General features: G+C 46.6%; 7 protein-coding genes across 14 annotated transcripts in view; 3 read left to right on the forward strand and 4 right to left on the reverse strand.

Moving 5' to 3' along the window:
- Nucleotides 1-431: 431 nt before the first annotated feature.
- On the forward strand, nt 432-4,296 carry HOPX (HOP homeobox). Of its 3 annotated transcripts, none has more exons than XM_035571055.2 (3): nt 432-551; nt 787-956; nt 3,636-4,296. In XM_035571055.2, the coding sequence occupies exons 2-3, from the start codon at nt 813-815 to the stop codon at nt 3,711-3,713; spliced, it is 222 nt and encodes a 73-aa protein (XP_035426948.1). In that variant the 5' UTR covers nt 432-551; nt 787-812; the 3' UTR covers nt 3,714-4,296. The 3 variants fall into 3 exon arrangements, with proteins under 3 accessions (XP_035426948.1, XP_035426866.1, XP_035426798.1); XM_035570973.2 differs by having other exon boundaries at nt 451-599; XM_035570905.2 differs by having other exon boundaries at nt 457-603.
- Nucleotides 4,297-5,453: 1,157 nt separating this feature from the next.
- On the reverse strand, nt 5,454-11,376 carry THEGL (theg spermatid protein like). The gene is made up of 4 exons (XM_050710332.1): nt 8,473-11,376; nt 7,888-7,938; nt 6,786-6,908; nt 5,454-5,988 (listed from the first exon to the last, which is right to left on the reverse strand). The coding sequence occupies exons 1-4, from the start codon at nt 8,518-8,520 to the stop codon at nt 5,809-5,811; spliced, it is 402 nt and encodes a 133-aa protein (XP_050566289.1). The 5' UTR covers nt 8,521-11,376; the 3' UTR covers nt 5,454-5,808.
- A 146-nt stretch (nt 11,377-11,522) lies between these two features.
- ARL9 (ADP ribosylation factor like GTPase 9) lies at nt 11,523-17,672 on the reverse strand. Of its 4 annotated transcripts, XM_050710330.1 has the most exons (5): nt 17,547-17,609; nt 16,852-17,020; nt 16,557-16,713; nt 13,814-13,989; nt 11,523-12,728 (listed from the first exon to the last, which is right to left on the reverse strand). In XM_050710330.1, exons 2-5 carry the CDS (start codon nt 16,897-16,899, stop codon nt 12,549-12,551), a joined length of 561 nt encoding a protein of 186 aa, XP_050566287.1. In that variant the 5' UTR covers nt 16,900-17,020; nt 17,547-17,609; the 3' UTR covers nt 11,523-12,548. The 4 variants fall into 4 exon arrangements, with proteins under 4 accessions (XP_050566287.1, XP_035426681.2, XP_035426588.1 ...); XM_035570788.2 differs by lacking the exon at nt 16,557-16,713 and having other exon boundaries at nt 17,547-17,672; XM_035570695.1 differs by lacking the exon at nt 17,547-17,609 and having other exon boundaries at nt 16,852-17,486.
- A 1,855-nt stretch (nt 17,673-19,527) lies between these two features.
- SRP72 (signal recognition particle 72) lies at nt 19,528-33,676 on the reverse strand. Of its 2 annotated transcripts, none has more exons than XM_035545748.2 (19): nt 33,469-33,676; nt 32,710-32,830; nt 30,758-30,881; nt 29,822-29,965; nt 28,925-29,036; nt 27,122-27,153; nt 26,371-26,495; nt 26,222-26,279; nt 25,888-26,019; nt 25,360-25,488; nt 24,780-24,852; nt 24,138-24,202; nt 23,615-23,710; nt 23,046-23,149; nt 22,372-22,449; nt 21,594-21,731; nt 21,307-21,344; nt 20,816-20,975; nt 19,528-19,781 (listed from the first exon to the last, which is right to left on the reverse strand). In XM_035545748.2, the coding sequence occupies exons 1-19, from the start codon at nt 33,587-33,589 to the stop codon at nt 19,607-19,609; spliced, it is 2,025 nt and encodes a 674-aa protein (XP_035401641.1). In that variant the 5' UTR covers nt 33,590-33,676; the 3' UTR covers nt 19,528-19,606. The 2 variants fall into 2 exon arrangements, with proteins under 2 accessions (XP_035401641.1, XP_050566286.1); XM_050710329.1 differs by having other exon boundaries at nt 23,046-23,145; nt 23,611-23,710; nt 33,469-33,642.
- A 1,497-nt stretch (nt 33,677-35,173) lies between these two features.
- LEPROTL1 (leptin receptor overlapping transcript like 1) lies at nt 35,174-38,830 on the reverse strand. The gene is made up of 4 exons (XM_035545734.2): nt 38,719-38,830; nt 38,411-38,486; nt 37,568-37,754; nt 35,174-36,503 (listed from the first exon to the last, which is right to left on the reverse strand). Exons 1-4 carry the CDS (start codon nt 38,732-38,734, stop codon nt 36,387-36,389), a joined length of 396 nt encoding a protein of 131 aa, XP_035401627.1. The 5' UTR covers nt 38,735-38,830; the 3' UTR covers nt 35,174-36,386.
- Nucleotides 38,831-38,908: 78 nt separating this feature from the next.
- SARAF (store-operated calcium entry associated regulatory factor) lies at nt 38,909-45,913 on the forward strand. 2 transcript variants are annotated; one of them, XM_035545193.2, is made up of 6 exons: nt 38,909-39,054; nt 39,179-39,354; nt 40,526-40,916; nt 43,438-43,546; nt 44,444-44,562; nt 45,065-45,913. In XM_035545193.2, the coding sequence occupies exons 1-6, from the start codon at nt 38,970-38,972 to the stop codon at nt 45,088-45,090; spliced, it is 906 nt and encodes a 301-aa protein (XP_035401086.1). In that variant the 5' UTR covers nt 38,909-38,969; the 3' UTR covers nt 45,091-45,913. The 2 variants fall into 2 exon arrangements, with proteins under 2 accessions (XP_035401086.1, XP_035401096.1); XM_035545203.2 differs by having other exon boundaries at nt 44,447-44,562.
- Nucleotides 45,914-59,059: 13,146 nt separating this feature from the next.
- Nucleotides 59,060-64,017, forward strand: part of REST (RE1 silencing transcription factor) — a 15,339-nt gene continuing 10,381 nt past the window's right edge. The window contains exons 1-2 of the mRNA XM_035545178.1: nt 59,060-59,195; nt 60,214-61,124. Of these exons, the coding sequence (XP_035401071.1) occupies nt 60,224-61,124 (901 nt within the window). The 5' untranslated portion in view covers nt 59,060-59,195; nt 60,214-60,223. The remainder of the gene's footprint in view (nt 59,196-60,213; nt 61,125-64,017) is intronic.

A 64,017-nucleotide genomic window follows, 5' to 3' on the forward strand; every position in this document is an offset into this window, starting at 1 on the left:
ACCCCTTACTTGACACTGAAAAACAAACAGTCCAGGGATACTCAGGAACAACGTGACTAACTGTGTATCCCCATGCACGATAGCATTAAATATTCGTAAAAACAAAGCAGCTGACTTGCTCGTCTCCAGTTTTGTCCGGCCATGCCGCTGGGAAGAGGACCAGGAGGGAAAACAGAGTGATTGCTGCGCCCAAGCCTGTGCTCCTAACAGATCCTGCATCCTTTGACTCGTGAGTCCCCTGCACAATTTTGCCTGGTGGCTGGGGAGAAAAGAAAAAACAAAAAATCACTAGGCTGGATGCCAGACGCCGTCCCCTGTCCCAAAAGATAAAAAGATAAATAATGTGGTTTTTTTTTTAACTGTTAACTTGAAAGTAACACCCCCCCCCCCCAACATGCTCGTTGCTGTGACATCACTCCCGAGTGACGCCCAAGCCTAAATACGGCCGTAAACAGGAATCATCTCTGCGGGAGTCACGCTGGCTATAAATACAGCAACCAACAGAGGTTGCTCGGCAGAGGAGAGGCTGCAGTTCCTGCCAGCTCGGGATGGTGAGGCAGCTCGGCTGGGAGTGTTGCTTCCACAGCCAGGAAACTGAGGCAGGTGCTGCTGGCAGGGGACAGGGCTCCCAGCTGAGACCTTTGGGAAGGGAGTTGTGCCCTGCCACAGCCAGAGGCCGCTGGGGAAGAGGGAGCTGGTGGTGATTGGGATGCCTGAGGTGGAGCTCAGCAAGTACGGACCTCTTGTCCACTTGGTCTTGGCAATAACCCTGGCCTCTCTCTGCAGTGCCTGGCCCCATAGCCCAGAAGGAAATGGACGCAGAAAAGCCAGTGACTCCCACCGAGGAGCAGCTGGAGATCCTGGAGTACAACTTCTGCAAGGTGAACAAGCATCCCGACCCCACCACGCTGTGCCTCATTGCAGCTGAAACTGGGCTTTCCGAGGAGCAGACCCTGGTGAGTGTGCACCCCTTGCCCCCACCTTAACACCAGCTCTGCTTCCCTTGCATGCCTCTGTGCCCCACAAGCTCTCCACAAGCCTCCTGCCTACCCTGCCCCTGCATCTCCAAAGCCCCTTCCCCTGTAATTACAGCCCCTTTGGCCCACAGCCACGGCTTTCCACATAGCAGCCTGGTGCCCCCCTGGGTTCCTTGTGGTCCCTTTGCCCCCGAGCCCCAGCCCCAGCCCGGACCAGGAGGCCAAGCTAGTGCTCCCTGTAGCCAGAGCAAGGGCATCTGCTGTGTGTCACTGGCTCTAGGGCCATTAATTTACACCTGTGCATGCTGTCCTTTCCATCCAGCCCGTTTCTGACAGTCCCAAGTGCCCACATGACTGCTGGCTTTGTAGCTGGAAGAAACTACAATCATTTTAAAACAGGATAGATGCAACGCCTGCAGGATGTGCTGTGGGACACACTCGGGCTGTGCACGCTTCCCATCACTGCAATTCATTTGTTCAGCATCCCTGAGCGCACATATTGGGCGGGTCTGTCAGCCTCTCCAGGAGACACAGAGGCCTCCAAATGTTCATCCGCACAGACAGGCTGTCCCTGTCGGGGACTCGCATCTGGCTACCTGCAGGCTGAGCTGGGAGTCAAAGGAAAAGAGCTCCTTCCAGCCTGCAGATTGCAGTGCAGCTCTGGTTTTGATGCAGATGTTTTATAAACTCCTAGCCCCATGGTGCATTTCAGGGTTATAGAAAAGAAATCAAACAGAAAAAATGTTAGCAGCATTTTGGAGCAAGCTGCCAAGTCTGGCTCTCCCTTAGCAAAGCCCAGGAATATGAGAGTCAAGCAGACAATGCCAGCATTTAATCTGTCGCAGGGAAGGACGCTGGGTGTAACTGATCATCCCAGGCTGGACTGAAAAAGGAGATACCCTCCTCTACTGACCTTTGGTGACAGGCAGATATTTTTGTCTAGCACCAGGTGTACAGATGTTTCGAGGCAGCAGCCCTGAAACACCTTAGAAATGTCATTGCATTTTATTCCCCCTTGAGCAAGTTGTATACTCAAGCCACGTATGCCCAGAACCCCTCTGAAGATGTCTTAAAATCAGCCTTTATTTTTCCACAAATCCAGAGTGCCCCTGGATATCTGGAGATAAAGGTCATGTTAGAGACGGGATGAAGATGGGGGTGGTGAGCTGCAAAGTGCCTGCATTGTGTATGACGCAGAATCACCCCTCCTGGCAGCTGGAGTGCTTTACCAGCCAGATATAGCAACCGCTTTAATACCAGTAAAAACGAAATGCAAAGAGGTACTGAGTCAACGGGACACGGTGGTTTAGGACAGGAAGTGAAATTCATGGGAGGAGATCAGATGGGCAATCATCTGGCTGGATGTGGTCCAAGGCAGCATTAGTGCAAGAGAGACACTTCTACTGCACACCACAGTTGTGTCATTGGTGACTGTAACAGCTTCAGAAATAGCCATGAACAAATATAGCAACAAAACGAGCAGCAACAAAGCAAGTTGTAGAAGTCATAGGCACATTCCCAACGACAAGCCCGAGCTGTGCTTCCAGCACACACGAGTTATGCCTCTCTTCTTATGGAGCTAGTGTGGCTTCCTTTATCTACCCCCATTTTATCCAGCATTTCAAATTGCAGCTGTGTTGAAGTGGCATCAGCCGATCTTGGAGCTGGCTTAGGGATGCCAAGTCACTATAGAATAACATAGCCATTCATACTACTTGAAGACTAAGATAATTTTCAACCCATTTAAAAAATCTATTTGTCCTTAAGTCTGCAGAGAGCCACTATGTTTCCCTCTCATCCTTTCTGAAGCAGGTTAACTTTTGGTTCTGTCATTTTTGGACCTGTGGTGATTGCTTCAATGCTCCAGCCACTTAAACAGATGCCATTCAGCAGCTGCTTAGCCAATCTCTTACTCTGTTTGCAAGAAAAACCTGGACTCACAGCAATAAAATGAGAATTCATCCAGGTTGTCAAGGTCTGGAACGAGCAAGGCTTGAAAAAAGTGCACACATAGCTGATAAGACCGTTTGGTCAGGAGAGAATCTTAGAATCATAAAGGCTGGAAAAGACCTCCAAGATCATCTGGTCCAACTGTCCCCTTACCACCACTGTCACCCACTAAACCATGTCCCTAAGTACCACGTCCAACCTCTCCTTGAACACCCCCAGGACGGTGACTCCACCACCTCCCTGGGCAACCCGTCCCAATGCCTGACTGCTCTTTCAGAGAAGAAATGTCTCCTCATTTCCAACCTGAACCTCCCCTGGTGCAACGTGAGGCCATTCCCTCTAGTCCTATCACTGGTTCCCTGTGAGAAGAGGCCGACCCCCAGCTCCCCACACCTTCCTTTCAGGTAGCTGTAGAGAGCAATGAGGTCTCCCCTGAGCCTCCTCTTCTCCAGACTAAACAACCCCAGTTCCCTCAGCCGCTCCTCACAGGACTTGTGTTCCAGGCCCTTCACCAGCTTCGTAGCCCTTCTCTGGACACACTCCAGGGCCTCGATGTCCTTCTTGTAGTGAGGGGCCCAAAGCTGAACACAGCGCTCGAGGTGCGGCCTCTCCAGAGCTGAACACGGGGCTGTCCTGCTGCCTCTGACCCACCCAGGAGCACTCAACCCAGTGCACTCAGTTGTGTTTTGTTTTGTTCTTCCCCTCCAGAAATGGTTCAAGCAGCGCCTGGCACAGTGGAGGAAGTCTGAAGGGTTGCCCTCAGAAAGCGGCTCTGTCAGGGACTAGAGGATGCTGCTCCGGTCTCCGTGCCTGCTGTAAATGATGGTGAAGATGTTCAGAGTGGGTTTCCTGCTGCAAAAAGTTTTCAGATACAAAATAATACCCTGGTATTTAACATAATTTTTATTTATAGAAAAAATGCTATATATATATAATATGTATGTATATGTGTATACAGCTTCTGGTGGTTGCATAACCAGTTTAATGATTCTTATCCATTAATAGAGCTGCACAGGCCAGGCCATCTCATGCCCTTGTCCTGGGCTGATGGAAAAGCTGCTATGAAAGGTTCATGCACAGGAGGCAGGAAGAAAGATTTATTTTCTTTAGGATTTTAGGAAGTAAAAAAGTTTTCTTTAGGAAGTATGCAGAAGATCCTGAGAGAAGGGCAGTTGGAAAATGTGATGTGTTGTTAGTGAGGTCTTGGTTAGCTTAAGATGCCCAAGGAGTTTGGATATTGACAAACCAAATATCCACATCATAATCAGATCAAGACAAGATGAATGTATTTTTGTTACATGTCACCAAAGGGAGAGAACTGGTCTTTTCTTTGTCCAATGTGTAAATAAAAACCAAAGATTTTTGGTGAGAGGAGCTGTGTTATGTCCCTGCCCCAGTGGTAGAAGACAAACCCGTCTGGGATGACAACACTTCTCTAGGGCAGCCTCAAGCAGCCACCGTGGGTTTTCCCTGTTGCCACAGGGACAGCCTGAAGAGGTGGGCAACCTCCTCTTCTAGGGCACCCACAGCCCATCCACAGCAGCCCACACAGCCCCCCCCACACCCCAGGCCTTGGGGTGGCAGAGGCTGGTGGTAGTAAGTAGTGCAGGATAGTACGTGGGCTAAAAAAACAACTACATGGGCTAAAAAATAACTCACACCATTACCCAGCGACCCTATTTCTGTCACAAGCACATAACTTTGAGTGCCACTAAGATCTCTGAACTTCAGCAAACATTTTGAAACCCAAGGTCAGGAGCTGCGTTGCATCACCCTGCACGGCATCAGCTTTGGTTTGCTACACTTATGTGAAGGAACAGTTCCTATGCTGGCCTCCCCCAACAGTTATTTCATTACTTCTTTGACTTTTAGGGCAAAACAAGAGTGATAAACCCCAGACACAATCCTCCCTAGGGAAAGAGGCTTCCCACATTAGGTCAAATTCTGCTCTTTGCCCCAGTAAACATTTTGTTCTTAAGGAATGACTATTTTATTTAACTCCCCAGATAATCCCAGTAACAGGGAGCTGCTTGTAAGAAAGCACTCTTGCTGGGTGCTGCCTCTGCACTGCGTGTCCGTGAGGTTTTCCAGCTGCAGCAAAACCCGAAGTAGGTGATCTTCCAAGGGGTGATGGTGGCAGCCAGCAAGAGCAGCAGTGTGTTTCTGAGGAAGCTTAGCGCTTAATCGGACGAGCCAGATCGTGGATCCGAGCGGAACAAGTTGCCTTCTTAGCACTCTCCTTCACCGTGAAGGCATCTGGGTTGAACTGAGCCAAGTCCATGGGAGGCCTGAGGGAGTGAGGACAGAGAGCAGGTCACACCAGGCTCTCAAAGCTTCCTGCTGACACATCTCCACCCAAGTCTTGCCCGTCCCTATCAAAGGAGGAAAAAAGCAGTGTTGCCTCCACTGCCGTCATCAGGACACTAGCGAGAGGAGGAACCCCATTTCCCACTGAAGCTATCTATCACAGCTGCCGAGTGTGCCCTCACCCTCTGTGAAACATCCCACCCAGGACTTCCTACAGCCTGGGCTGAGGCCAGCTACACCATGCTGGGCAAAAGGAATGTGCTACACTTTACCCTGTGTCAGCTGGTTGATTTTTTTTTTTAATTGCAATTAATAATTGAGATGTTACAATCAGTAATTCCTACTAGTATTAAAAAGTTCTTATTCCTTCTTTTTTAGTTCTCCTTCAACCTCAAAGATGCTTTTGAAACTAGAATTCCTGTAGCACTGACACATCCAACCATGTAAAATCCATGTCTTTTGGAAGCTGACAAACAGGGCTTAATTACATGTGTCCAACCCAACTCAACAAGCTGCCACAGCCTGCACTAAAGGGGCTGACAACTGAGCATTCCCCATGGCAGGGGAGCAGTGCCTACCTTTTACGAGGCTGGGCCAGTTCCACAAGCCTCGGTGTGGCCACCGCCTGTTTTGCGGCCTTTGTCACTGGCCACTGAGCATCCCGCGGGGGCACATAGTTAGGGTTCAGTCTTTTTGCCCGAGCCAGCTCTATGGTCCGAGGGCTTGCAATGGCCTGCAGAGCAAACTTGGAAACCTGTGGGAGAATGGGGAGGAAGGTCCTCACAGGTGCTTCTAGCATCCAAGAACGACCAACCTGCAGCTCAGTGTACCTAGGTTCACGGCCACTGATCACGCATAGATGGGACGTGGTCCCATCCACAGCTGTATCTGGCACCAGACAAGCTGTAGAAGAAGAACCTACTGCCTAAGCAGTCCCCCAACCTGTTCTCCCGTCCCCTGGATAGAGGACAAGTCCCACTCTGCAGCCCAAGAAGTGACGACATCAGCCTCACAGACAGCAAAACACCCAGGGCTGCCATAAAGAGAGCTGGTGGCTCATGCCCCACAGAGGTTTTTTTTTTTTTTTTTTTTGGGGGTGGGGTGGGGTGGGGTGGGGTGGGAGGCGGGTTACAGCAGAGCAAAATGTCCCCGCATGCTTGGAAACTGAGCTCAAGGCTCACTACAGGTACAGCCCATCCAAACCCCCAACTCTAGTCAAACCAGCAACCACCCCATGCTGCAAAAGCCCTTTCCTCAACCAGGAAGAGGAAATAAAAGGGCACCAAAACTTAGCACTCTTCAGTTCCTCTTCATTTTGGAAGTCAAGCACTCAGGGTGGCTATGTTCCCATAGCACTTTCTTCCCTGCTGCAGACAGCCCCTGCTCCAATCACCAGCACAGCGTGGTGGGTCTCAGTAGCATGGAACTGCCCATGGTGCAGCCCAGGCAGGCAAGGAGATGGCACCATCCCTTTCCCTAGGAACATCCCCTTGTTGAGAGAGCAGCATCTGAGCTGCAGCCTTCCCCAGAATGTGCTCCTGCATCACTGACCTGCCATGGTGCTTGCCAAAGTCTTGCTTGGGTTTGGCTAGTGCCACTGTTCTTGGGGATGGCTGAGCTGTTGCAGCTTCCCTTGAGAGGGTCCAGATTGTTTCTTGGTTTCCCCACACAAGCCTAGCAAGAACACCAAGGGTGTGAAATGTGCCTTTAGAAATATGTACAAATGTGAAATGTCCTTAGTGGGATCATTCTTCCCTGCCTAGGATGGGACACACCCACAGCCCCTACAGCTCCCCACAGCTGTAAAGTGCTGCTGCCTTTCCCTGAGCACTCACCTTCTTCAGCACTGAATTTCCTAATGCTGTGCAGGTGGGTTGCTGTCAATTCAAAAAAGAAAAGAGGCTTCAAGTAACACATCTGTTTTCACAGCTCCCAGTGGATGTGCAAAAAGGGTCATTTCGTTCCATCTCTGAAACCCCTGCAGGAGTTTCATGATTGCATTTTTCTTGCCTCACCATTACCACCTAGCCACACCACAGGTATGACAGTAGAAACAATAATAACGTTACGGTCAGGGTGTGCCATGGAAAGTGGGTGAGGTTTTCCAGTACGTTACTGGTTAGTCTCCCATGCCCAGGGCAAATTTGGAGTTGCTCATCCCCCATGGAGAACGGACAGTATGAACTCTCCCATGGTGGGAGAGGGTACCAGAGCAGTCACAACAGGGGACAGCAGTATAACAGGTTTGTGGAGCCTTTCTGGAGCACAGTGACACCCATGGCGGTTCAGCGTGGTTCAGCTTGTTGAGCCATAGCTTGGCCCCATAATACAGACAACATCTCCGTTCCTAAAGCTGTGCTGCGTCCCCCAGGATACACCAGCCTGTGGCTCTAAGGGGGTCGAGCCCCCTTGCACCACACAACCATCCCCTGCCTTACAACGTCTGAGCACCGCACCTCGGATGGGGCAGCAAAAGTTAAGCCCAGTTTTTTTTGATTGAAAACAAGAAGAGCAAACTGAGTAGTTTGGTGTTCTTGGAGTCACGAGTGCTTTTGAGAGGGAAGCACTAGCATGACAAAGCCAGTGAGTCCCCAGGGGCTGAGGCCCTGTCAGTCCCCGGTCCTCAAGCCAGACTCTCTGGGTGCATTCTTACCTGGGACTGTTTGCACAAGGCACTTTCTTGGGTTCTGCGAGTTCTTGTATCCTGTCAAAAGTGCAGAAATGGACAGATGTGTCCTTAAACATCCAGTTAAACCAACAAAGCATAAAACAACTACTGCTGTACTCAAAGCCATAACGCTCTCTCAAATACCCATGTCTTTACCTCCACCCCTTGCAAGAGTGTGTTTCAGGGACCTCTCTCCAAGCAACCTTCCATCCATTTAACCTGGTGATCTCACCAGGCTATGGATTTTTGTGCTCTCTCTCAGACTGCAGAGACACAAATTTGCCCACCTGTCTTCCCTGCAGACAATACAAACCTTCTGGGACACGACGAGGAAAGAGGGAAAGTACTTCTCTGGTTCATAGCTTGCCACGCAACCCCAGCATGTAGGAGATGGACAGTCTGCCAGCCCAGACAAACAGAAAGAGCTGGTATCAATGGTTCCACTGGTTACTAAGAGGCACACTTCCAACTGTCTGCTGATAGACAATGGTCAGTGCTTTGGGGACCCCCCTGTGGTTCCTGCGATGGTACTGAAACCTCTAGTGGGACACAGCGCTGGCAAATACTTACCAGAGAGCACCACGAAGACCTTGTGCTGGCGGGCTGCTGCCAGGGCATCCTCACTTCACACTCCCTCGCAAGATGCCTCCTGATTTATCTCGCTGTCACACCTAACCACCGCTCGCCAACACAGCTCCCTGGGATCTCGGTGGGAACTGCCTGTGGGATGTTGGCCCCCTGCCTCCAGGTCAAGATGGGACATGCTCAGGAAGGCAGCAGTCATCTCAGGAGCTCAAAACCAGTTTCAGCAGCTTCAGCCAAGCGGCTCTCCAGAGGCTCACCAGTTTTCCTCCACAGACAGCACAGATCCACTACACAGTCACATCCAAACTCAGCACCAGTAGACAGATATCCCCACACATGCATCTTCAGCAGTTCTGCAACCTGAGGGAATTAAGCACTCTCTCTGACGAAGGGAGAGTCCCAGGGCAGCCTTTGACATTTGGTCCTGCTTTTGCTTTCCAGCAGGGGAAATGAGGCCTTGCTGCAGCCAGACACAGAAATACCTTCCTTCTGCTGCCTGAGGTCAGTCAGCCTCATTGCTTAAAAGGTCCCAACTGCCTATGAAATCAATCCCTTGTAAAGCAAATTAGAATTAGAATAGTTCAGCTGAAAAGAACCTAAAATGATAATTGAGTCCCAGCTGCCTCACCACTAAACTAAAATTAAAGCATAATTATTGAGGGCATTATCCAAATGCCTCTTGAACACTGACAGGCTTGGAGCATCAGCCAGCACACTAGGAAGCCTGTTCCAGTGTTTCACAACCCTCACAGTAAAAAAAGATTTCCTAACGTTCAGTCTGAACCTCCCAGCACTAGTCCCTTTCTGCTGAGCTGCTCTCCGGTCACTCGTCTCCCAGGCTGTATTCATGCCCGGCATTACTTCACCCCAGGTGCAGAACACAGCATTTTCCTTTGTTGAACTTGATGCTGTTGATGATTTTCCAATCTAGATCCCTCTGCAAGGACTCTCTCGTCCCTCTAGGGAGTCAACAACACCTCCCAGTTTAGTATCATCAGCAAACTGGTTAAGGATGCGTTCAACTCCTGCATCCAGATCATTGATTAAAATGTTGAACAGAACCGAACCTAGAATTGAGCCCTGGGGAGCACCACTAGTGACCGTCCACTAGCGAAACGTAGCTCCATTCACTACAACCCTTTGAGCTCCGCCGTTCATTCAGTTCATCACCCAGCATAGTGTGAACCTGTTCATCTCACAGCTGGACAATTTGTCCGGAAGGATGCCGTGAGGGACGGTATCAAAGGCCCTATAAAAATATAAATTTATAAAATTATAAAAAATATAAATTTATTTTTAAAGCCTTATAAAATCCAGAAAGATTATATCCACTGCCTTCCCTTCACATCCATCAAGAGGATGGCCTTACCATAGTAGGAGATCTAATTACTAAGGCAGAACTTTCTCTTGATGAAGGGTTGTTGACTATGCACGATAATAGCTTTGTTCTTTACATGCCTTTCAATATCCTCCAGGATAATCCTATCCATACCTTTTCTACATACTGAGGTTAGACTAATGGGTCTGTAGTTTCCTGGGTCTTCTTTCATGCCCTTCTTGTCAATAGGTGTAATGTTCACTAGCTTCCAGTCAGCAGGGACCTCTCCAGACTCCCAAGACCTCTGACAAATTGTTGAGAGGTCCAGTTTTAATATCCGCTGACTCCTTCAGTACTCAGGAGTGAATCCCATCAGGCCCCAAGGATTTATGAACATTCAACTGATACAACCAGTCCCTTACAATTTCAGTTCACAGCTTCTGTTTTGAAGGGGCAAGACAGTCAGACATTGTCTGTACTGAGGAGCAGGGGGAAAGACAAAACCAGGCATCCTTTTGTCTGTGTATTTATCACAGCAGCATCCAATACATTGACTTGCTGATCCAGCATAAATCCCCAACTGAGCCATCCTCTGGAGGCCTGGGGCATGGCTTGGGCACCAGGGATTAGAAAGCTAGGGCTGGGAGGGTTTCTTACCTGTCGTGTGAACATGTAGACAAGTGGCAAGAAACTTGAAAGACAAGAAGTGAATTTAAACACTTGGTAACATCTGCAGCTCGGGCTGCCTGCTCTTCAGTGTGAAATAATGACGAGGCAGCTAAGTTTGTGCATCTCCTCACGATAACTCGGCAGTTATTTGTGTTGTTGACGGTATCCTTGGTACCTTCTCAGTGCAGTTGCATAGCAATGTGCTTGCACATGAAGCACTCCACTCCTCTGGTAACTGCTCCTCACTGCAGGGCTCCAGCAGCTCTCGGGACCACAGGACCAAGCACTGCCGGCACCAGTTATTACTCCCTTTAGCTGTAATTTCAAGGGGAAGTTATGAAAGCCTCAGGGGAGGCTCAGCAGCGGTACTAAACCGGGACTCCACAGAAGTACAACCCAAGCCGTCACAGTTTAAGACAGAGAACGGGAGAAAACAAAGATGTGGCAACGTGCAGAAAGTGTGGGGAAACCAAGGAAGACTACGGGCAGCCCCTAGCCCAGATTGCAGCAAGAGCCACAGGCGGCCCTGAGGGGCCGTGAGGCGCCTTCCCGCCACGCCCCGAGGGCTGAGGGGATGGACGCGGGGAGGGCCGGCAAAGCGGCCTCGAAGGGAGGCAGATAGCTTGTCCACGCCTGTCCCCCACACCGTTCGACAGCATAGCAGGGCCGTCCACCGAGCTGCCCTTCTTCTGGAAGCCTGTGAGGGAGCCTCCGCAGCCCCTCTGCCTGCAGCAGCCTTCCCTTCACTCCTGTCCTGCCTCCACACCGCTGGGAGGCCTCGGAGGTGTGAGGCCCATCTGCTTCGTCGTGCTGCCTCGCTGCGGGTTCTTCAGCCCCAGCTCTCGCTGGCTTCCCTCTGCCTCGAGCTCAGTGAAAATCCCGCTGCCTGCAGAAGCTTGAGCCCTGCTGGCAGGGGACTGTTTGCACAGAGACAGGCCATCCCTTACAGAATTGCAAAAAGAACGACTTTAAAGGTAGCTGTCCAAGAAAAGCCATGAAGGTCTGCTGTGTCATTCCTTGTTGAAGTAAATGAAACCCGGACCAGTCGTTAAGAGTAAAATTTTCTGATTTATGCATCTGTTACAAAGGACAAAACTAGAAAAAAAATTTGTATAATACATTTGGTTATGAAACGTGTCTTTTGCAGTACTGCCTGGAACCTGAATCACATGTTTGGAGTGTAATTACAAGGACACTGACACTGAGAAAGTAACACTCCTTTCCAACTCATCTTCCTCATCTGCTGTGCTAACAGAAGTCACTTTCTAAAAGTGATAAATTTTTCACCCATAACACTGCTTGCTCAAGCACAATCTGGACTGAACCAAAATAAGCCACTCAAACTGATGGATTCCCCCAACCTCTGGTGCCAACCTAACTTAAATGCTTTCAGTCACTACCTTAAATTGCACTGTTTTGTTTTTTTCCCCCCATAAGCAAAGAAAATTTTAATGTCTTATTGCTTTAATTTTCTTGTCTTTCTTATCCACTAAAGAAGCTGTAAACAAGCCCAATTTCCAGAAATTACCAATTTGTCACTCCCCTGAAAGTCAGCCCCTACAGAGCAACAACAAAAATTATCACTGTCAAAAATGCAGTTCTGTTACAGGACTTTAAATTTCTGACACTCTCAAGAGGTGGTCTCATTTTTAACAGAACAACTCTACTAACAGAGTTCTGTAAAATCCATTACCTATGAAGTAAACATAATTCAATTTAAACCTGAGACATCAGGCCAGGTTAAATTCACTGGATACAACTTTGTCTCATTAGAGTCAATGGTTAATTCCAACCTGGCAAGAGGCCATCTCAGCCTAAGCTATATATAACCCTAATTCTGCTGTCTGAGAGTTTCACTTTCCCCTACAAGTAGGCTACAAATATATTATTTTCCAAAGGTATTTTAAAAACACTATAAAATAGATTTTCTTACCAACTAGACATCATTTTCAGAGGAATTCCACACCCACAAGGAAAAGGTACTTCTACATTTCAGCTGCCATGCAGCAAACCGACCATATACTAACACCTCATCTTCCACAGCTGCAAGTATTGCGTTGAAGGAAAAGAGCTGTCACTGCAGTTCCAAAAACAGCTCTGCTATCAGCTCCTTGGCATCCTTCATGCTGGAGGAGATCTCTGAGCCATCCTCTGCTACGTGGGTACCAATCAAGAACATCTTCCTCTTGTCCCCGATATCAGACAGTGCCAGAGCATCGTGGATATCTGTGATGCAATATGCACCTTCGAGGTCCTGATACACAAAACCAAAACAAGCCTGTTAGTTGCAAGAGGTGGCAGCACCAGTCCTGCTTTGAGCCTTTCCTCAGGGAGGGGAAGGGTCTCAGAATATCTGGGGGCACTGCTCTTCCATGTACCCTTATGAGATCGTGTTCCCATGCCCTAAAATGCTTTGGAACCAAAATGTTTATCCTTAACCTAATTTCTTCCCAAATAAATAATGGTATAGCTCTGCTTCCAGTTATTTCAGTGTTTCCAATAATAACGTAAGACTAGCTGTACAAGCTAGAAAAAAAGCATTGTCGGTCCAAGACCCCAAGCACCCCACACAGAGTTACAAGAACAGGGCAAATATACAACAGTCATTCCCTCGTTACCTTCCCAGCCCCCAGCACTTCTGTCTCAGGGACCTAGAGAATCAGCAGTAGCATTTGTGTTTGATGAAGCCAAGACTTACAAGACTAATACAAAGGACTGCTAGTAACACATCTAAGTTACCAGAAATTTAGGTGGTAACATAGAACAAACCAAGCACGTGGCTCCAAAAATAAAAATAATAAAAATAAATCTGTGCTTAAAGACTTTGGGTTGTTCTGTCATCTGACCATACCACAGTTCTACTACAGTTATCAGTCACTGACACTTTCACAGAAATCATAGAAGAAAACACTGCTTTGTGAAGAAAGCTCCTCTTCTCTTACATTTCAGCAAGCAACCATAGGAGCAACTAAACAGACAATGTGAAAGCAAACAATTGTGTTTTGCTATGTGGGGACTAGTAGGTAAAGCAGTACCCAGGGACAGATACTCAGAACAGAAACCTAATCCCAGGTTCAACTGCGGTCTCCCTTGCTGCTCTCAAGCCTTGCAACTCTACAGCAGTTTTCACCATTATTTCCACCCACAGCTTGTTTTGCACCATCTCTGAGCACAGGACCTTCATCTTACAGATCCAAAACTCAACGCCAGATTATTTTCCTTTGCTGTCAAACGGTGCCCCAGAAAACTCCCCAGCATGTGGCCTTCTTTGAAAAGCTTTATTTGCTGTTTTCAGAGCTGCTGCCAGCCCAAGCTCAAGCAAGGGCAGGGAACTCCTACCTGCTTGTTGGCCAGAACCACCACTGGCAGGGTGGAGTTGTTCTCGATCAGTTGATGAAGCAGCTGTTTCGCCACAGGCAGTCGAGCATGATCAGCTGAGTCCACGACGTAGATCAGCAACAGCACTTGGGGCAGGTACATCTTCCAGTATGAACGCAGAGATTCACCGCCCCCAACTGGAAGAGAACACAGCCACACAAGATTCACCAAATAATCTAAGCAGCACAGCTCCCAGAGGTCCAGACAGCAGGCTCTGGGTTGAAAACCCAAGGAATTTGTGTTACTGCACATGAGAATGGAAATAGCTTTATTTTCCCCAGTCAAGTCCCACTTGAGGCAAGCTTATGGGTGTGCTCAGAAAAAAATAAAAATTTTTCCATTGCAAGCTCTTGAGTTGTGTTTTTTGATTGTTTGTTTTTACGGTTGCTTTCTGCCCCATGGGTCTTGTTCTCAAGCCAGAAGGGACAGTGGAAAAAGGTTCGGTGTCCAGAAGGACAACGTGAGAATGTCCCCATTTCACAGGGATGCCCATCTCATCTTAAGATAAAGCAGGCCTACAATTTCCTAGAGAGAAATTTAATTCTGGCATGGGGAGGGCTCTCATCAGATTTGTATTACACTAGGGACTAATTCAAAACTCCCACAGCTTTCGTATTGCCAAAGCACCAGAGGTGTTTAGGAAGAGATGAAAATCAAGTTCCAGCAGACTCTTTGAGCTGTCCTTAGGTGATGGGATAAATCTTTGCACAGGATACAATTCTACCCAGACTCTTTTCTGTTGGCTATGGAAAAAAGCTATTCACCTTCAAAACCAGGGCTTGTAACAATTCTGTGGTGAAGCCATGTGGCTGAGATTGCTGTTCCCATCTGAGAACATTGGTGGTGCTGAGTTTAATAGAAGCAGGAATAGCTTACAGTATATTAAGCATTTCAGGGAGGCGACAGGATGAGAGGCAACAGGCACAAACTGAAGCACGGGAAATTCCATCTGAATATGAGAGGGCACTTCTTTACTGTGAGGGTGACAGAGCACTGGGACAGGCTGCCCAGAGAGGTTGTGGAGTCTCCTTCTCTGGAGATATCCAAACCCCACCTGGATGCCATCCCGTGCAATGTGCTCTAGGTGATTCTGCTTGGCAGAGGGTTGGACCAGATGATCTCCAGAGGTCCCTTCCAACCTCAGCCATTCCGTGAGTCTGTATATTTTCAGCTCTCCAGGTCTATCACTTCTAGGCAATCAAGGGCGGGGAGGGTGTGCGTGTGTGAAGGTACTTTGCACAACACCACGCTCAAGAGACAGGGGTGACTTGACTCCAACTGTAGCAAGTTTCCAAAGCAATATATTTAGGTTTCCCTATAATAGTTTCCTGTCTTATTTAGGAACTCTTTTCAAAACTGACTTGCTAGCCAACCTATCAAATTTACTGCCCTTAGTAAATCTGTTGTTTCAAAGCAATTTTGCCTTAAGTTAAAATTATTTAGCAGTTTCAAGAACACACAAAGCGAAACACCATTTCTCTGCTAGGGTGTTTGTGCCTCATCTTCAAGAGCCCCAGTGCAGTTCTGCCCGCAGATGCAAGTCTGCCGCTGTGGGAAGGAGCCAACAGACTGTAACTGACATTACACTTGGGGCAGATACCTTTGACTCTGTACTGTGATGTTCTGTATGCTCATCACTATTCTTTTTGTTCAGTGCATTCATGCATAGCATAAACCAGGGGGCAGCAACCTCATAGTGAACATTTTTTCTTTCCCAAACCAGTAGCAACTCAGCAAAAGCCAGGAGCTCCTATCCCTTGAAGAGACAAGATTCCACCTACTTATTTACATGACGGTACAAAGAAAAAGAACTGTTCTATCTGTCCAGGCTAGCAAAATAAAAACCCTACCGTCTGAAGATCATAATAAGCCACACGTTCACAGTGCAGGCTGCTAACCCCTAGTCTAGGCAATGGTACAGACTGGGTAAATAACAGATTAGAGCGCCATGTGCGGATTTACCTGGCTGAAACTGGCTTGAGACATTTCATCTCCCATGGGTCAGATCGCAGCCAACACATCTCAGTCACTACCAACCTGGACCAGAGAGGGAAGGATGACTCAGAAACAACAATTCTGCACTGCACTGGGCCCAAGCAACCTCCAGGCAGCAGCAGAAATACTGTGGGTTTCTCTAGCTTGGAGAGCACCTCATTCCCAGCAAAGTCAGTGGGAAATACAAGTGTCTAATACCAACATGGAGAGGGACACAGACCGTAAGCATCTCTGAAGAGGTGGTTTCCCTAGCATGGTGCAGAGACTTCCACAGTAGGACTGGGAATGACACTCTGCCTTAGAGACTTCATCCTCACATCCTAAATACCATCTGCCTAGTAACAACACAACTGCTTTATGCTTGCTGACAAAGGTAGTGAGGCGTTCCTGGGCTAGCTGCCAACTCAGCCAGTCAAGAACTGGCACAGCACAACACAGAAACAGGAAGAACTAAATGGCAGCCTCTGTCCCTGTAGAAAGCTAGCACCGATGAGGTTAGGACGTCAGCTTCTCAATACCAGGGACTGACCTGACTCCAGGGCCCCTAGATAGGTTTTTGAAGAAAAAGCAGAAAGAAAAGCTCTGTATGTTCTCCTCTTTCACCTTATTACTCCTCCTCTACGCTTGCCCTTGTCAGGCACGAGCACCAAGGAGAAGCTGTACGATGAACAGAACAATGAACAGAAGCTGCAGACAACACAGGCCTTACCAGGGACACCTCTGCTTTGGGCCGGTTTCACACAATCAGGTTTGTCAGCCTTCTCTGTCTCTGAGCAAAAGTCCCTGGAGGACAAGCTGAACGAGCACAGACCTCCTCTGACACCAGCATACAATGTTCTTAAACGAGCAGGGTGGGAAAGCAGAATCTCCAAGGAGAAAATAATCACAGTTTTGTGTTACCGGAGCAGGCACGAGGAAATACGAGGCTTTAAAATATAAGCCTGATCCCTAGCACACAGGACAGGAACTTCTTCTACGTTCTGTACTAAAATAAGTTCACTCACTCTCCAGAAACTCCATCTGGGACTCCTCGGTGTTGATACAGATGGCATTGAAGCCCTCGGTGGGAGCCACGCTGCGCTTCACCTGGTTAGTTGCCAGCGAGTGGAGAACGCTGGTCTTCCCTGCGCCATCCAGGCCCAGCACCAGTATCTGCTTGCTTTGCCGTTTACCCTGTGAAACGAGAGGCGGCACACTCGCTCAGGCACCCGGGGCAGCGCCAAGCTTAGTGGGGCCGGGGAAGAAAGGAGGAGGCACAACAAGGAATCCATCCACGCCTGTCCGGAGAGAACAGAGGCAGCCGCTTTAGGCTGAAGGGAAGGATGCCTGCTGGGCCGCTGGGGTAGAAGTACATCGTTCGCTGAATGTGAGGAGCCTGCGAAGCGCAGCGTGCCTCAGGGTGAGGCTGCGCGTTCGCATGCACGAGGAACAAACTGCATTTGGCGGTATGGCCTCCGACACGCGAGCCGTATCGTGCGGTGTCGTGACACGGCCTCCGACGCACGAGCCATGCTGCGTGGTGCCGTGCCTCAGGGCTCGCTCAGACCCCCGTGCCAGCCCGCTGCCCGGCCGCCCTGCGGTACGTGGGCGCACAACCGGGGGAAGGGAAGGGGCCCCGGTTTCAGGGTCTCTCCCGCCGACGACCCCGGCTCTCCCCGCCCCGTAGGCGCCGCCCGCCGCCCCGGCCTGCCCCCGGTACCTGCTCGGCGGCGGGCGGCGGTGCCCGGCCCCGCAGGCGGGCCCACGCCCAGGCCGCCACGGCCGCGCCGCCCGCCATGGCCAGGGCGGCCGCGCAGAGCGCCGCGGGCCGCAGGCGGGTGCCCATGGCCGGCCCGGCTACGGCGGGGGAGCGCAGCCGGCTGGGGCCGGCGGGGAGACGGCTCCCCCTACAGACACACACGCGCGTCCTCGGCTCGCCCCTGCGCGCATGCTTGCGCCCTCGGAGCGGTAGCGGCACGGGTTTTAAATCCCAATACAGAAGGCTGTACCGGTTGGGCTCGCAGCTGACGGCTCGCTCCCGGGTGCTGTTTCTAGCCCCTGCAAGTCCACGCACGGAAAAAGGGTTTTGCAAGCATCCGACTAAAGCACAAGTTTCAAGAGGAGTGTGAGGGGCTAGCAGTAGGGTGCTAGGAGAGCAGCTGCACTTCTTTCGTCTCACCGACGGCCTCCATTGGAAGCGGGCAATGCTTCTTCAATGCAACCATCGCAACCAGACGCTTTGCTTTAGCTAGTTCTCCCCTTGCCGTGCCCAGTAGTAGGGCAGCAGAAAAGGGGACACCAGGTCAGTCGCCACAGGCTTTGCCATGTTTTATCTTAAGTCTTGCTCTTCCCCCTCAGATTATCTTCTGTATAATCTAGTCCGTATGTTGTTTTTCAAGACCATCTGCGCCTGTGCTGTTTGGTGGTCAATGACTAACTAGGATAAAACACTGAGGACAGTGCTTGCAGAGCCACTGTCAGATAACTCTGCTAAATGCTTTGACTAGCACATGCTGGAGTAGCATAAATCCAATGTTTCAAGACGCTGTTGGTTATTCCACACCTCTGGAAGTTAAGCAACGTGGACAGATTTCTTTTTACAGGCTGCATTTGAATTTTATGGTAACAGCCAGTTCCCTCCATACTTACCATCTGAATCGACAGATGCCATAGCCAGGCCAGAGTTTCCTTCCCCATTTGACTGCTCTTTGCTTAGCCGTTGATAAAAAATGACTGCTCTTAACTGTTCAGTTCCTTCATGCAGAGTTGTCCAGGAGAACTGCCTGGCATACATACAGCACACAACCCAAAGCAAAGTTAAATATTTTGAAAATCATTTTTTTTTTCCTCTCCTTATCCTAACAACTCCAGGAAACTCTCTGCTACAGTATGAAGCCCTGTCCCATGCCACCAGCACCATTTCACCCAGGCTGCAGGGCACTCTGTGGCAAGGATGACTGGGGAGGGGGTGCAACAGCAGAGAAGTTAGATTTGCAGTCTTGAAAGGGGAAACATGAAAATCAACCTGCAGAGAGGGCTGTTAGAGCTTGATGAAGAAAAGAGGACTTTCCTAACCCTCGCTGGGGGATGTAGCTAAACATTTAAGCCCAACAACCCAGCTTCTAACTTGCAGTTGGTGAAAGCGTTGGAGAGAAGAGATGCAAGGCATCACTACTCCAACTTTCAAGGGAGCTTGCTACTCTCAAAAACAGGCCTTCGCAAATCCGGTATGCTGTCCCAGCAAGTAATTGCTGCTAACAACTAAAACAGGAGTTGGAGCAGGAGCTGGGAAGCATGCACCTCCTGGGGCTGCACATATGGAACAGATCTCATTCCAGAAATAAGCTACAAGCTCTGTGTGTATTTACAGTTCAGAATGCAGTTCCCCAGAGGCACAAGAGAGAACCAAATAAGACCATCGTCCTTTTCACCCACCCTTGTTCCCTTGTGACAGTACCACAGCTGCTCCCGCATGTAGCGCCCCAGGCCTCCTGCTTGAGAGCAGGAGGCATAGCAGCCCCCCAAACATACTCAGTGGGGCTCCTTATTCTGATTTATGCTCCATACTAACACGGTTTTGGAGGAAGATGAGCCACAGTGGGAACTGATGTAAGGAAGACAACTTGGTGAGCAGACATATCATGGTGTCTATACCAGCCCATCTCCTCCCAGAGCACAGAGAGATTTGGATGCCACGAGTCTTTCACCACCACTGGCTTTTGACCTTTATTATGCAACCAGCATCACCTACTGAGGGAGGGAGGTTACACATCCTGCTTTTTACCATCCGCTTTTACCCCCTTTCTTCTTCTTCTGCTGTTGTTTCTTCTTGGTGGCTGGGGCACCAGCAGGTTTCTGGTGCCTGGGAGGGATGACGTTACTTGCAGCCGATACAGCTGCAGCACTGCCGGGCCGAGGGGAGGTAGGTGGGCTGCTGGCAGTCCTGCTGGCATCCCTACAGGGAGGACAAGAGAAAAATACACCACATGGGTTCACAAACACCTGCAAGATATGGCAGTGTAGCAACAGCTGGGCAGGAAGCTGAGAGCAAAAGATAGAGTAGCTTAGCTATCATATAAAATAGCATTACACCACCACCATGGATGTGAGAGCACTCAAGCAAGGAGATCTTGCTCATCTTAAATGAGCTTCAGTGTACACAGAAGGGTTGATGGATGATGGGAACTTGTCTCGAAGGACAGGCAGTCACCTTCTAACTGATGCTCATCAGACAGCAGAAATCCCAACAACAAAAGCAAGGCTTTCAACTTCTGAATAGACAGTTGACACTCATGCAAATGCAAGAAAACCCTTTTAGGGCCCCCAGACATGCAGTTGCAGACCAACATCCTTTTTTCTCCTTAATGACAAAGGCACCTTTGTGCCAGCTCTCTTTGCAAACACCGCTCAAACTAACAGTACCACAAAAGGCTTTTCATGCTTCCATTTTGAGAGAGCTGTATAAAGAAGAGCTGTATCATCCACAACTATCAGTTCCCTATGTTGCTAGTATTTTAAACGTACTTCCTTCTCCCAGATGCTAGTAAGTCACCAGCTTGCTGTGAGGACTCATACGTAAAGGAAAACTCTGATTCCAGCTCAAATCAAGATCAGGTTAGAGGAATGTACAGTATTTTCCCAAATAATGGCTAATGGTTCTCCAGTAACCAAAAGACAAAAGCAAATAGGTTGAGAGGGGGCATGCAAAATTCATCTAGTCTTCAAAGCTAAGAAAAGCACATTAAAAGACTTCTGGGATTTTATTTGCACCTTGGCACCTTCAAGCACGCCTATCATATCATTTTGGTTCTCAGTTAATTATAGGGAACTTCTGGAAGAGCACCGGGTAGAAGGTTCAAGTGACAAAGTGCAGCTTCAGTTGTGCTACCCAGGGCTGGTGAGGTGACAGAGCCACAGGAAAGCACAAAGCCACACTTCCGAGCCACCCAGGAGTCATTCCCCACACCAAACCCAGCACTGGGTACTTACAGTTCAGAGGAACCAGCTGTGGTTGAACCCTGAGTTCCTTTGCCAACCTGATCCTTCTTCTTCCCCTTCTTCCGTCCACGATAGTAGGAACGTTCTCGCATTGGAAGCCACCGCTCAGGGTCAGGAGTTACCTTGGGGTCGTAGTTCTTGGGCAGCTTTCCTGCAGAATAGCCAGTGCCAGGAAGTGAGATGGGGGTCAACACGCTAGAGAGGCATCAACAAAGGACACACAGGGGTTGTCTGCAGAGAGGAAGTACACAGACCCCAGCAACCCACAACACATTACATTGCAAATGTCCTGTCAGGGAGCTGCTCTCGCTTCTGTGGAGAGATGCCCCGCACAGGATGAGCGATCAGTCACGAACACCTCAGTTCACTAGTCCCAGCAAAGGGCTCCAGCTCCCAGGGAGCTCAGGGTTAGCTACCAGAAGAAACAATCTGGCCAGCTCTCTGGATCTGTGCCTTATCAACATCTAGGAAGTAAAACTTACCTTTCTTCTTCTTCTTCTTTTTCTTCACCTCCCCTTGTCTGAAAAGCAAGCAGGGAAACAGCCACTGTGACACAGCAGAGAAATCAACCAAAAGCTAGTTCTGGAAGAAGCTAAACCATCCCCATCTCTCTAAAAACTTGGTCTGCTGCTATCCAAAGCTCCCTGCAGTTACACAACAGGCTCCCCTTCCACCAGCACATCTGCTACACCAATACCCCTGCCACATCAGGTGTGGCTCTCGTGCCATCCCAAAGAATGACTGTGCCAGAGCCAAAGCAGCACGCTACCCTTGCTCTTTCTGCTGGTTGTCTCCAGTGAGTTTCCCAGCTTTCTTCCGAACATAAGTCGCTCCATGGGAGTTCTCCAGGGCATCAACATCTACCTTCAGTGACATGGTGTCCGAGGAAGGCAAATGTTTGCTGAGACTGCAAAGGAAGAGTTCAGGGATGCAAACCGGAACAGGTAACGTGCAACTGGCAAGCAGCAACCAGAGATAAACACCCATCTTTGTTCAGGTACCAAAGGAAAACGTCAGCTCGAATAAATTCAGCCTGATGGCAATATACCAGGCAGACCTACAGGGCCAGCCCCAGCTCCCTGCCCAAGCTGGAGTGAGCTGCTTAATTGCCCTCTGCCTCATTTTTCCCTTCTTTGAGGTGGGGGACAGAAGCAACAACTTACTCTGAAAGCTGTTCTAGATGGCAAAAGCTGTATGGGAACCTGATTTTTGGGTCAGGGAGAGTTTAGCCGTATTCTGCTGGGCACAGTCCTGCATTACTACCACAGGTCCAAGACTGCAACAGAAAAGATGGAGGAGCTCCTATTTTTGGTTCCTCACTGTCTTAAATTACTACATCTCAGAGAGGAGGCCAAAGACAAAACGGTCTTGGAATTTCACAGTAATCACACCAGTTAGAAAATAAAGCAGCTCCAGAAAACTTGGCCTGGATACCCAACTGGAGATGTTCCTTGCCTTTCTTCAGGTGAGAACGAGTCCAAATTCCCCACACAACTGAAATCCAAGGAAGCAATGCCCAAATAAATGCCTTGGCACCAAAAGGATACACTTTAGCTTTTTCAGGGTCCACAAGGGAGTAGGCAGAGATGAGCTGTGCCAGAGTGTGCACATCTTTCGGGTTTTGCCTTTGGAGAAGAAAAAACAGAAGGATCAAGTCATACACTCATCCCAAAGCCTGGTATCACCACCTGTTGCATGCTACCAGAGCACGGCTGCTATCTGTGGGGACAGGTATGCCAGTCTGTGGTCTCCTACAGAGACCATCACCAAACATCACTGATGCAGAGAGAGGAGCAGATATCATCACACTATCACAAAGCAGGCAATGAAAGACAAAACCCCCTGAAGGCCCAGTTGCGAAGGCAAATTAACAGAACTCCCTCATATCCCACCAAGTGAATTAAAAAAAAAATGAAAACTTAAGACAGCCATGGTTTATGCAGCACTAGAAAAAAACCACGTGTCCCAGTCACCAAAGTAACCTTCACTGCACATAAGAGTTCTCCAGGACAAGTCAATCAGGTTTTCAAGTGAACGTCAGCTACAGACCAAACGAATGATCCCCTACCTTCACAAACATGGCTTTGCATTGGAACCTCTGCACAAAAGCAGCTCTACAAGAGGGCTGCTGGTGAACCAGCATTGTCAAAAACAACCTGGCACCAGGCAGCTTGCAGAGGTCTGTGGGCAGACCTCCCTGTTCAGCAACCACACAACTCACTTCCAGAGCTCCTCCAAGTCGCTGATTGCTTCCTTCTTCCTGCCATGCTTCAATTTGAAGTTAGCAGCTTCCCTTATCAGTGACAAATGAACAGGAGACTCTGGCTGAAAGACAGAGCAGCTGTAATTAGGTCTTTAATTTCACAACATGGAGCCCAGCTCTAGCTGGCTTTAACGCCCCAGAGACCTGGCCAGGGAGAACTGAGTTAGCACTGTCATACAGAAAGCAGACCATCTTTGCACTCTAGAACGTGAGGCAAGACTGTATGGGATGAGGCAGCTTGCTCATTGATCCACAGTGCTTTCTAATCAGAGAGGAGGCCTGACTGTTATATTTGGGCACCCATAGCTCCCACTCTCCTAATCTGACAGGAAAAGTAAGGATCTGCTTCTCCTTCTTTGCAACACATCTAAAATAATACAGCAGTGATAAAACAAATGCTTACAAAACAGGAGCTCGTAGCTCTCCAAAACCCCAGCTGGATGAACTGCTGAGGCTGTGCATCAGTGGGAAAAGCTGAGCTTGGACTACCTAGAAAAGACTGCGTTACCTCCTCGGCACTGACTTGCCTGGAATTGCTGATACCACTGGATAGCCTGTGTGAAGACCTCGATGGCACTGTCAATGTCTTCTTCATGACTATACATCGTCACCAGCGCAGACACCTGCAAACGTTCAAGAGCAGCTTATAACAGATCCTCACACAAGCTTTCTGTAGACAGAGAGTCAGCATTTAATTCACAAGATTTCCTCAAGACAGAGTCAATGTGAGCTTTTTGATCTGTCCCTAAAAAGCAGCTATGGTGACAGGCAGGATACCCAGGCAAGACATTCCTACCTGAGTCCCTCCCAAAGAAATGTCACCGACAATCCTTCTCCTACAGTACAAGCTTAGGACTGCATTCACAGAAAGAAATTTCTTGTCTTGGCACTTCCTTTGCTTGCCACTGGACACAGTTTCACTAGAAACTTTTTTTCTCCCCCCCAGTCTCTACCCCAATAGCCATAAAAAAAAAAATCAGTGCTGAAGAAATGAGATACAGACACCCTAAACACAACTAGAGGTGACCCAGAGCAAGGAGTTTTACTTACCATACCAGGTTTGTGCTGCAGTTCCTCTATGCTCCTCAGAATCATACAGGCTTTGGTGACACTGCCTGTAAGAGAGGGAAGGACATGCCCTTAGTGCCACACTGACACTTCATCCTGGCTGCTGGACAGGGCAAGGGACTAGCCTGTGAACTTCCACTGGTTCCTGCCAAAGGTAAACAATGGGGACAAAGCGATCCCCTTCTTAAAACTATCTCCCTCATTTCCAGGAACGAAGGACACACCTTCACACAGGGGACCCCCTTCCTGCCCTTGCCACATCCTACGGGGGATCAGGGGCAACCTTTTGCAAACAAGTTCTGACTTTACGCAGGAATGTTACCATCAAGAAGCCCCAACCCTGCTCCCAAGACACCCCTTGCCCCAAAACAGCTTCAGCCCTGTCATTCACAAAGATTGTGGGTAGCTCTGCGAGGGATCTGTGGAGCTTTAACATGCAGGCACTAAGCTATAAGGTCCATCCTGCCATAGCTCTCTCTATAGAATACCTGACTGAAAGCATCTCTGCTCTGCACCTACCACAAGAGTGACTGCAACAGAAATTGCCCTAAAGCCCATTTCCCCCCAAGCCTTAAACCATTATTACGTATTGACAGTTTCGCAAGAAGGGAAGACACTGGATACCTTGAGCAATTTTTAGCTGGGCCATCGTCAGTTTGATCTCAGCTGCGTTGGCAGGGTGCTGCTCTGCAAAGTCCTGGGAATCAGAGGACAGAACAACTCAGCATGTGCACGGGCACCAGGCTGCTGCTCTGGTGAACTGGACCTCATGCTCAGTCCCAGGAAGCTGGCAAGAGCCAAGGAAAGCTTTCCAGTAAGTGCAGGCTTCAGCATGCAGCAGACGAGGACCCCAAACTGTGCCAGTGGCCCAGTGTCCTGTCAAGATTTCAATCCCAGGCCGCTCATTCCTTCCAAAAGGAGGCTGTTGTAAACTGCTTGTGAGTAGAGCCACAGAGCCCACTGCTTACCCTAGAAGAAGTTTTCTAACAAATATCAGAGGTGCAAGGGAACTATCTCCCTTTAAAAGCAGCATGGCTCATTTGGGTGTAAATGCTTTCCAGAGGCATTAAACTAAACCATAATAAGCACAGTCAGATATCCCTGGGTATTTAAACAAGACAAAACAAAGGGTAAGAGCGCGCAAGAGAACACACAGAACAAGTTTAAAGGGAGCAAGGCCAAAGGAGTACTTCTCTTAACTTACCTGCAGAAGCCCTATGGCCTTTGCATGCTGCTTCTCACGACACAGCTGGGCAGCCTGGATGAGCACAGGGAGCAGATGCTCAGGGCTCTGTGACTGCAGGCTTGCTGACAGCTTGCGACACTGATCCGCCTGAGGAGGGGGAAGAGAATATACTTTGCTCAACCTCTGCAAGCACCTAATTTAGGACTAACCTACCAGTTATATCTTAGATCAGCTGCTAGCAATGGCTTCCCTGAAATAGGTACAGAGAGCCAAGAACAAAACCTCTTAGTAGCAGTTCAGATGCATCTAAGAACCCCACAAACCCATTCCATCTCATCCTAGTCATCTCCACGTTGTACTCCCTACAGCAACACTCAAGTCACCACACAACAGGCTCTTCTATTTTTTTTTAGGGATTTTTCCCCACCTATGTGCCTAAGCCAAGTGGTTGTATCTTCTACTGGCTGCACATCCATTTATGCCTAGTCAAACTCCTGTGGATGGTGCTAAGTCTGTAGTCAACTACTTCAGATCAGTTTCTCCTACCTGGTTAGTGTACATTGCCAGCAAAGCTTTGTTGAATTCAATCGCCTGGAGCTGTTTCTTGGAGAGTTTATGCTCAACACCTTCCGCATTGGTCAGCTTGACCTTTTTCTTTGAGTCAAAAACGTTTTGGTCCTGGGGAAAAAAAAAAAAAAAAAAAAAATCACACAGCATGATTTCAATACATTCCTTCAACAAGAGAAGTTCTCTGTGTCTGTGATTTAACTACTGTTTAGGGAAAACGTCTTCCCTGATTATCCCCCTCTCTTCACAGAAACAGACAACTTGAGTAGCCACAAGGAAGGGCCACGCTGAAAGGAGCAAGGTAATTCTATACCTTGTTAATTGTGATGATGTTATTTGCAATGACAGCAAGTAGTCCTACATCTGTTGGCCTGCAGATAAAAAAGGAGAAAACACATTGCTATTAAACAGTGGTCTCTCTACAGATGGAAGAATGAATACTAGTTTTAGAAAAGCTCCTACTTCAGCTTGATTATTTGATTGTAGAGCTGTAGGGCATCCTCTGTACGACCCTGCAGTTGCATGATATACGCCATCTGACCGTGAATAATGGCCAGTTCAGCCTCAATGTCTTCCTCAGTCACGTCCTGAAGGAAAATCGAGGGGGGGAAAAAAAGCTGCAATCTGAAGTCTCTTTCCCTTGTTTCAGCGTTCTGCAGGCAAATGTTTATGAGCTGTCTTGAGTAGCATTAGCAACAAAGAACCCCAGCCACTACACGTGAAGCCACAGCACAAATACAAGCACATCTGGGCTGAACCAAGAGAAAAGAAAGCTCCACCTGCTACTCTAAGTCTGAAGATACCCTTAGTTTATGCACTGAATTTACCCCTCTGCTTGAACCAACCAGTGACTGCAAGTCACCTAAGCTTCCCATCACCCAGTCAGCGTGCTCACCCATAGCACGGATAGGTCACGGGGAGGTTCCAGACAACCTGTAACCATCCCGCCTGGACCAGCACATGCAACCGTGCAAGAAGCACAGCAGCAACTTGTGGTGTTACACTTCTGCAACAGCCACGATTGCTGCTGCTCCAGCCTCACCAGCTGGTACCAGCAGCGGTGGCATGTCTTGCTGGGTAATACCACGTTAGCAGCTTTGCCTGTCATATGGCTATATTTTTTTTTTTTTATTATTTTTTAACATTTTATGACCACACCCTCATTCATGCTGGTGAGAAGTAAACACTTTCCAGAACAACATCAACAACTTACAGTGTCTTCTGAGAGTGACTGGCGACACAGCTCTAGAAGCAAAAACAAATGGAAGAACAGAATTTAGAGCGCTTAGGGGAAAAAACAGCCTAGAAGCATGTGGGAGTACATACTGTTTTCATGTATCCCTTGCAGATGCTGATCCTGAAACTTCTGCATCACTAGAAAAGCTTTCAGTACAAGTATCACTCACTTCTTAACTTTCTCATGTATCTCACCAAAACACAGAATCATACAGCTTGGGTTGGAAGGGACCTTAAAGACCATCCAGTTCCAACACCCCACCCCCCCGCCATGGGCGGGGATGCCACCCACCAGATCAGGTTGCCCAGGGCCTCGTCCAACTTGGCCCTGAACACCTCCAGGGATGGGGCATCCACAACCTCTCTGGGCAGCCTGTGCCAGTGCCTCACCACCCTCTGAGTGAAGAATTTCCTCCGAACATCTAATCTAAGTCTCCCCTCTTTTAAGTACTGAGAAGCTGCAATGAGGTCTCCCCATAGCCTTCTCTCTTTCAGGCTGAACATCCCCAGCTCTCTCGGCCCTTCTTCCTGGGGGAGGTGCTTCAGCCCTCTAATCAACTTTGTGGCCCTCCTCTGGACCTTCTCTAACAGCCCCACGTCCTTCTTGTGTTGGGGGCTCCAGACCTGGACTCTGTACTCCAAGTGGGGCCTCACAAGGTCAAAGAAAAGGTGGACAATCCCCTCCCTCCACCTGCTGGCCACTCCCCTGCTGATGCAGCCCAGGATGCAGCTGGCCTTCTAGCCTACAAGCGCGCGCTGCTGGCTCACGTCAAGCTTTTCATCCACCAGAACCCCCAAGTCCTTCTCTGCAGGGCTGCTCTCAGTGAGTTCTTCTCCCAGCCTGTGCTCATGTCTGGGATTGCCCCGGCCCATGTGCAGCACCCTGCACTTGGACTTACTGAACCTCTTGCGGTTCACGTGGGCCCACTTCTCCAGCCTGTCCAGGTCCCTCTGGATGGCATCCCTTCCTTCTGGTGTATCAGCTGCACCGCTCAGCTTGGTGTCATCTGCAAACTTGCTGAGGGTGCACTCAATCCCATCCTCTATGTCACTGATGAAGATATTAAACAGTACTGGTCCCAGGGCAGACCCCTGAGGGACAGCACTCGTCACCAGCCTCCACCTGGACAAGAGCCACTGACCACCACTCTCTGGGTTAGGCCTTCAAGCCAGTTCCTTATCCACTGAACGGTCCAGCCTTCAAACCAATCACTTGTCTTCCTCTCCAGAGGACTATCATAAACAGCACATGGATTCACTAACCCCTCAAAATTACACATGCTCAAAACAGTTTTAAGGGGGAGCTGCTATTCTATCGTCAAAATCAGGATAGAACTGACATTCATGTGCAAGAGCAAACAGATTGGAAAGACATTTTTTTCCTCAGTGTTATATATATACACACAGATACAAACTCACACACATGCATACAGACTAATAAAACCAGGAGTCAGAATAGATTAAACATTTTCAAGAAGAAATCACATTCACGTGTGCTTCCCACTTCAAAAAAAAACTGCTGAAAGGGATTCCACCCCAATCAGGGGGCTGGAAAAGAGCCAGGAGATGCTACACGCAGCGTGGCTCTGGAAAAGAGCCGCAGAGGAACGCTTCTGCAAAAACACCACTTCTGCCCAGAACCATCTGGACACCTACAAAAAATTCTGCTCTTGGTCAGTTTTTAAATTGACAGTCCAAACCTCTTTCTGTTTAAGTGTGTCGAGAGAGCAAGTAACTACTTCTATCACACGCAGCTTCTCACACCTCACCGTGATTTTACCTTCTGCTTTCCGTAGTTTCTTCATGGCTTCGTTCAGCTTTCCTTGCCCGATCAACGCGCATGCGCTGTTATAACACAGCTCGTAAGTAGTTTCTCGAAGGCCCAGATCCTCCTAGCATGGCAAACAAACATATCACAGCATAAACAGTAACTATCTATACAGATTCGACAGGCTGCAGACACAAGCTATAGTCTTCACGTACATTCCTTGCAAAATAAGTTTTCTACAGAAACCTATACTTTAGAGGCAACTTTCAAAGGGTATACAACTGGCAAATTTTAAGTCACAGTGCAAAGGATCTTCCTTCATACTGCACAGTGAAGTCAGACACAATCAACGAGGCAGCAACTGAACTCCAGCCTGAACCTGGGGACTGCTTATGCTGCTGGAAGAGGATGAGTAAGAACCACTACCCTAGAAAACTAGGAAGAGGATCCGCAGCACTGAACAGAAAATTGAGCGTGCCATGCACATCTCCAAAACAAAGACTTCTGAAAAACAAGAACATCACTATCTGCACTACTCATTAACAAAAATATTCCCAATCATGACAGGGTGGTCTAGGCAGTTAGCTTTACCCTGGACAAGAGCATAATGAGACAGAGGAAAATGTTAGTCGTCACAGGTGCTCTGCCTAATGCAGGCTCAGGGAAATGCACCCACTCTACCGTGTCATCTACTAACAAGGTTCTTAGAAATCAAAGATGAAGCCTAACTTGTTAGCCCGATGAACAATAACTGCATTTATTCCTCTAGAGGAGGAAACACTAGATGATCTTGAATATACACAGAAGTCATTAAGAGACAGAAATGCGTTTCCATCCTTTAGAGATCTAAGACTCCAGATCCTTTATTCCCTGGCTGCCACTCTTACACGCATACAAGCACGCACTTACTGGCATCACTCTCTCCCACGTGCTTTGTGCTGCCACAACAGCAGAGAGGTTGGTTTTTCTCTCTTCCTCATACTCATCCTGGGAGTTGCGTATGAGATCCCGGTATGCAACCAGACAGTCATCGTAACGCTCCAACCTGTACAGCTGAGAACAGGAGGGGGTTAGCCTTCAGAACAGCATTTCCCTGCCTTTTTTTATGCCAATAACTGCAGCCTCCTTTCTCCCTCCTCATGGATCGGCAGCAGCACAGCATCATATATTTTAGGCTGAGCATTACTAACATTTGCATCTACCTGTATGGGCAAATTCTATTTGCTAGGACTCAAGCAATAAGAGCAGATATACATAAAGGCTGCAGAGTTGTAACTCCTGAAGGAGCTTCTTTAGAAGCAGCATTTTATAAGCTTTTGTTCTCAGACAGCCTTTTTCCAGATTAGTCAATCTCTCTACAAGAAAAGTTAAATGAACAGCCTTTCATGCAACTGAGAGAAGACAGCCAAAAACTGTCTTCACAAAACTGTTCTGATCAGCCTGGGAGAAACAGCTCTTCTGCTTCACCTCTAACGCCTGAGACATCAGGTCCCACAAACCATTCCTGGACAACTATCTGATGGCGAAGATTAAGAGGGCTTAACCACAAAAAAAAAATTGATCAGTCGACCTCCACCCTTCATCCCCTCAGCTTCTAAAACCGTATCAGGCCAGACCCAGGAAGGGAGAGGGAGTCACGAATGTAGTGCTTTGGCTCAGTGGCAGTCAGAAAATTAGTCTGTCTTCTACAGACAGCTGAGGCTTCGTGCAAACTGGAGCAGCTGGAAACTGTACCCCTCCATACCTTTAAGACAGAGAAGATAATTCTGTCTCCATAGTTGCCCCACATTAGAGAGCCAAGGCATCCATACGAAACTGCCACCAGGAAGAAAAGCTTGTACTTACCACTTGTCCATAGAGCTCCTTCAGTTTGTCCGTCTGCTGACTGGCACTCTGAATGGTCTTGAGAGCATTTTCAATACGATTCAACCTGTATTCACAGTAGGCCTTCTCGAAGGCAATAACATCACTGCAATGACAAGACAAAGGCTGATAGCAGACACGGAGTCTTCATTCAACAGCATTCACCCACCTGAACACGCTTGCAGCCCTAATTGGGCACTGTTCCCAAATAGCCAAGCACCAGAGGTGAGCGCATGATCCCAGATTACTGAATAATTCATCTGTCAAGTGCTGTAACTATCTTTAACCTACTTCGTATCCACCAGAGAAGAAATACCAAGACTTCATCTTAAAGATGAGCCTCCTTTTTTTCTGGTGTCTCCTGACACGTCATTTCAAATCAGATGTTTACACAGTCAGCAATTCCCCAGACCTCCTACTGGTGATGTGAATCAAGTTTAAAGGCAAAACAACAGCAAGCTTCATTATGCGACTCCTTCCCTAGGAGAAGGCATATCACTACAGCAGAAGATTGTCACTGCAAACTGTCAGAGACACATAATCAACTCCCACAGAGAGAGAAAGGAAGTGGTATAAAGCACAGCTCCTCCTAGCTGTTAGATATTAAGCTAACAGTAACCTATTTTGAAATATCAGCACAGTGCAATTGCAGCAAAAGTGTTTGCTGATGTCAGCATAAAATCGGCTTCAAAGCCAAGCTCACAGCAGCAGGGAAACATTATCAAGCAAGCAGAGCCTTGAATGCTCTGCTCCAGCTATCCCCTGAGCTACCACTTAAGCCAAAAGAAAATTAATCAGCAATTCCATCAGTTCATCACTAGTGCCACAAATGCAGTGACTGACATTTGTGACCAGCCATTTCTCTCCCTATTTAAAATAATTTCAGCCCAGCTGAGTATTAGGGGAGTCTGAAAAAAAAACACAAAAAAACCACAAATGGCATTAAGAATTAAAACAAATGAGTGGAACAATGAGTGAAAAAACGAGTAAAGGACAAGACAACTTCAGGACAGAACAAGAACCACCACCTTCCCCGCTATGCAGGACAGAGAGACACACTGTACTGCCAAGCTGAAGAGAAAACTTGAAGCCAGTTACATTCAGAGAAATTTCTCCTGTCCCCATCACGTACTAAAAAACAAGCTACAAACTTAAATTAAACCCCTTTCATCCCAGGAAAGAAGGAGTTTGTGAGTAAGGTAATAATATTTATTATCTTATATAAACAAGGAAGAGCTTCATTGCTCTGATACTAAAAGGCACTTCTCTGGGAAGTTCCTTAACAATAGCATCTGAAATACTGTGTTGCTGCCAGGCAGTTCTTGGGTAGCAATTTTTATCTTAGTCATTGCACTAAGAGCATCTTTATTAGGAAGAGAATTAAATCTACTTAGTGACTTAAAAGGGAATACAGAAGTTTGACTTGTTCTAAAACGCAAGTTGTCTTCAAGGTCCTGATTTTTGAGAACGTGCACAAAGCATTTGCACCACCTCAAAAGCTGAATGCTATCAGCCTGGCAAAGAAAAGGACCCTGCGGAACAGTATGATGAGAAAGCCATGCAAAGCTAACAGCTTGCTCCCACTGGCAAGGGCTTCTCCTGCCTCTCTTCACTCCCATGAAATACGTCTTCTTCCCTTGTCCCAGCTATGGAGCTCACCCATGTCAACAAGGATAATTTGTCTCTTTTCTAGTTTTCAGCTACCTCCACGACCAATCTCTTCAACAGAAAAAGCAAGCCATTAGGCTGTCTCAAACCGATCAAGACCATCTCTCACACCCATAAGAAATCAGCGTCTCACTGAGAACCCCAATTCCAATGGCTCTGAGCACCTCCTGCTCTTGATTTTGCTGTCAATCACTCCTTCCAGCTGAAGCAACTTCTCAGGGACTTAGAGTTTCATGTTTTGTAGGCCACAGCAAGACACAACTCACCTGGACAATACTTTACTGTGGGTGTTGATTACGCTGAGGGCTTCCTTAAAACTCCCATTCTGGATAAGACACACCACTTTACAATGAAGTGCAGTCACATCGTCTTTGCTAATCTGCAGTACTGGAAAATAAAACAGTTTAAACATGATGATTTCACTCGTTATCAGACACATTAGTGCTTTATAAGAGACATACATTGTTAAAGTTGGAAAAAAAATCTTTAAAGAAAACGGTCACATCATTTTAAAAGGGTCCTGGCAGGGCTTGCCTTTGTTCAGGCCATGAACGAAACCCTGATAATGTAAAAGAATCTGGTATAAACACTGAACTTACTGGAAATGACCGCTCTGCTAATATGCCTGGAACAGAGCTGCACCGAAGGAGCTGCGTGCACCTGAACAAACCTTTCATTGGCACTTCACTTCCAGACAGAAAACACGGTGCCAAAACCTGTCTCAGTGCCACATAAAGCACACGCAGGAAGAGAAGCGCCTGATGTAGAAGAACAGCACGACTCTAGACAAGCACACGTTTTACATGCTAACACTTCCTGCCAGAAAAAAAGACACAGAGAAAGACCGAGGAGAAATTCTGACGATTTTATTACGTGACCCCAAATCTCAGACCTACCAGGGCAGGACACGGGACCCTCAGCCCCCCCACCCGGCTCCTCACCCCCTCCTAGCCCAACAAAACTCCCTGGGGAGCCCCACCGGGCACCGGCCGTGCGCCTGAGGGCGCCATGGCGGCGGCACTCACTTTTATTAACGGACTTGAGGGCGCGGGCGAAGTCGCCGTTCTGCCCGCAGCGGTTCACCTCGCTCCACAGCGCTGCCGCCGCCGCCGCCGCCGCGGTGGCCGCCTTGGCCGCCGCCGCCATCTTGTCAGCGGGAGCCCTCCGCCCTGCCCTCGGAAGAGGAAGGGCCGTGAGGCCGCCCCGCCACGTCCCGGGGGCGGCACCGGGGCCCCGCCGCGCTCCGCCCCGCAGCCGCGGGCAGGGCCGGGCCTCGGACGCCTCGCTGAGGGAGCGGGGGGCGGTCGGTCCCGGTGGGGGGGGGGGGGGGGGGCGGGTTACGGCTTACGGTTCCCGTCCCTTCCTCCGTCTGCCAACGGCTTCCAGGTGCCAGGAGCGCGGGGGCTGGCTCCAAATTTCATAAAGAATGTGTTTGAACAAAAATATACATAAATACCAGCCCTGTCTTGGTATAATAGCCACACACGCCAACCAGACCCTTAGAAAATGGTATTGCCCATAATCTGAGGTAAATGAAGCAAGCACACTGAAGGACTGATTTGAATAACCTTGTGACATCTCTTCCCAATAGGAACAACAATTATATTAAATAAACAAAATAATACTTTAAACAAAGTACTCTTTTATTAGAGTATTTTTGATTAAACGTACAGAACTGGGATTGCTATTTAAAATTTTTATTGTTCAAAATTCTCTTCTATAGGATGGCAATGTTGTCTCAATGCCTATTACACGGAAAGTTCATACCTCCCAAGTGTCTAGCTCAAACCAGAGCCACGCTGCGCGTGCTTGGTGTGCAAGGTAAAGAATGTAACACTGTAATACAATTAACATACAAAATGTATAGCCGATGCATACACGCACAATTCAGTGTCCTGGTGTTTCAGAGTAGCATCAAATTGAGAAGTAGGCTAGCAGCACAGGCGTTGGGGAGCAAGGGATGGGGACCAACTACCACAGTTCCGGACCACAAAAAAAAAAAAAAAAAGAGCTGGTAACAGATTCAGATTTGTACGAGTCTTCATTGTTCTTCCTTCACAAGGGTAAAGAGTGCAAATATAACCATTGGTTTAGAAAATCTTCTGAAGAATCCATCATTTTGGGGCTAGGGGTGCAGACATCTCACTGAAAACCATCATGAAATGAGTAGCTCTACAGCTCTTAGGCATCTGTGAATGATCGCAGTTTGGTGAAGCACTTACTTAGAACTGAAATGCTACCTTCTGGCTTCTGCACTATGGTCTTGACAACCATTTGTTCCTCTACCAGTGTGGATAACGTTGAGTTCTTATTTTACACACAGGAGGACATTAATGAAGCAGCACTTGTAGGTAACTACACCTCCACTGCCCCTACCTGCTGGTATAAGTTCCATAAGCACATCACGTAAGTAGCTACTATTACTGTCTGACTTCAAATATTCAAGCTTTGTGTTTCATTTACATCTGTGCACAAACATTACAGCTAAGGCCTGATATTGTGCCTTTTCATACCACTCCACTGTTAAGTAAGATCTTAGCAATCACCACCTTTTAATTATGCACAGTACATTTTTTAAATTAAACACCTCTTTTAAAGAAGTGAATAAAAATGTAGTTTAGAGGTTTATCACTGTATGTGGTACAGCCAAACCTGCTTAACTGGCCCTCATCAGCTATCTCACAATGGAATGTCTAATGACAGATTTCTTTAAATGAAAAATACAGACAATTGAGAGGTATGCAGAAATGACTGAAATATTTGAAGCTACATGTGTAAACTTACAGAACACAAGTCTACAGTTACAGACAACACATTAAATCTTATTAACCCATAGTGCATAAGAACTTAAAAACAGTCAGTGAAATCAGTTCAGCCAGTGACTTCCAAAAAAGTCATAGCTCAACTGCATTGTGCAAAGGAAAAAAAAGGGTGGAGGGAATCATTCTTAGGCAAGATCATTCTTAGGCAAGTTTAACATAGTTTTAATCTACATTTGAAAAGCTTTATTCTATTTACGTATAAAATAAATTAAAAAGGGGAATGAGGAAAAAGTTTCGTACATGCTTCAAATTAACTCAGACCAGTAGTTCCGTAAGTGAACATTTTACCCTCTTTGTGGTAAAAAGTTGACATAAAAGCTCAAAACCATACAATACTTATAAATACAGTTCAAAAAAAGATTTTAAAAACGGAATTTAAACGTCGTTTTTCCCTTCCCCTACAACGCAATTTGGTTTTGTATGTCATAGCATCAACACGTTTACAGAGAATTTGAATGTCACATCCACACAAAAATTGATAAAGAAGCAGGTAAAGTGCTAACAGTGCTTAAATTCAGGATTTTTCCCAAATAACTCTACCTGCTTCTCAGCCTTTTCCTTAACTGAAGGCTATCAACATTCATCACCCAGTTTTAGGTATGGGCAGAAGAAAAATCTGCTATTGGTACTCCCCCACCCTTGCCTCTGGTAAAATATAACTACAATCTTTATAACTGGTAATTGACAATGGTGGTGTAAAATTGCTTATGTCAGTTCAGCTTGTATATAATCACCATTTTAAAAAAGTTATTTTGAAGCACTGTATTAATGCTAAACAACAAAAAGACTTGAAATTTTCTTTGAAACCTTGTTTTTAACATTCTTGTTCCAGCTTTAAAGCTTTACATACACACTGAGCAGAACAAGAATGAAAATTTTAAACAAACAGAGCACCTAAAAATATACCAAAGGTAAAAATGAAATCAACCATCTCTTCACTTCATAAAAACCTAGAAACCCATCAGGAAAACAGTAGTACACTCAGAATGAACAAGGAGAAAAAAAGGAGTATCTAGAATACTCGAGAGGCTTGCTACACTACTTCTCTTATTGCCCATTCTCTCATTTGTATGCATGGCCACTGAACGACAAGATGTCTGTGATAGTTCTTTATCTTCCTTTCACCACTGCTGCCAGCTGAAGTCGTCATTGCTGCCAAAGACCAAGAAAAATCCTAGGATCGTAGCAAAGATGACTGTATTCCCCGTAAGAACAAGTGCACACGCACCCCAGTAAATCTGCAAACAAGGGGAATTTAGTTAGATACATCCTGAACTGAACAAGACGAAAAGTAATCTCTCAATGTCATGTTATAGACAAAGTTCAGCAACAGATACACGATAAAAGAAGACAGTATCTCATTATTTGTTATGCTGGGAAGGCTGGTTAGGCTTACCCAAAAAGGCTTTGCCTAATAATAGTCAGCCATGCAGTACTGAAGTTTTTCTAGTCTAAGTTCTAAGTGCTGGCTAGCAGGCACGGATGTTTTACTTAACATCCAATAATAGTACAGTAAGGCTACGCAACAGCATCAAACATACGTGCAGTCCAGCTACACTTGCCAGCCATAGTTTTTAAACAGACAGCCAAGGATGGAGGCCTTTAAAATGTCAGCAGATAACCAAGTTACAACAACAACAAAAAACAGAGGTGAATGTTTTCCAAGGAGACTAAGTGCATTAGTCAAAGGCCGTGAGGCATTCAAACTGACCATCTCAAACGTTCTTCCCTAAAGAGATGTTATGAAAGTACACCCTTTTTTTTTTTTTGATTTGGTATTCTTTGAAATTGAAATTCACGCAAACAAGGTCATCTTTTACAGGATGTTAGTGGGAAGTCCTACACCAGGAAGGATACAATGATTACTCAGAAGATTAAAAAAAAAACCAACAAGATCACATGTCCTTCACAGCGAGTGCAAAAATTCAGTGTTTATTCATACTTCTTTAACCCAACTATTCTACAAATTACCTTCAAGGTATGCTGTAAACTTGTACATTTGATTACTTGCCTGTTAAGTTTTCATGCTATATTCTATCTCATTTTTTCTGTATCACACATAGGATCCTAGGATGTTAGGGTTTATTCCATGACCATGTAAAGCAATTGGAAAACATGACTTTTTGTCATGCTTCCATCGTTGTTTTTTTTTCCCCTGAAAGAATTCCCGTTCTGCTTCCACTGCAAGCATTTTAAGTATGTATTCATAAAAGTCACTTAGTACACAAGAGCTCTACCTTCAGTTTAAACAACAACAAGTTTTCTAGCAAAGAGTATTTTCAGAGATTGAAATAGTACTGACCAGTTCTGCTCTGGCAAACACTATAGGTAGCCCAAATGCTGAGACAACAATGCCTGTTGTAAGAAATATGGCTAGCTCCTTGCAGGCGTTACTTGTAGCATCTGTGTCATCTACTAATCTTCTTGCTATGCAGTACGGTATAGGAGAAAGGATGTAAAAAAACAGAACAAACAGTGGCCAGTACTGGCTGAAAAAGAAAGGAGAAGAAAAGTTAATTTACTTCCTGCTCTTCCTGAAAATCAATATAAGGTACTTTCTGCATCTAATATGGACATTTGGAAAAGACAAGGCAAAAGCCCAGGCAAAGCAAACCCTTTACTTTGGAACAAGATGACATTAATCCAACACACCACGTTTGTGAGCTGCTTCAGCAGAGACCTCATTACGAGGATGTTTGTAAAGCAAGGCTTCGCTAAGCAAGCCTAAATCCAGCAGAAAATGATCTTAACTCTTAAACTTAACCTGTCAGCTTTACTCAAGAATTGCAGAGCTATCTTTGTGTAGTCCTCACCTCGTTTTGTCTGTGAGCTTTCAGTGCATACAGCATCAGAGTATTGCTCTCAGCTGATATTCAGGAGCCATGGAGCACCAAAACCTTTGATGCGTTTTTTGTTTAATGTCAGTGCAATCAACATTACAAAAATTACGCCGTCGTACTTGGCCATGCTTTCCTATGTTGCGCGTGGCTTAATTAGACAAGATTCCTCAGACACATTAAGGGAAAATTTGTTACGTTATCTGAAGGATGACTTTGCCGAGAGCCTCCCTGGTGGATACGACCCAGCCTGGGGAGGTATCGGCACGGGAACCCCGAGGTTAAACACAACCCAAGCGTTACGTTACTTGTACTGGGGGAGGGCGCATCCCAGCATCAGGAACATCAGTCCGACCGCTCCCCCAAAGGACAGGCTGATCAGCGCTGTAAAGAAACAAACCGAAAACAGGTAAACGGCTGGATAAACGACACAAAACACCGCCCGTAGCCTTCAAACGGGCACAACCGGACCTCCGGAGCCCGTCAGGGGCGGGGGGGGCGGCAGCGGCGGCAGCGGCGGGGCCAGGCCCCCCCCCCCCCGCCCGCCCGCCCCTCACGCGGGGTTCCCGCGCCGCGGTTGCCATGGCAACGCTCCCCCCTCCCCCCCCGCGCGCACCTTTGATGCCGGCCATGGCCCGCGGAGCGCACCGGCGGAGCCCCAGCAGCCGCTTCCGGGAGAGGCAGCGCGCATGCGCAGAGCGCGCCCCGCCCTTTCCCGGAAGTGAAGGCGCCGCGCGTTGCTAGGGCGAGGCTTCGCGGAAAGCGCGCAGTGCGCGTGCTCCCCGGCTGGTCCCCGCTCCTTCCGGCCGGGCGGCCAATGAGCAGCGCCGCGCGGACCCGGAAGAGCTCAGTTAGCGAGGAGCCGCCATGGCGGCCGGTGGTGCTGGGGCCGCGCTCCTCCTGCTCCTCCTCAGCGCTGCCGGCGGCCCCGCGCGGGGCTGGACCCAGCCGGGTGAGGCCTGCGGAGCCGCTCCTGCGCCCGGGGAGGCCCTTCTGGGGAAGGGGGCGGGTTTTCGGTTGCCCCGTGGCTACGGTGGGCCTGCGCTCCGTGCTGATCGCCGTGCTTCTCGTTGCAGGCAGGGTTCTGCTGAGGGAGGTGCAGGCGCTCACTCTGCACAGGGGTCAGTACACCACGTCCCGGCGCACGGCAGCCGTCCCGCAGTTGCAGTGCACGGGAGGCAGCGCCGGGTGCTCCCGCGTCCCTGAGGTTGTGCAGTGTTACAACAAAGGCTGGGATGGGTACGACGTGCAGGTAAGTGTTTGAAGTTGGCGTTAAGCTTTAATGAAATAGTTCTCGTGTTGACTCGGTAGCTTCAGAAAGAGGAAGGAGTAATTCTTTATTCAGAGGGTGGTGAGGCACTGGAACAGGTTGCCCAGAGAAGCTGTGGATGCCCCATCCCAGGAGGTGTTCAAGGCCAGGCTGGATGGGGCTGTTGGCAACCTGATCTAGTGGGTGGCATCCCTGTCCATGGTAGGGGGTTTGGAACTGCATGACCGTTAAGGTCCCTTCCAACCCGAGCCATTCTATGATTAATCATACTTGGAATAGAAATTACCATAGGTATTTCAGCACTTCAGCTTTACCTTTTAAAACTTTTAGTTCAGGTTTCTAGGAATTCCTCTTACACGTTAATATTTTTGTCAGGTATTTCAAGACAGAGCTTTTCTTAATCTGTTACCTATGCTTCTGGCAATAGAATAAACAGGAAACAAAGCTGAAGTTTATTGTTAAAATTGATACGGTATTGTAAAAGTACAGCCAAACTTGAATTGGCAGTGGGTACTGCTATCCTGAATTATTAATTTGGAAATTACTTCTTTTAAAGTATGTCAGTTACAGTTAGAGTTGACACCTAAGTTCAGATACTTCAAAGAATTGTGAGACTGACAAATCTGTATATGTTCACCTACAGAATGACAATCTGATTATTAAATATCACATATGAATTCCTTATCATGTCTGTCCCAATTGCTTTTCATATCTGTCTGAACACAAATATAACCGTGTGCATTGCTTTTCAGACTCCCATGGTCTTCCATGTTTGTATCTGCTCTTCAGTCTGCATCGACAGGTGTTTATTAATGGTGCACCTCGTCATGCAGAATACAGATTATTTTCAGAAATGTTACACCTAAATAAGGCATACTTGAAAAACCTGTTCAGAAAATCTCATAGAGTTGTAACTCTTCTTTGCTCTGAATGATGAGATAATATTAACTTTTAAGTTTTTTTTAAATCATTCTAAATTAATTTCAAAGTTCTAGCCCTTAGAATGGGAGAACTTAGAAATTCCTTACACCCTGGCCTTTTAAATGATTTCTTGGCAATGATAGTTGCATTTCTGAGCATGTTTGGGAAAACAGACAGGTATTCTCGTCTCTGGAGAAGTAGCTGCTATTTTATATTGTGTTTATTTTTCCAGTGGCAGTGCAAAGCAGACTTGGAGAACACCTATCGCTTTGGACAAATTGAAGTGAGCTGTGAAGGCTATGATTATCCAGATGATCCTTACATCTTAAGAGGATCCTGTAGTTTGCTGTTCAGGTTAGAGCTGACTGAGGAAGGTGAAAGGAAAGTGAAGAACTCTGAAAGCTTCGGTTCTGGCTTTTATCAGTCAAGGAAGGATTCTTCTGATTCTGGTGCCGGAGCAATTGTTATAATTGTTATTCTGGTTCTTGCTTTTGGAGTATACAAGCTCTTCCTCAGTAACCAGCAGCCTCAGCAGACGTCTGGTGATGGCGATGGATTCGCTCGTCCTTCCTGGCAGAATCATCAGGCACCTCCTCCTCCTGGTTTTAAGCCCAGCTTCACAGGTAGGGCTCCAAGCCATTATAATGCTAGCAAGCAAGCAGGATTGTACTGTGTTATATGCAATAGGTGCATGTGGGACAGGCTTGAAACCAATACATTGTTAGTGTATTATGTTTAACTGGCTGCAAACCTCCAGCCAACACTCAACTGCTATTTGTTCAAAAATGAAAATAAGCTTGGTTTCTCACTGGCTTTCAAGGCAGACTGAAGCAAACTGCTCTTTGAATCTGGGAAAATTCAACTTGCAGTGCTCTCCAAACATTCTTTTCATAGGATTGTAGCAGGGGAAGAGTAATTACCATTCTCTCTTCCAGATGAGATGAGATCGTAAAGGCAGAAACAAAGTAATGCCAAAGAAGCTCTCTGAAAATCTACAGAAGAGTCTTTTGGGCAGTGTGTGCTTGTAGCCCAGAAAGCCAACCGTATCCTGGGCAACATCAAAACAAGCGTGAAAACAGATGACTCTTCTGTCACATAATGGATTGAAATAGATAGTCATAGTATGTAAGGCAAGGAAACGTTACTGATCTGGTGTTTGACCCACTCATTTAACCCTCTGTCTCTCTGGTGAGACAGAGGAGGGGTCCAATCAAGTATTAAATAGCAAGGATTGAGTGTACTTGGTCAAAAGTTTATGCTTTAGTAATGTTAAAACAAACATTGGTTTCTTCCAGGCTTGCTCAAACCACTTGGCCAACAGGGGCTGCCAATATAGCTCTTTCAGATACCCTTGTGCAGGGCATTTGCAGCAGAAATGCTTCGCATGTACCTGCTGCAGAAGATTAGAAGGGTTGTGCTTCACTATTACTAGTTAGTGGCTATGCAAATTGATTTTGGTGTGGTTATTTCAGACTTTGGGCAGTTTTTTCATGCTCTGTGTGCACTAGTGACCTTGTGTGTGCATGCCACTTGCCTCTGGTATTACTGTGGCAGTTTCAGGGTTCTGTTCCACTGGGCACAGTCGAAACAGAATAAAGGGCTGCTTTATTACTTCTGTCCGGTTCCTTGTCGTTTACTTGCACAAATGTGCTTTTACTGAACAGGAATCTGAAATCTAGCAGGACTAGGACTTTGAAAATTTATTCGTTGATTCTGAAAAACTTAAAAAGCACGTAGGGATTAATTAGTATCTGCCTTCAGTTTTGACAGCAGAGGAAAGCGTGTCTCTGAGTGCATATGGCTTTGCATATTAAGAATGTATTTGTCTTTGAAAATCTGGATGGTAATGAAAAGCAGTGTAGTTCACTTATTGCTGTTAATATTTAATTTGCCTCATTTCAAATTCCCCTAGCATGCAGAATGTGTCCTGTGAAACTCGTTTAGCTGGCCTATCTTAATTAAATTAGACTTTTCCTCTGTTAGTGGTTTGACATCATCTTGAATGTTTACTTGGATTTTTCAACGACGATTGCTTTCTGAGTTGGTGTTCAGCCGTGGTGCTTTTGGACAAATGAGTTTGTTCATCTCCCTGATTAATGTTGTTCTTTACCGTAAATTAAGCATTATTTTGGATCCCGTATCAGCGTAGTTTAACAGGTATATCATCCCAACGAGAGCTTCTTTCTCCCAAATCATTGAAAATGAAATTCATCATCAAATTACACGTAGAAGTCTGACTTAAACTGGTGATTCAAGTTGAGATTTTTCTCCCATGCCATATTTCAGAGAGACTCTAACATTGCTTTCAGTTCTTGCCTTTTTATGCTTCCTTATGCGTTAAACCTGTGGTTGAGCTTATTTTTGCATCCCCGATTTTCTCTAGACCAGGAAGTTATTCTACCTTGTTTTTGCACCTTCTCTTAATTATGAATGAAAGACATCTGGTTCAGAGACAGAACCCCATGTTATTTAGTTCAAATATAAAACCTGTGACTCTCCTCCCCCCAGTGCACTTTATTTGCTTTCATTTTTATCAAGGTATTTGTCAGGCTTATTGACTCATGCATAATAACTGCAATCACACTGCAAAGTTTTTATCATGTCTTCTGATACCAAGTACAAGACTAGAATTACCAGAAACAATATGGAGGAATGTTAGCGGCTAAACTGAGCCACTCTTACTCAAAACGAGCAGATGTTTTCAGTGAGGTCAGATGCAGTGCGTGTTAGTGATTGGGTCACTGTTAAGTTTTATGATACTTTATGCCTTAGTCTGCCCGCTGTGTGACCTTGAGCAGATCAATTTTTCTTCAGTTCCTCTGTTATTTTTAATCGAAACTGTCTGCTTATAAAATCCGCAGGCAGGGACTCTGCACTGTTTTGGAAACATCAAGACTATGAGATGGGCTGGAAGCTAATTGCTAATGTAAAACTCTACTGTTCTTACTATTTGTTTCTGTGTTTCTTCCTGCTTTTCAAACTGTGAGGCCTTTCAAGATAAACTTAATCAAGAATCTACTGAAATCAAGAGGAACACAGTGTCTAATTTTTCATTATGTTTAATGGGAGAATTTTGTTGCAACAGCTGGCCGGAGAATTAGGTGCCATTAACTGATGTGTTTTCCTTTTTCCATTTGGTTCAAGGAGGTGAGAGATCTGGGACTTGGTCCAGTCATGAAAACAATTCAGGACCAGGATTTTGGACTGGATTAGGAGCAGGAGGCTTGCTAGGCTACTTGGCTGGCAGTCACAGGTAAAATATGCATACTGTCAGATTTTAAGTATTCAAGAGTTCAGGGGGTATACCATATACTACGTTTATATTTGTAAATTTTCAGACTTGTCTCATTCAAGCTCTAGAACCCTCCTTCTAGAACAACTTAGAAGTGCAATCTGTAACTCTAGCAGCGAAGATATTCTGAATGTCCTTTTCAGGGAGAAGAACTGGGAAGACTAAGGTTTTTCATTCTGCTCTAAGTACATACTCAGACCTGGCTTGGTGGCCGGCAAATTTAAAACGAGCATTTAAACAATCTCTCTACAGACTGCCTTAAAATACAGATTAAAATATGGTTTTATGCTTGTCTTGTGTTAGTGTCATCTCTCTTAAATTTAGTGTGGATGGCAGTTGCTCTTGTTTGACTGCACTGAGTATCACACTAAACAGCCTTTAATCTGCAGTCTCCTAATGTCCCATGTATGGAAATCCAAGAGTTGTGATTTTTTTCAAAGGACTTATAGGTCATAAGTTGCATTTTTGGAAAGACATAATACAAATAAAGCCGTTTCAGTGCTGGAGTAAATATCTACTGGTCATCTGATCGTTGCCAAACACTTTTAAACTTTAAAAATGCATCACTCTTAAGCTATTTAAGGGTGGAAATTGTTGCTGTCGTAGTCTTCACTAGAGAAAATATGACCTGCAGGGACTTCTCGGAGACCAAGCAGTTTCCTGTATTTGTCAAATAGCTGCACTTAAATATTAAGATCATCCTTGCTGTTAATTCTTTTAAATAGAGAAGCTTCTGTGTTTGAAAAAAATGCCTGCTTACAGTTCTCCCTCAAATGCATTCCCCTTGTTGTTTGAAGTGGTAATACCATAATTACTGATAAGGTTACTAATGAAGTCTTCCTACCCTGTTTCCCTCAGCAGAGCACAGTCACGATCGCATTTCAGTATGTGGACAGATCCCCCAGCTGCACCTCCAACGTATGGGCAGTCGAGCAATTCTACACAAGGTAGCAGTACAGGAACAAGAACTGCTTCTGGTAAGGCACGAGACCTTTTAATCTGCTGAAACTCAAGAGACTTGGACCTGTCCAAAATGCATGGAATATTAGTTGAGGTTCAGCAAGTATTCCTGCCTTTATTTTGGCCAGGAATTGGGTACAGATGAGCATGTAACCATATCTCTATTTCTTACGGAAACAGAGCACCATTGCTGGGCTTGAAACTCCTTCACAGGCCTACAGGGAGCGTGGTACCAACGAGTAGTGGGTTTTTCTTTATTGGCAAGGTTCATTATTTTGAGACTTTCCCCTTCATTGTGTGCTACACATGCCCTTTTCTAGAAAATGCACAAATGTGATTTGTGTAAAAAAAAAAAAAAAAAAAAACTATAAAGAACATTCTTCAGGCCAGTCAGTCCACAGCTGTTGCTTGACGTATTTTATATTCAACTCATCTCGCAAGTTCTAGACTTTTTAGAACTGGAGAGGGCCCAGTGGAAAGTACGTAATGGAGCTGAGCCTTTTTTCTTCTTCTTTGCAGGCTTTGGGGGCACAAAACGAAGATGAAATCCTTGACGCTACTACATCTAAGTTATTGGACTAAATTGTCTTTCTCTGTACTAGCCCCTTTTTTATTAGCAGTAGGCTTCAAAAGCAGTTGTGAAGAGAGGTGTAAAGAACTATACAAAGAATCCCTCTCTTTCCCAGGTGGAAATGTGGACCTTCACTCTGGTTTAGGGTATTGCAGGTGCTGGAACATCCACTGTTTCACCACAATGGCTTTTTCTCATAAGATACAAAATAAACTCATCCATGTTGGGAAGAACAAAGTTACAGTTGCACATACTTGATGGATTAATGCAATAGTAGCCTTAGCAGATTTTCAGAGCAAGTGGTTTACTGTTCTGGGGTCAGTTTCATTTAACCCAGATTTTTTGTGGTTCTGGGTTTGGTTGGTTTGTTGTTTTGGTTTGTTTTTAGTGGTCCAGCATCTGAAATGCCTGATGTGTAATGTACCTGATACCTAAGGGTTGCTGTTCTTTGAAACTACTGTTGTTTGTCTGTGTAGAATTCATGTGAATATTACTGTAAGTGCTGTCAGGCAGTCAAATGGGGTTTTCCATAGTGAAAAAGGGCAAAATTAAATATATAGAGAATAACATTAATATTTGTCTCTGTGCTGTGTGACGGTTGGAGACAAGACTTGCAGTTATGAGGCCGCACCATGCTTTAGAGTTTATCCAAGTGGCCATGGAAATCTGGCATTTTTTATAAATTATGAAAAAATGCATAAGTAACTTGAAGTGAGACAAGATCATGTGTAATTTGGGCCTTTTTCTGGGGGACTAAGGTAATTTAAATAAAGATGTCTGCAGATGCTTTGCCTACATTGCCCTCTTCTTTTTACTGTGGGTGTTAGTAGTGCTGTGAAAATGTCTGATATAGACTAGTCTAAATCTTAGCCCTTGACTTCTCTGCTTGATGACCTGTCCAGGACTCAATAAACCAAAAGTGATTGTTGTGAATGGAAAGGGAGCATTCTTAATCCAAAGCTGGTGGTATCTCTGGAGCGTATCAGGCCTTGAGACTAATCAGAGAAAGGAAATTCACTGTCTGATAGGACAAACTTTCTAGAATGCGCTTCCTTTGACAGTGCTTTTTTTTAGTGGGAAGCAGGGACGCCTTGCTTTGGTCTGTAATGATATTTTTGGGGCTCTGAGAAGTGTCATGTAGTTCTTAGATGATTGATAGTACCATGGGAAAGAAATTGCTTGAAAAAAAAATCTCGGGATTTGGGCAGAAATGAACAATGGGCAGCTTGAACACTAAACTTTCTCCAGAGGCCGTACCTTTATCATAGCACAGCTTAGAAGCATGTGTGTGCACAGCTCTTCTATGCTGGCAACAGCCTGAGAAGCATAGCTTTCACCCTTGAGATAATACAGTGTGTGGGAACTGATGTAAACTATTCCAGCGAAAGCACAGCCCTGCTTTATTGGTACAAGCTGCATCTCCCCGAGGAGGCTTAGCAGGTATGTTTAGTCTAGGTGAGTGACTTCAGCGTTACTCCTTGAGAAAGCGACTGGGTCCATTCGTGTACGGAAAAATAATTGGCTGAAGTGTTAATGTATGAGTTTAATGTCTGGCTTAAGCAACAATATAAATACATATGAGAATCTTTAAGAAGCCAACAACGTAAGTTACAAAAGCGTGGTGCTCTCAATGAAAACACAATCGTGATAAAATTGGTAACTGATAGTGTTTGGCTGCTGAGAGCTGTTGGAGGATTAAGGGGAAACAGCCTGATAAACAGCCTGTTCTCATAACCTAGAAACCAGGCTATTAGAAAGTTTTTGGTTTTGTGAGGGGAAGTATATGATAAATCTTTATAGCCAAGGATAGTAATGAATTTCAGTGGTGGAGTTCTTACTTATTTGTAAGTATATACAGGTTGAAACATATTACAGTCAATATTCCCCTCACCAACTAATTACATAACAATGAAACTGGACTTCTACAGGTTGGGTAGTTTGAAGTGGTCTAAATAATGAAGTACTATACATCTTTAGACAATGTTTGTATTTATATCCTGCATGAAACCTGTTTTGATGCATGAACTTGAATTACAGTAGTCTGCTGAACCTGGTTTTGGATATTTTTGCCTTCTGTTTGTCAATGCAATAAAAACAAGTGAGTGGAGGGTATTCCTTCCTTTTAAACACTATCCTGAGGCCTGCAGGGCTGGCACTGTCTGTTTTTCAGTTGCTTTTGTGTGGTAATTGCAGTTCTGCTTTGCACTTAGGAATATTTCTGCTCATACTCTTAAAATGCCTTATACCTTCACACAAAACTAAAGCTCTTTACAGGCATGAAACTCCCAGTTTTACAGCTGACTTGTTCTGAAGCATGTGATGCAAGAAAAAAGACAGAGATAAGCTTTCTCTATGCCACTTTGTCTTGTGACTCAGCTCCTAGGTCACATCTCAGCTAGTTCAGCAGACTCATGCTCTACAACTTTCTCCTTCCTTTTGGCGCAAAGTATGCGTTAAACAAACAAAAGCCCTCTAAGTTTTGTTTAATGTTCCATGATCATCACTTCGTATCACAGAGTTGCAAAAGAGAGGTAAAGCTAGGTGGCATACTTTCCAGCAGTAGGACTAGGAGTTGTTTCAAGGCATGATTGCTAGAATAAAGTAGCAAGCAATGCCTGCCTGCGCAGTCACCTAAAAGCTGAAAATGCAGTATTTGTGCACAGGGACTGAGCTTAGCATCAGCTGTGTTGCATTTCTTCCTCCTTACTAAAGCAACTTGGTGTTCTGAATATTTTGCAGAGTATCTATCAACCAGTGTTTCTGACACAGAAGTAGCTTAGCTGTCTATAAAGTACACAAGCAAAACGACAAGAAGTCGGTGCCAACAGACAGTGCTGTTGTCTCATGCTGCATGTAATGAAACATTCAGGCCCCTTGTTCTTCTATATGTACCAGGGTGGTCCAACGTAAAGGGCTGCTTGGGAGAAGCTCAAATATCCCTCAGCATATTTTGCTGAAACCTTTTTCTGCAGCTGATTCTCTTGTGTTCCCAGTATTCTGACTGACTACAGTAGTTTTTACTTTTTGACATCTTTTCTATTGCAGCTGTGTTTTGACAGGGCTACTGAAAATAATCAGCGGACTCCCTTTAAAGTGCCTTTATTTCTTTATCTCCCACTGTCTTCTATCTCATAGTTGACTCTTTTTCATGCTATGTGTCAATGTTTCTTCAGTAATGAAGCGACAAGTACTTGCAAAAAGTACATTGAGCTGGGAATGGCTGTCATAGGTTGAGAGGAAATCAAAACACTAAACTGACAGGCTGTGAATTGACCTTTGTGGTCATTATGGCTTTGAAAATAACTTTTTTCAGCCTTCTGGTAGATAAGTGATTTTTGTCAAGGACGGCAACTGGAGCAGATTAAGGGCTGGTGAACTAGCAGCATATAGAAGACCTGAAAACATGCTCTCCATTGTACCTTGGGAATGACTAAGACTTGTAAGCCAGGTAGCTGGCCTAGGATGTGCTAGCTCAGCCATACATAGTGGCTTCAGGCCAGGTTTGGTTTTTTTTTTAAAGATTTCAGATGCTTCTGAAAATGCTACAATACAATATAAGTACCAAGCATAAGGAAGGGAACTTGGCCCCACATTTGTATTTTTTTTTCCCCACTGGAATGTGTCCTGAAATGAACTGAGAACAGAAATGGAAAGGGCAGCAAACAAGCATGATGAAAAACGGCAAGTTTACACCTGCAATACCAAAGCCAGGATTACAGATGGAGCCTTCCCTTCCCACACAACAGCAGGAAATACTAGGTAGCTCTAATAGCGGCAGTGTCGGGATTCTTATTGGGCTTGAAAGGTTCATCCTGCATTCCTAAACAAGTCCTAGGGGTGATTATCAGTGATATGTATGTTTTTATCTGAGGACCGTAAGAGCCATAGCTAAATTCAGTCCTCAGGCCACCCAGTGTGACATTTGGTGAAAACGATACTGTCAATCTCCTTTAAGACCAGGTTCTGGTTCTCTGAGTTACTGCACAGGGAATTTTGTTTGTTTCTGGATTTGCCTTGACTCTTCTGGTACTGAGGCACTTGCAGTCTTTGCTTATTTTATCTTTGTACAGGATCTTCTGATTATGGTCCCTTCTAGTTCTAGCCATCTTCTATAGGCCGCTTGTACCGTTGTATCAGCATGTGGGGATGTATTTATTGCGGAGGCACTGGAAATATGCAAAACACCTTTTTTCTGCTACTGAGTAATGGGAGTGACCCATCTACCAGTCACCTTTTGGTTTAACCTTTAGCAATGTAAATTCATCACATTTAGCTTAATGCACAGAAATGATAGTTGAGAGGGGGGGAAAAAAAAGTGTAATGAGTGTAGGTGAAATATGTTGAAGTGGGACAACACTGCAGAGCTGATCTTCACACTGGGAATACTTTATCAGCATTCTTTTTTCCCCTCCCCACAGGAGGAGAAGTGCTTTATTGTAGTGGATTTGAATAATGCTACCAGTGAGTTTTGCACCACTTCATCAAGAATGGGAGACTTAGATCTGTAACAGGTTTGGTGTTCAACAAAGATCTGGTTAGGTTAGAGCTCGCTGTAGTTTGATAATCAACTTGTTTGATTATCAATTGGTCAATATCAATTATCTTTGATAATCGAGTGCTCATAGCGATAACAGATGAAGATGGATCAGTAGAGAAATTCATGTGGTCACTAGCATAAACTGACAAACTGTGCTGTTTCAGAAATTGAGGTCAAAATCTGTTCAAAGTAGGCTGAAGTAGCTCAGAAAGTTGCTTCTGCCTTTGCTTTCAAGTCAGAGATCCTGTTGAGCACCTGCTGATGACACCTACTGTCAGCAGTGAAGTGTAATTTTCCTTATGTAAACAAATCCCACATCCTCCGAAGTGTTATTACAAAACCAGCCAGGCCCTGTGGGTTGCAATGCAGTTTGATTCTTTCTTGGCAAACTTGGTTGGATAATTCTACATGCTTTCCTTCATAACAGGTGGCGGGTTTCTTTCCTTTTTAATAAGTAGCCAGGGATTAGGCTGTAACAGCAACAGAGATGAAACAGTGCAAACATAAATCATGAAAGGAAGACCACATTTGAACCTCGAAAACAGTTCTGTCCAAGTTAGTAATATGTGCCCTTTATCAATTCAGCATAAGATGAACTAAAGAGAAATTAGGATTTGGATAGCTGCTAATTTATATTGCAGAGCTTCTCTGAGCGTAACTGAGAAACAGAACTTTCCCCTTCTGTACCAGCTGAGAGAGAGAAATACAATGCAAACCGTCTCCAAAAGCATTCAGTCTGAAAAGAGCAGGAGAGAAAGGAATCCCAAACAGGAACTGGTAAGTATTTCTAGCCTGAGATATGCTATTGGGGCGTCTGTTTGCCGTGATCCTTTGTTTGCCCAAGCACCTGATAGGCCCTATGGAGCAATGAGTGCTACCGCTTAGCCTGAACTTGGCAGACCTCCAAGAGAAGAGAATGTGGGCGAGAGAAGATTACATTCAGTAAACTCTGGGCAGCATGTCTGCGGAGGGCCAGGAAGACAGCTGAGCTACAGGAATGTTTAATTCTTTGGAATGACAAATGAAGCGAAGACGAGGAACAGCAAGCACGAGAGATCCTTGAAAAACCATTTTGGGTGCACTGGTAAAGTCAGGCAACGTACTGGAGGTTATTCTTGTGCCCTGCGTCTGCAAAGGAGTTGCACCCCCCGTGTCCGCACGTGGCTTATAAGAGCAACGTATCAATTCAGCTGCTGGGTCAGGCTCTCCCTGCCGTTCTCTTCCTTTCCACCCTTGCCCAGAAACATGGCTGTTGGTATAACCGTGCGTTTTCCTGATCTTACCAGGTCAGGGATTATGTGCACCTCAGAGTGCAGACCTGGCATTTGGTTTATGAAGCTCATTACCACAGGGCACTGTAAAGGCTAAAATGTAGGATGGAGTTGAAGGTAAATACATCAGTGACACGTATTACGTGGCTTTGGCTTAGAAATCCCCAAATCGTTTCATCTCAATAATTGCCCTAATTTTCCACTGAAATTCAAAGGAAAAGCCTAGTCAACGTTTTTGAAAACTGTGCCATTTTTATTGCATGTCCTAAGTAAACAAAAAGCTGTGTATACAGTATGCCCTTGGTGTTTCAAGAGATATAGTTGTAGTCAGTGCTATGCTATTGCTGGTCATGTGAACGTTTAGGCCTACAGCACCAGCCTCCGAGGCCTTCACAACTGAAATCTCATTACACTAGTGCAAAGTTTCACCTGGGATGGGATTGCTGTCATAGCTTTTTCATGGTGGTCTCCTTTTATAAGCCAGGTGAGAATTGGAAGAAATATATTCTGTTAGATCGCAATAGAGCTTGCATTTTGCTTTTTCTTTGCTGTGCCAGCTTATTTTCCCTAACGACTTGCCTTGCCTCTGAAGTCCAATGGGGACAAATGACCGCATCTGTCCCAGATGAGATGCTCTGAGCACGGTGCCTGTTTGGCAGGGGAAGAGTTAACACGAGCAGCATTATTTCCCTGAACTTGCAGTAGCGCCTCAGGGCCCCGGCCCAGACTGGGAGAGGAAATCAATTGTATTGGGCACTGTATCTCCTGAGTAAAACACAATCCCCGTCCTGATGGGCCCCCAAACAGAGTGTGGGGGCAGGGATTACAGCGCTGTGATGAATGTGATGTGTTTTTTCCTGTTTCTTTTCTTACCTTGTGGGCAGAGTTTTGTTAGGCTGAGATGAGCTGAACAGATACTCAGAAGAAAGAAAATGAATGCGTTCATAACCGGGTTTTGACACTTAACTGCCCATCCAGGTCAATCAGCGAGATTACATCTTTCAACGAGCCATTTTCTCCACACAGCGCTAAATTTCCCTTATTCAAAAGAAATGTTAGCCCTTGCTTAAATCTGGGCGTTAGCTAGTATCGGACTAGTCTGGCTGCAACCCCACAGCTTACCTTGGACACAGGCAAAAACCATCATCAGGGAATTTGTCCAGCTGGTAAACTGCTGTTCTGTCCTGAACAGCTTCACCAGTGCTAGAAACCACAGCATCACTAAGAGTTCATCTTTTAGAAATGCCTGTAAAAGTCGAGGGAAGTGTACAAAAGAGTGTAATTACATAGAAGTGTTCATACGCTGTGTTGATTCCTAAGGATCGTTTCATGCTGTTAAAATGTGTTTTCTCTTGATTAAGCAACTGCCGAAGGTGAAATGGAAAGGACACGTAGTTTATATGTTTATCTAGGCTATGTTTTCATTTTTTTTCCACCAGTATAGTTGCACTTGTGCAAACAGCAAAGGGTGGAAAGCTGGGCTTGGAGTAAACAGTTACTTGAACTGATAAAATGAGATCACATTCTCAATGGAAAAAATATTTCAGCATTGCAGTATAATTTAGGGTACCTTCTCCTCACTTCTGTTCAACTCCTGACCTTTTTGACCCCGGTACTAGAAAAGCACAACTCTTCCAGGGTCAGACTGGGGGTGAAATATTTTCTGGTTGTCAGTGTGAGCTTGCAGCGCAGTAGGTGGAGGGGACAGGCAGCGGCTCGTGTGCTGGCGAAGGTATGAGGCAGGAGATGGAAGAAGAAAGCATGCAATTACAGATGGGGTGAACGCACCGAATCTGTTTGAGAACCATTCCAAGCCAGTAGGCACGGGAAGCCCTGTGAGACGGGGATTGTGGATTAAAAACTGAGGCAGTTAGGAAAGTTAGGTGCAATTCCTGACCCTTATGTGGATAAGCCAGACTTTTCCCAGCAGGAAAGTTATCGATAACAGACGTGCGGCCTGAGCTGGGAATGAAGGCAAAAACAAGGTACAGGGCCCGCAGTCAGCTGGCTAAGCCCCGCTACATAAACATATTCTTTCTGAATAAAGCCTTCCCCCGTTATTGTTCCTCTTACCCAATAATTGGCTTTGATATCACCATTACATGCTCTCCTCCCAACATAATCCCTGTCGCTGTCAATTAGCCAGTGGCAGGGTAAACAACAAAGAGGGCTATTGCTTAAGAAACAACTGCTCGTCCAGAGAAATGTTGTCAAATACCAGAGGCACTGTTCCCTGCTTTGCCATCACCCAAGACAAAAAGCTGCACTGCTTCAAATACAGCTGCTGTAGAGAGGATTGAGTTACACCAGCACCAACTCTTCTGTACTAGAAAGGCTATTAAAAATGGTTTTACACGTGGCAGCTGCACTTGTGTTTAGGTTGTGGCACTGTAACTCCCACGTACGTTGCCCTCCCCTTGGAGCAGTTGCTCTGGCAACTTTATTTGTAGGAATTAGGAGCAGGGAACTGCGGTGTAGGTGTTACGATTCCTACATGTAACGCCTGTCTCTGACACCTAATTGCAAAGTTTTCAGCTACAAATTTGAGAGCAGTTTGTCTACAGCACTCGGCACCTTGCTGGCTCTCTGCTGTGGCCTGAAATCTTTTGGAAACCCATAGAAACATGAATGGGAGCTGCTGGATGCCGGGATGCTTTTGAAAGCATTTCCTTTTGTCTCCCAGCTCCAGCTGTTCCATCTGAGGGTAACACTTATGCGCCTCACGTGCACCGAGAGCGTCAGTCAGGGCCGCCATCAATATCCAAAAAATCCCTACACTGTGCCAAAGTCCACCTAATCTAAATTAGCTCTGTGCTGTTAAAGGTGATCAGCTAGCTAAGCAGCACAGGCTGCTCACCAGTGAGTATTGACCTGTCCCGGTGCTGGAGGCAAGGCCCCAGCTGCCTGTGTGCCGTAATTGCAGCTGCAGGCCATGAATGTGTGATCACTCACATTCGGCCACCTACTGCTGGCAGTACATGTTTCAACTAGGTCGGACACGATGGGTGTACGATCGCATTTCTAACAAATCAGCCAGATCCTACATTTTGGGGTTAGCGCTGCTTTGGTGCTTTTGGACTGGCTTCGTGCTTCCTGCAGGAGGACAAGGAATACCTGATCCAGGTGCAGTGGCACGCACAGGAGATGCCCTCTCTAGCATGAATTCTGAGGGCACAAAGTTAACCTTTTAGAACATCTTGAAATAAATTGGTCTTGACAGAACGAGCTTGTGCCAAAACAATGTTTTGAGTCAAGTGACTGTGGTGGTTTAGATCCAGCAGTGGAGGCCTGAACACTGGATTTACTGCTTGGTCAAATCACAGCCACAGCAGCTGGTAACAGGCTTACTGTAGTAGCCAAAGGAGGTTTTAAAAGTGCTATGCAAAAATATGTAGATATCTTAAACCTAATTGCTTGGACAGAAATGTGTTGCCATGTGAGTAGGAAAGTGACTTTCAGTAAAGGCTTGTCTGAAGAGACTTTGTCTTATCTGAGCGTGGTATTTCATACTCTATGAAATTATGGCTTCACTGAAATTAATAAATTTTCCTCTTCACAGTACCCACCGCCGTCCAGGAGGGCAGCGAAATGCAGTCAGTTCTGTGGGCTTTTCTGAAAGAGCTAGTAAAGAGTAGCTAAGGTCTGGATACCAATTTGTAAACTAGTTTTAACACAAACTGCCACTGCATTGTTTAAAAGAGCGTGTAGGTCCTAAGAGCTAAAGTGGCATGTTCAACCAGCCCTTCGAGGTGGGATAAACTCACACTGCTGACAAAGGAGGAGCTTTTGGGGACGGTATTTTTAATGTTCTCTTTTCCTGATCCTGTTTGCCACATGGATGCAGAAACCTTCATGTTGGAGCAAGGGAGGAGATTCCATAACGGCGGCTATGAGCTGGAGAGCATGACTGCCAGTGCTGGCTACACAGCTGGTTTAGGCTACTTTGAAAAGTACACGGAGTTAAAGTGTAACTACCTCTTTGTTTTATTCTCATTTTTTCTTTTAACAGCCATTTTATTTCAGATGTCTGGAAGTCAAAAGACATAAAGGGCAGTCACTGAATTTTGTTTTAAAGTTCACTATTTGAAAACAATGATTTATTAGATTACTATCACCATGACACCAGCATATTCTGAAAGTTGTAGAAAAAGCTTTTTCAAACTGATTAAAGCCAGAATTTCTGTAACACAAGTGATGCTGCGTAGGGCTTGAAATTTTGGCTCGTTATGACCTTCACATACAAGATGTGATATGAGTAGCAAATGAAGCACAGCAAAGCAAATGGAGTGGCAGTGGTTTTTCTCCATTGACCATGAAAGAGAGTCCTATCAGAACACATTCCTGCGGATCTTATATATCTTGTGATGCTCTGAATATACTGTTGGAAGTTCAGTAGGAGCTAAATTGCTGGTGAAGCTACAACAGATCAGTGTACTTGCAGATTATAAAGGTTGAGAAGTCTGGTCAGGCTGGTTTCTAATAAGATGAAGAGATCTTTGTGCAAGTGAACACTAAAATACTATTAAGATAATATTAATAGTGGTGTTTTAAGAGAAGCCTAAGGGAGCTGGTCATTAAAAAAAAAAAAAAAGGAAAGCAGACAGTGCAAAAAACCCCTTCCGTGGAGTGAACCTGTGTCATCAGTACCAGTTCTGAAATTATCCACAAAGAAGCAAAGTTTTTGTAGGAACCTCAAGTAAATTCTTTAACCGTTATAAATGCAGTGCCTTTATTTTTATAATGGATGCTAATATTGAAGTATGTTTTCTATTACAAACCCAGCTCCAGCTTCCTGCTCCCCTGCTCATCCAGAATGGAAATAATCCATCTTAAAGTTTCTTGTTTTGGCAGAAGTTTTTATTTACTATTGCATTTTTCTGCAGACATTACAATATTTGATGTGGCTCATTTCTTTCAGGGTACATATTCACTGCAGAATTATCTACATTCAAGCTGCCTGAAAGCATCCCAACCACAAAATACTTGCTGTAGCCACTTCCGTGTGCCGCTAAGATTTCTTGGGGTGCACATGTGGGGATTTTGGAAAGCACTGGAGAACTAACAGCACTTGACTGCTGGAGCAGCTAGTGAGCTGTGTAACTTGAGTTTTAATCTATAAATCTGATGGGGCAGCCACTAGAGTTAAGGGGGCTTGTGAATGGCTCAGACTTGACTTAGGGGCAATACTCAGAGCTCAAAGGAGCTTTTCACTGGGGAACAAATCTTTTGTGTTGGTCTGGGAATAAGGAGAGCATTGACCGAAGTACTATGTGCAAATAAGGCAAGTTCTCTGGGAACAGGGGTAGAGAACAGCTGTATCTTATGAAAGCTGGACAAAAAGTTGGGCTATATTTTTTGGGAGCTAAGTAGTCTGAGCCAGTCACAACAATGCCTTTTGGAAGGGCAAAGTTTTGTTGTAAATCTGTCCTACTATTTGCTCAGGTTTCTCTGTCTAAAGTGGAGATCAGATACCTGTCACCCAACCATTCCTCTTAAAAGCAGGAGAAACTATTCTGAGAGCAGTTAAACAAGAGAAATACACTTGGAGGTTTCAAGTGTGATGCATTTACAAAGGACCTAAGGTTAACATTTTAGAGCATCCATCACATCCACAAATCCGTAACATTTACTGCATTACAGACTTCCTCTTTTGGATGAAGAAAATGACAGTCAGGTAGTTGCAGGGGTTGTTCAGATGAGTTTGCCCTTAGGAACCAGAAATACGTAAGGAGAACTAGGGCCATTTGGGAAGATTTGCAGGCATGGTTGGCATTTCTGTAACTGCCAGAGAACAACTGTAGGAAGGAAGGGAGGGAGGGAAGGAGGGAGGAGGGGAGAGAGAGAGAGAGAAAGAAAGAAAGAAAATGAAAAGAAGGAAGGAAGGGAGGGAGGGAGGAAGGAAGGAAAAGAAAGAAAAGAAAAGAAAAGAAAAGAAAAGAAAAGAAGAAAAGAAAAGAAAAGAAAAGAAAAAAGAAAAGAAAAGAAAAAGAAAAGAAAAGAGAAAAGAAAAAAAAGAAAGAAAAGACAGAAAGAAAAGTGATAAAAGATCCTATTTTTATATTTTCCTCACAACTTTTCATCAGACACTGAAAAAAAGATCCAGAGAGCTGGCTCATGCCTGACACAGTCATGCTTTAAACTGAAATGTAGCATTGCATGCATGCTGCATGTATATCAGCAAGGAGGGTGGAAATGCACATTCTGCGTACTCTGCAAATGTCTGTTTAGAGAAGGGGGAATTTTTTTATCACTCGCCATCTGTAACTGTATTCATCACACTTTCAGAATGAGTCCTAAAACCTACATATTTGTATAAATATTTTTATTTTTACGTACTTAACGTGGACTTGGATTCTGAAAAGAGATATAAGCATGTGTCTTCCCTCAAAGAGTTAACAAGCAGTGGTCTGGACCCCGCTGCCTGGTACTCGCAGCTTTCCCCTGCACCTGTACAAAGCCCCTGTGACTTCAGTGAAACAGGGCCGAACAAGCAGACCTTTCTGCCTGCTGGAAGTGCCCCTGGAAGGGATGGAGACAAGGGGGGGGATGATGTCTGGCTGCCCGGATCAGGTTGCACTGCCAGATTCTGCTGAGAGGAGATTAAATTAAACACTGTACAGTTGCTTTGAAGCTGAACTCTTCCAACCCTACTTTAAAGCGTTCAGTGGACTGGTTCAATCATACCATCTACTGACGAGGGTTAGAAAAAAAAGCAGTTTTCAAAACCCAGCGAAAGAAAATGCATTGAAACAAGCGGCATGCAAAATCCCTTAGCCACCAGTGGGAGACGCATAATAATTTTCCACAGCTTGGCATGTGTGAAGCGGTCTGGGAGTATCAGCATTGACTGGGCTCAGCTGAGCTGAAATTCCTCTTGGGATGAAGACTAAAACTGAATGGATCAGGGATGCTCGTTAGATACCTTATTTAAATGCCCGACAAAGCTTTATGCTTCTTCGGCGAGTCCTGGCATAGTTTGACTTCTCCAATGATTTTTGTATCTAGGAAAACTGACATTTGCTTTTGACATTTCTTGAGGGGTTTCTACTAGTTTCTGCCATCTGGGGACTCTGCCCTCTTTTTTATGCTCAGCGTGCAGTGGTGCAGCAAACCATGCGTAGAAGTTGGTGCAATGAAAAAGAAGAGGCTTTTTCTGGCCTCCCGGTGACGTTTGCTCATTAAGTACTCTACTGCTTAAAGATTTGAGATTTACAGATCAGTTCGATCTGAACCATTTCAGGCCCAAGGTGACTTTTCAGGTATAAATGTATAAGAGCCAGGTAACTGCCTGAGACAAGAAGGGACCATTAAGAAGAGTTTGGGTTTGTACGATGTCTGCTCATTTAGTATCAAAATTCATCATCAATACAGACAAGATGAGCTGCTGTTCCTGCACTCTGTGTTGTAAAGACCTGTCCTGTCGAACGGGTTTTTGACCAGGTTTTAAAAAATCACAGAATTGTAGGGGTTGGAAGGGACCTCGAAAGATCATCGGGTCCAACCCCCCTGCCAAAGCAGGTTCCCTAGAGCAGGCTGCTCAGGTAGGCGTCCATGTGGGCCTTGAAGATATCCAGAGAAGGAGACTCCACAAACTCCCAGGGCAGCCTGTTCCAGCGCTCCGTCACCCTCACCGTGAAGAAGTTCTTTCGCATGTTGCTGCGGAACTTCCTGGGCTCCATTTTGTGGCCATTGCCCCTTGTCCTGTTCCCACAAACCGCTGAAAAGAGGTTGAAAAGATATTTGTAAACATTGTTAAGTTCCCCTCTCAGTCTTCTCCAGGCTGAACAGACCCAGGTCTCTCAGCCCTTCCTCACAGGGAAGGTGCTCCAGGCCCCGTATCATCTTTGTGGCCCCCTGCTTGGACTCCCTCCAGGAGATCCCTGTCTTTTCGTACCGGGGAGCCCAGAAGCGGACACAGCACTCCAGGTGAGGCCTGACCAGGGCAGAGCAGAGTGGGAGGACCACCTCCCTCGACCTGCTGGCCTCGCTCCTTTTACCACCCCCCAGGACCCCCTTGGCCTTTCTGCCCACCAGGCCCGCAAAGCACCGATCCCCCCCCGAGCCACCTCAGCGGCTCCGCGCCGCCCCCGAGCCGTGCCGAGCCCAGCCGAGCCGCGCCGTGCCGAGCCGTGCCGGGGCGGGGCGGGGCGGCGCCGCCGCTGCGCGCTGTGTGCTGGAATGCGCGGCGCCTCCCGCCGCCGCCAGCAGCGCCCGCTCGGCTCCGCGCCGCGCCCCGCAGCAGCCCCGCGGCCGGGCGGCCTCGAGCCGCCGGTGAGTGCGGCGGGGACCGGCAGCGCCCGGGCCCGGGGGGTGGGGAGGGAGCGAGCCGAGCCGGGCCGAGCCGAGCCGGGACGGCCGAGAGGCGCTGTCCAGGGCTGATCGGCGGGCGGGGGCGGCCGGGCCCGGCCGGGCCGCGGGGGGATCAGCACCACGGCTAAGGAGCCGCGGCTGCCGCCTGCGCCGCGCCGGCCGCGGGGGCGCTCGCCGGGGCCCGGCGGCGGAAGGCAGTGCCGCCGCCCCAGGCCGCGGGCCCCCGGGCGGAGGCCCCGGCGGCGCCGCTCGCCCTCTCGCCGCACCGGGCACCGGCTGCGATCGGCCGCGGTGACCTTGCCGGAGCCGAGCCGCTCGCCCCGGCTCCCCGGCGGCAGCCCCGGCGGAGCCCAGCCGGGCCGCCGCGGCGGGGGGGAGGAGGAAGCGGAGCCCTCGCCTCGCCTCCCGGCCCGGTGGGGGCGGCCGTGCCCGGCGAGGCCCCCCCCCCTCCCCCGGCGGCGGCGGCGATCGGCGCGGGGAGGGCCGCTTTGTGTGGGCAGGCAGAAAATGGCCGCATGCCTGGCTGGGAGGGAAGGAGGGAGGGAGGGAGGGACGGGGGGGAGGGCTGCGGCGGGGGCACGGCTCCCCCGGCTGCCTCCCGGGGCGGATGTGCTTCGGGCCGGGCGGGGGGGGGGGGGGGGGGGGTTGGGACCGGCACCCACCGGGGGTGCCCGACATGGCGGGCACGGCCCGGCCCGGAGGCTCTCGGCCGCCCCGAGCCGTGTGTGGGCCCCGCGGGACCGGGGAGGTGGGAGCCTGCCGCCGGCGGCCCCTCCCCGCCGTGGGCTCCTCGGTTTCGAGCTCCTGGGAGGGAGCGGAGGGAGCTCCTTCGAGGCCTTCGTGGGCCGCTTTGTTTGGTTTTCCTCCGCCTTAACTTTCCGGTGTCACTTTCCGGCGTTAGCTGAAGTGCTGCCCGGACAGCACGAGGCCTTCTCGCAGGCCGGGTGCCTACAGGTGTGCCTTTTCTCTCTTCCCGCAGAACTGCTGCTATGGCAACTCAGGTGCTGGGACAGTCCGGTGGGAGCAGTCTGTTTCCCGGCAGTGCTAACATCGGCATGGCGTTGTCTAACGACATGTACGACTTACACGACCTCTCGAAAGCCGAGCTGGCAGCTCCTCAGCTTATTATGCTGGCGAATGTGGCCTTGACAGGAGAAGTGAACGGCAACTGCTGCGATTACCTGGTGGGGGAAGAGAGGCAGATGGCAGAGCTGACGACGGTGGGGGACAGCAACTTCTCAGATAGCGATGGAGAGGGTATGGAAGATACCCAGACTGCAGAGAGTGACCGTGAGGCACCTGAAGGTGTGGAACTAAGCTCCCTTGAAGTGCCTAGTGTGGAAAACGAAGGTCCAGTTGCTTGCCCTGCTCCTGAGACTCCTAGTGTGGACAAAGAGGCCCCGTTGGAAGCACCAGGTACTCCAGAAAGCACAGAGGACAAGTGTAAGAGCTTAAAGAGCAAGCCATTTCGTTGTAAGCCTTGCCAGTACGAGGCAGAGTCTGAAGAAGAATTTGTGCATCATATCAGGGTTCACAGTGCTAAGAAGTTCTTCGTGGAAGAAAATGCAGAAAAGCAAGCCCAGGTCAAGGAGTCTGATTCTTGCACCACAGAAGAGGTGGATTTCTCCAAGGGCCCGATCCGTTGTGATCGTTGTGGCTATAACACTAACAGATATGATCACTATCTGGCTCACCTGAAGCACCACAACAAAGCAGGAGAAAATGAGAGAGTCTACAAGTGTACCATATGCACTTATACTACTGTCAGTGAATATCACTGGAAGAAACACCTAAGAAATCACTTTCCTAGGAAAGTGTATACCTGCTCGCAGTGCTCCTATTTTTCAGACAGGAAAAACAACTATATTCAACATATTAGAACTCACACAGGTAAGTCTTTAATCGTTTTTTGATGTAAGCTTGGTAAGTACTGTGAAACTGAACGGATGATGCAAACCATGATTCTTCTCTTTGCAGAGTTTGTTCCACCCTCATAAGACTCTGTGCTCTCTTGTTGTACTTGGTGCTACCAGGTTGTAGCCTGTGAAGTGGGGGTTTGGTTTGAGCTCCAGTCTGCAATTTTAAGAAGGCCCTGAGATCTCTTGATGTCAGGGGCCCAAAGGGAGACGAAGAGCATCCTTTTTATTAATTGTAAACAGCTTTTTTGAAGAGGGCATGGCAAAGTGTGCGTGTGATGATTGCCAGGGTCTGCAAAGTCCTGATGTTTCGTGAGAAGAAAACAAGCAGGTTGACAAAAGATGCCTAAATCACAGAGGTGGTTTTGAAAATTGTGGCTTGAGACCAAGCTGAAACTTGACTAAGTTGTAACTAGAAGAAAGATGATGCACACGTGTGAAAGTGCTCTCTCCTATCTACAAAGTCATAGTAAATGTTGAGTAGTGTTTATAGGCAATAAATTTCCCTTAATGGCCCTTACTTTTTTCTAAGATCTGCATCACTGCAGTAGCCAAAAGTAGATGCATACTAATGTTGGCCTACAGGGAACCCTCAAGCGAGACTTTGGCTTGTTTTCATGTCTTCTCCTAATGTCAGTTTGTAATCTCCAGGAAAAGTATGAGGCCCCTTTCTGCTCTGATTTATACCAAATGGATTCAGAGGGCCTTCAGTCGTGCAGCTGTCTGTGTGAGCTGGGGCTGCAGCTGATTAGGAAATACCTTGCTTTGTATCAGAGAGCCTCCGCAGCCCCTGACATGGGAAGTGCTGAAGTGCAGCCAAACTTGAGACTCCTTTCTGACTAAAGGCTCAAGTCTGAGAGGGGATGTTGCAGCCACATCCTCTTCTTAGGGCAGCGAGGTACAATCGCTTTGCCTCCTGATGCCTTTTGTGGGTGGGGAGGGGCCATTCATACTTTACTTGCAGGTTGTCGGAGAGCAGACTCGCTAACTAGCTTCTTGTGTGATGTCCTGACTCGGTTCCCTTTACTGGAGGTGAACAAAAACACTGTCGAATTGCTTCTTTGAAGTTACGTTTCGCCCTGCTGACATGAGTGGTTTCGAGGCTTCTGCTTAGTTTTCTGCAGCTGTCTGGAAGGGGAGGGCTGCACACTTGAGACCTTGGAGCTGGGCCTGAGCCGAAGTGTGGTGAAGCACTGTGGAGCGGTTTGGGTTCACGAGCATGCCTTAGTGTCTGCTTTGACAAAGGGTCTGGGGGGTCTCTTTTGATTTTTGATATATTAATACTATTGTCTTAACAATAGCTGTGTGCTGTTGTTTAGAGGAGATCAGTCTTGTCTAGATATTTTTTCCTAAACAAGTAAACAAAGGTTATTTTAGGAGGTGTTAGGAAAATGGTACCTTTTGTCCTCCAGTGTGTTTTCATTATATGTATTGTGGGAGATAACAGGAAAGAGACCAGGTGAAAATGACAAAATGTAGGAGAAAACTAAATAAATCATCCCAGGAATTCATTGCCAACTGTGAGCTCATGCTGTGGTGCCTGTTCTACATATGTCTCGACTTCAAATTCATCCCTGCTTGTGTTTGTGTGACATCAGGTTCCCACTCCGATCTCTGAAAGCCCTCATTGAGTTTTAGGGGAACTAACCCTGAACGCGTGCTTGTTGAGGAAGCACCTTGTTATCACTGCAGTTGGAGCAGGCAGTAGAGGGTGATAGCAGCAACTGTAGAGCTGAGAAACTTTCTGCAAGCTCTGAGAACTGCAATCTTAAGAAAAGCAGTGATGGAAACTATTCAATACAATCCTAATTTCCCAAAGCTGCAGGCAGAGTTCCCTGAAGTTGAGAGTTTTCAGCAGACAAGTGCTGCTGTGTTTTCATTACTGGTGAGCTGTATTTAAAAAAAAAAGAAAAAGGCAAGTTAAGCTATGTAGAATATTGTCCAATCCCCCTTTTCTCCTTTAAAAAAGTTTTTTTTTTTTTTTTTTGGTTTGGTTTGTCATGTCCTTTCATTGTTTTAATTAAGCTGAAAATGAATAATTATGGTTTCAGCACTTTTTAGTTCACTCTGGTAGCTACTCTCTTTGCTAGCTGTTAGTTAAAAGCTGGCACATGCAGATCTTTCTGCCGGTTCTCACCTGACTAAAAATCTTTCAAGTAAGTGGATTCCTTTGTAAATGTGCATTGTTTGCAATAACAGTTTTCATAGATGCAGCTTACCAAAATGTCAGTAAAATATCCCTCTCTTCATCCCCAAGTTTGTTTTCTGCTGGGTAGTGAACTGAATTGACTTCATGAGGACACACGCAAATGCCAGAGGAGGGAAGGGGGCTGCAAGCTAGGGCAGTGCATGGCGGAGGCGGCATCTATTCTGTGTCTGGGGACCTCAGGAAAGCAGGTGGATGTTATCTGCGTGCCTTGTGCTTGCATCTCTGTGGAAAAGCGGGTGTGTGTGAATCCGTCCTGGACTAAAAACTAAAAGCTGTGGGATGGGCTGCTGACAAACAGGGGGGACCTTGGGCAGAGGGTGGTTTAAGGATCCCGCAGGAGGTCATAAGCTTGTCTGCTGGGAAAGCTACACCTGGAAGAGCCTGGTGTCTGGAGATACTCAAGGCCATCCCTTCCTCTGCTGATGGGGTAGAAAGGCCTCTGTGTGTCAGGGACAGAGCCACCTAGACTCATTTGTGCTCATTAGATATATTAGAGCAAGTTTGGACTTGATTTACCCCCCTCAGCTACTTCCTACTACTGATCCTGGAACTGTATTAAGTGCAAGACAGAATGCAGTAGTTTAGTTTAGTTTAGTTTAGTTTTATTTTATTTTATTTTATTTTATTTTATTTTATTTTATTTTTCTATTTTACATAC

This window comes from Cygnus atratus, chromosome 4 (genome assembly GCF_013377495.2).
Source record: "Cygnus atratus isolate AKBS03 ecotype Queensland, Australia chromosome 4, CAtr_DNAZoo_HiC_assembly, whole genome shotgun sequence".
Classification (NCBI taxonomy): domain Eukaryota; kingdom Metazoa; phylum Chordata; class Aves; order Anseriformes; family Anatidae; genus Cygnus; species Cygnus atratus.

Bases quoted from the DNA above. Each gene is read 5' to 3' on its own strand.
- ARL9 (XM_035570788.2), bottom strand. From the start codon at position 17,672: ATGGGCACCCGCCTGCGGCCCGCGGCGCTCTGCGCGGCCGCCCTGGCC. The intron at 17,021-17,546 runs GTACCGGGGGCA...CTCGTTTCACAG, and splicing joins CGCCGCCCGCCGCCGAGCAG to GGTAAACGGCAAAGCAAGCA. The intron at 12,729-13,813 runs GTAGGAGTTCCC...TTTGTGTATCAG, and splicing joins TGGTTCTGGCCAACAAGCAG to GACCTCGAAGGTGCATATTG.
- LEPROTL1 (XM_035545734.2), bottom strand. The intron at 37,755-38,410 runs GTAACGTAACGC...TTTCTTTTTCAG, and splicing joins TGCGCCCTCCCCCAGTACAA to CCAGTACTGGCCACTGTTTG. The intron at 36,504-37,567 runs GTCAGTACTATT...CCTTGTTTGCAG, and splicing joins TGTTTGCCAGAGCAGAACTG to ATTTACTGGGGTGCGTGTGC.
- SRP72 (XM_035545748.2), bottom strand. From the start codon at position 33,589: ATGGCGGCGGCGGCCAAGGCGGCCACCGCGGCGGCGGCGGCGGCGGCA. The intron at 26,020-26,221 runs GTATAGAATTAC...TTTTTTCCCCAG, and splicing joins ACATCATCACAATTAACAAG to GACCAAAACGTTTTTGACTC. The intron at 25,489-25,887 runs GTAGGAGAAACT...CCCCCTCCTCAG, and splicing joins TGGCAATGTACACTAACCAG to GCGGATCAGTGTCGCAAGCT.
- THEGL (XM_050710332.1), bottom strand. From the start codon at position 8,520: ATGCCCTGGCAGCAGCCCGCCAGCACAAGGTCTTCGTGGTGCTCTCTG. The intron at 7,939-8,472 runs GTAAGTATTTGC...CACTTTTGACAG, and splicing joins GGTCTTCGTGGTGCTCTCTG to GATACAAGAACTCGCAGAAC. The intron at 6,909-7,887 runs GTAAGAATGCAC...TGTTCTTGCTAG, and splicing joins CCTTGTGCAAACAGTCCCAG to GCTTGTGTGGGGAAACCAAG.
- SARAF (XM_035545193.2), top strand. From the start codon at position 38,970: ATGGCGGCCGGTGGTGCTGGGGCCGCGCTCCTCCTGCTCCTCCTCAGC. The intron at 40,917-43,437 runs GTAGGGCTCCAA...ATTTGGTTCAAG, and splicing joins TTTTAAGCCCAGCTTCACAG to GAGGTGAGAGATCTGGGACT. The intron at 44,563-45,064 runs GTAAGGCACGAG...TCTTCTTTGCAG, and splicing joins AGGAACAAGAACTGCTTCTG to GCTTTGGGGGCACAAAACGA.
- HOPX (XM_035570905.2), top strand. From the start codon at position 549: ATGGTGAGGCAGCTCGGCTGGGAGTGTTGCTTCCACAGCCAGGAAACT. The intron at 604-786 runs GTGCTGCTGGCA...CTCTCTCTGCAG, and splicing joins CAGCCAGGAAACTGAGGCAG to TGCCTGGCCCCATAGCCCAG. The intron at 957-3,635 runs GTGAGTGTGCAC...CTTCCCCTCCAG, and splicing joins TTTCCGAGGAGCAGACCCTG to AAATGGTTCAAGCAGCGCCT.